This window comes from Chanodichthys erythropterus, chromosome 21 (genome assembly GCF_024489055.1).
Source record: "Chanodichthys erythropterus isolate Z2021 chromosome 21, ASM2448905v1, whole genome shotgun sequence".
Taxonomy (NCBI): domain Eukaryota; kingdom Metazoa; phylum Chordata; class Actinopteri; order Cypriniformes; family Xenocyprididae; genus Chanodichthys; species Chanodichthys erythropterus.
The window spans coordinates 5,060,600-5,132,688 of record NC_090241.1 but is presented as its reverse complement, the minus strand read 5'-3'; the positions used below and the strand labels follow the sequence as shown (position 1 = coordinate 5,132,688).

The following is a 72,089-nucleotide window of genomic DNA, read 5'->3' as shown; positions in this document are numbered from 1 at the left end:
ATGAAAGCCATATAAGCCACAATGGCTTGAGGGTGAGTAAAGCTTGGGCTAATTTTCATTTGAAAGTAAAGTAATCCTTTAATCGATTTTTAACTGAAAAGATAAAATTAGACCGTTGGGGTAAAATGCACCCCAAACCCATGAGTCAGATGTTTCCATATCCGCATTTCCACCGAAATAACCCGGAACAATTTGTCCCAGGAACTTTTTTTCTCCCAGACCTACTGCTAGATGCATTTCCATAGCAGTCTTAAGTACCATGAAGATAGTCCGGTTACATAGGACTGCGCGCGACTTTCCAGTTCTCGCTGGATTTCGTTATCCGCATATACACTCTAAAAAATGCTGGGTTGTTTTAACCCAAATTTGGGTTAAATATGGACAAACCCAACCGTTAAAAAATGTCCCGAAAGTTCTGGAACTTTGAAAAAGTACTACCTAGTGAGCAGGGACTTTTTGAGGGGGAATTTTTACCCAGAACTTCATTTAGACCCTGTTTTTTTGCGGTCGAAACACACCCGAGTACCACTCCAAAGTTCCTAGTTCCTGGGGAAAGTTCCTGCGGTGGAAACGCAGCTCATTTCAGACATCTTATATTGTATATTCATTAAAACCTATAGGCTGAGATTTGAATTCATACTGTTGCAATTAATTATTTATGTATTCATATACCTTTATGTAAGTCACAGAATACCCAGATAAATCTCTTTTACCAGGACTCTGCCTTGTCTGTCATCACTTTATCAATCATTCAACTAAAATGTCAAAAACATTTTTTAAATAGAATAGTTGAGGGAGTATAATGGCACAATGTTACAATTAAGTTACATTTGACATAGTTCTTAAGCGGGGAAACCTACTCTGACTGTCTGGATAGCGCAAACAAAGCTAAAGAACAAACAGTGAACAATCCCAGTGTTTTTGGACTGTATATCAACACAGCTGCTTTACATATGTTAAAAAGCTCTTATCCAAAAATATTTACATTATACTTTTTAAAAGGGCAGTTGCCACTGAGTTTCCTAGGTTAAAGTGCTTTGTTCAAGAGTTTTACCCCCTACATCACATTTACTTTACAAAACATATTTACATCCTGAGCCTTATTGGGATCCGTCTGTAAGTGTTTGTTAGTGTCCAATAGTTGGGTCGTGTGGGGCCTTATCAAACGCTCGGGCAAATAGCTTGAAGAGCCAGCACAAACTCATGACAGTGCTGAGCAGCAGAATGGCCTTGAAGTCATGCTGGTGAAGCCACACTCCTGTCAAAGCCATTGATTAATGTTCCCTGGGGTCACGCCACCCTCTGGGACCTCACATAAGCTGCCCCATCTGATCAGAAACGCAGCCGTTGGAGGTGCCAACACAACTGTAAACTTCAAACAATGTCATGACTTACAAAGACAAACATCTATACATTCATACATATGCTCATGTTCTATACGGCAATGTTATTACACCCCTACTCACGCACATAGTAATGGAGTGGTGGCCAAGCTATATGCCACAGTTTGGTCATCAATTTAATACATGGAGATTTCTGTTTAATATACTCATTACCTGCAAGGTCTAAAAATAAGAATAATGTTTGTACACAGCAATTTTATCTAAAATAACAAGTATTGTTTTTTATTGGCACAAAAGTTAATTTTGCTCTAAAAAAATAAATATTAAAAACCCACTGTGCTTGCTGTAATCAAAACATTTATTTTTTGATCTTGAAGGTTAGGTGAGAACAATCAGGCATTCTATACAGAAACAGAAAATGTGGTCTTATTTATGCACAAGACAACCGGTTTTGAGATGTTCATTGCACATAGGCAAAAAATTCTTCAAAATATCTGCATTTGCATTCTAAACGTTTTGAAATGACGTGAGGTTGAGTAAAAATGACAGTGACATTAATTTTGTTAATGTGATACATCGGTATAAGGAGGGAGAGACATTATTTGAATTAATGCATAACAGCAGACTAGGGTTTACAGTACAAAAATGATCAGATACACTTTCATCTTATGTATAAAAAATACCTGACAGAGAGATATGAGCTAGAGAGGGTGTTCAACATTATAGTCAGTGATTCATTGGACGCTTCAGATGTTGCCAAGAAACAAAATGATCTGCATCCGAAAGTTTTCATGGTTTGTGCGGATTTATATTACCATTGTGCTCAAAATTTACAGCAAGAATTATTCACAGATACAGGAGCCATAATGTTTTGAATTTTTAAGTCTGTTCTTGATGCCGATTTCCTCAATATAAAAGTGAATTCCTCTAAGAGGTGAGTTTAGGCGAAACAGCCCTTTCTCAAATATATATTTACACTGGGTCCAAGACATCACATCATCACATTGTTTATGTGTGATGTGTCTTTGTCTTTTTTTTTCTTTCTTTCAAATATAGTCATTTTGTATAATGTGTTGTTTAATTGTATTTTAGAGAGTTAATTTGTAATTGTATTATGTTTTATGATTTTCCTATTTTGTTTCTTTTCTTTTCTCTAGTTTTACACCTATAACATTTGGCAAAGGGACTACCAATGAAAACTAGCCTTTGGGCTAATTTAGGTACATTTACATTCCTGAACATTGATATTGAATATTAATGTACTCTGTCCCTTTTTGAAATAAATAAAGTCTTTATGAATGACAGTCAATGGTCTGATGTAGGTTTTCTTCAGAAACATTTTTAAAAATACTTAAATACTTTGTCTTGTGAGTAATCCTGCATTTTTCATAAACTATTAAGTAGTAATACAATTAAATATCAAAATAAATTTGAATCAGTTTTGCCACAAGCTGCAATCACCAAGCACCAATGTGTAATGCTTTTTAAAAATATTATGTGTTTTAACTGCAGTCAACAATCTTGAATCTCAAATGATACTATAGGGTTTAGTGAAAGAGCTTGTATGATATTTACAAAACAGACAAATGACTATAACTAACTAAATATTCAGCCATTCAAACTGATGGAAAAAATATTTAAAAAAGGATTTAAGTTTAAGGAAAATTAGTATTACAGCTCCTCATCTCTCATATGTGTCATTGAGATAAATGGCTGATCATATAGAAAGTGCTGTTAGCATCATCCGAGCATAAGAAATTCATGACATTTGGCATGTTTCTTCAGACTGTCCTATTGTCCACATGAACCATGTATTGTTTTCACAGGATATAGGCCAATTTGTCATAGGCCACACCCAAAAATATATCAGCTACAACATATCCAAACTAAATTAATCAAAATTATTTTGATAACTCTTTGTCTGGAATATCTTGAGATGGTGGATAACCAATTTAGTGTAAATTAGACAAATGGCCTAGGACAAGTTTAAAAAAGTAGGTTTTTCAGAAAATTAGAATGGCAAATTATTATATATATACATATATGTGTGTGTTTTGTGGCACCTGATGCAAGAATTATTTGGAAATAAGAATTCTGATGCTAGTATATACTGATACAGAATTTGATAGACAATTTGCTTATTATAGCGGCACATTGTGGCAGATTCTTACAAAATTTGGTACACAGCCTTAGTTTGACACAATACAAACATGTCCATTTTTGAATAGTCAGCCCTGATTTTACATTATTAGCCACTGCTACACAGCAAAATCCCCAGAGTTAAATCAACTCTGCTCAGAGTACATATAGTCCCTCTCTAAATAGTGTTGAAATAACAGTGAAGCAGAGTTAAAGTTAATGAGATAATTAAGTGATGACTGAACATTAGTGATGAACACCTGCTGTTAACAAGCAGAATCACTCAAGAAAATAGAAATATAATAACTAGAACTGACTTCAGCCACAGCTTTAAGCCTGGTACAGACTGCAAGACGATTTTAGCGATCCTATAAGATCAATACAAATCACACTATGCGACATGGAACTATTAAACTTTGGTATGACATGCATGTAGACTCTCCTGGAACGTATTCTGTTTTACAGTGAAAAATAAAGTAGAAAAAAAGAATATGGATAATCCTCTTTCTCAATACTCCACTTTCATGGCATGTTTGCAGCTGCCAAGTATCAGTTATAGAAGCACGCAACATCCGGTAGGTGACGCTTGCTCACTCTCATTGGCTATCGTGAGTATCAGCCCGATCAAGAGTCACAAATATCAAACATGTTTGAAATTTACGATTTGGGATCATGGAGGCTCTGACGCGATCGGGAGCAGTTAAACAATTGTAATGACACCACACAATAGAGGATTTTTTTAGCCAAAACTAGGTTGCGGCAAGCCTCGAATTGGGCCGCACCCTCCAGACTGTTTTGGGTGCAAATTGGGGTCAATTAATATCTTCAAGTGTGTGGCCAGCCTAAGTCTGTGGCTGAAGTCAGTTGTAGTTCTTGTGTTTCTCTTTCCTTCAGTGAATCTGCTTGTTAACAGCATGTGTTCATCACTGATGCTCAATCATCACTTAATTAATCGCTTAATTATCTCAATAACTTTAACTGTTACTTTAACACTATATAGAGAGGAACCATATATACTCTGAGCAGAGTTGATTTAACTCTGGGGATTTTGCTGTGTAAGACGCTTAATAATGTCAACCAATGTTTGATGGTTTATCTGAGTAATACTTTAAGACTGTGTTAACATTTGCATACCAAATTTTAACATTTGCATACCAAAAGAAGATGCACACCAATTCAACTTGGTCTGATTGAACATATGGTTGCAGAGTTTAAGGGTTTCTGTTGTAGTGCATCATATGGTTAGAATTTGATGCAGCTTGTTATGTATCCTCAGAAAGTTGTGTCAAGACTTTGCGTTTGGCAGATATAAGTCCATTAATTAAAATACGCAACACCTCAGATTTTTATTGGCTTGAATCTTTGCAGCACTTAGATGCATCAAAATTCTTTTGATACCTTTTGTCATAAGGGTCTCAAGATGGTGTGTGCCAAATTTAATGCAAATCGGACCAACAGCTTAGGAGAAGTTCAAAAAAGTAGATTTTTGGCAGAAAATAAAAAAATGCAAATGAAATAAAAGATTACGTGAGTATTTTGATTCAAGCCCTTATAGGTCCAAAGTTATGATTTAAAACATAGATAGCGGTGTATATCTGGGACAATCATGCCAAGTTTGGGATCTCTATGATTTATGGTCTCTGACTCTCGTACACTTTTAGGGAAGAAAAACAGAAGAAGAAAAACAAAACAAACACAGCACTTGTATTACTAATTATTAAGTAGCTAACATCTGCAATGTTGGATTAAGTGATCAAGCATTTAAAAAAGCCTCATCACATTAACAGATTGTGAAGTGAGTGAGATTGAGTCAAACTGATGCAGTAACAATGTTATTATGATGACAGATGTAAGTGGTAAAGAGGATCTGCTTCTGTGGTTACTGTTGGCTCTTGCACTGGAACATTACTGTAGGAGGCTTTATGGTAAAGTATTTGGGGTGCTGACATAATGTTATGATATAGACACGGAGGCAGAGATAAAAGCAATCCAGGTGAGCTTTATTGAACAATATGTGGAACACAGAGTGATAATGGCTGTTATCAGGTTCTTGAGAGATGAATATAAAGTAATACTGTCCTTGTATGGTTTGTGGATCCAGGAGTTGAGCTGAGATGGAGGGAGACGTTGGAGACACTCACACACACAGAAGGGTAAGCACACGAAGGGACCAGGAGGCGAAGGAGATGAAGGAGATCGCTGGAGCAGGTAAGTATGTCGATGGGGAGTCCTTAAGGTAAGCATATACATGGAGTAGTGCAAACGAGACCGGACAGTGAGTGTGTGTGAGTGTGGTGGCTTTGTAGTGCTGGTGATTGCAGAGTGAATGAGGTGCAGGTGGCGGTGATTAGTATGCTGGTGATTGAGTGCGTGGGTACTGTGGTGAGGTGGAGCCTGGCGTGTCTGTGACACATAAAGGTTAGTAGTTCCCATGTAGGTTTAACCGCAACTGAAAAGGTAACTCCAGATTGCTCAAGGGAGATTATCCCAGTAGTTAATTGACTGTATGCTATATATCTTGTACTTAAAACAAAAGATCTGCTCAACAAAGTTGAGTTCAGGCACATAAATATACATTTATGGTCCATGACAAATGGGTAAGCCTGAAAGACAGGAGTTGGGATTACAAAAAAATGCTTCCTTCTGGAGAATAGTATTGTTTACCTCTAGTTTAACATCCTTTATATTTTTATTTTAATTTTAATTTTGGTCCCACTTTATATTAAGTTGCCTTAACTACTATGTACTTACATAAAAAAATAAGTACAATGTACTTATTGGGTTCATATTGAATTGCAAAACACTTTTGCTGCTTTTGAGGTGGGATACGGGTAAGGTTAGGGAAAGCTTTGGTGGGTATGGGTAGGTTTAAGGGTGGGTTAAGGTGTAAGGGATGGGTTAACAGTGTAATTATAAATGTAATTACAGAAATTAATTACAGATGTAATTACATGCAGGTGTTTTTAAAATACAAGTACAATGTAAAAACATGTATGTACACAATAAGTGCATTGTATCAAATGATTAATTTAAATGTAAGTACTTAGTAGTTAAGGCCACTTATAAAGTGGGACCTTAATTTTATTTATTTATTAATTTGCAAATACATCTGTGAATTGACTCAAACCTTTGGTATTTTCTCTCTATTCTCTAAAACAGTGAGATAATATAGTTATCGGTTTTATGGTTTACTGGTATTAACACCTGCAGCTTGACTGGACTCATCACTCAAACTTTTATGTTATGGTAATTTTGTCACACAATCTTGCCAAATATGCAATTCAACACTTGTTGCTTTTTTAAAACATCTTACATCATACAACGAAGCTGTCAGCACTATTAATCTAAAACAGAAATCCCTGACTCAGGTGGGCTTTAAGAAGTGCAAATTCTGCTGTAATCCAGAGAATAGGTGGGCAGAAATTATTCTTATTAATTTATGTCTTAACAGTAGGCTATATGTAAAAAAAACAAAACAAAACAAAAAACAAAACAAAACAAAAAAAACCCTGCAGCTATGAGAAAAAAATATTGTTTATAATTTTATTCTCCATATTAACCATTATAAAACGAAAGGTAAATATAAAACCATAAAAAACTGCTTGAAAACACTTGATATCCACCATTTTCCATATCCATTTTTCAGGCATGATATATGTATGTAAGGGAAGTATTTATGCCTTGTATTCAGGGCCGCTTTATAGGCATTGCGAACTAGTCGGTTGCTAGGGCGCCACAAGCTGAAGAGGGCGCCAATGAGCGCCTCAATGCCATTAACATAACACTGAATTTTAGCAAAAATTCACCATGTGCTAAGTACCATACACTTACAAGACGAAGGCATTAGCAAACATGACATTAAAAAATTACCACAATTTAAAAAACTGTAACATTGAGTTAATATAAAAACACAAACCAACACATTCTCACCTGTGAAAGGTTATCCCATTTCTTCGGGAATTTAAATCTTGATGGTTTCATGACCAGAAGCTATGCAATATAGTGGCACGACTCGCTGACCTTGTTCAAAATGACGGGTGCGCCGACGTGTCTGTTCGAATGTGGCGTCTACTATACATATATATGCTAAGTACATTTAGCAGTAAATGTTATTAGAAAGATAAATATTGAGTATATATTGAAATTCTATATTTAAAGAATAATGGCAACAGCAAAGTAAGAGAAATGGCCAACCTACTGTGCACTCGAAATCTGTGAATCTTTTTAATTGCTACTATCTTAGCTAAACTGCCGCATGTTAGTGTCATACTATGACAACCTCTAGAGTACCTCAGAGATGACATGTTTTTGTATGCAAAACCTGGAAGCGAGTTAGCATTTTAGGACTTCCGGTTCCATCACCCTAAAGTCTATGGGTTTTTTTAACGGGTTTTTGCTAAATCGCCTGAAATAAGGTCTGTGGTTAACGAAGCCTCTAAATATTTTCACGCTTTGATCTATGACATAAAACACCAGTTATAACCCGCTTGTGATTTTTTAAAACTTTTATTGTGTCTTAAAAACGGCGGTTGCTAACAAGTTGCTAAAAGGGACTACTTCGTTTGGTGGGGACTATAGACGTCATCATGACAAACAGGACATTTGGACAGCATTTCTCATGAAAAAGTGGATAAGTATTCATACACAGCGCAGATAATTGTCAGCGAGCATGTTTTTAAATAAAGTTGTTTTTTAAATAAAGTTTGAGGAAGCTTGGTGACGTTGATCCGCGACCATGGTGTGCTGTAGTCCGTTTATAGCCTGACGACTTTATTTAGGCTTCAAAATGTATAAATGTTGTGTTAACTTGTTATCTTGATAGACAAAACGTGTAAGTGTCATTTGTTAAACACAGAGCTTATTTTTTATGATTTTCCAAAAGTCTATGGAAAAACTGTATAGGCTTTTGATCGAGGGAACCCGTACGCCGCTAACTTCTGGGTTGACCTACAAAAACACGTCATCTCTGAGGTACTCTATATGGATGTGCAACTGCAGTGTGAAGGGAAAAATGAATGTACATTAATTAGTGAATAATTTCAATGCTTATTAAGAGACAATTTATTTATAGCTTCAATTTGTACAAAAGTATCAAACCAATGCTTAGAAACATTTCTATTTAAGTTTTAAGTGTTTAGTGTCACCAATAGGGATCTTGCATAGGGCACCAAAATGGTCTGAAACGAGCCCAATGCCATTAATGCTCCTTGAAGTTAAATAAACACTATTTAGCAGTCTAACAGCATAAGCAAAACACTAAACACTCGAATTCTGACCCACTTTGGAGAAATTAACACATCTAATGAAGCAATGTGGCATCTCAGAAGGGCTTGACAGCTGTCATTTACACAATGCCTATTTTAAACAATATCAGTAACAATGGACGGTTGTTTAACCTCTTTGAAATTTATGAGTGTTTTGCAACAGGAGCTAAACCAAGGGACATGATTTATGATTTATGAACACACACGTCACTGTTTATATATGTGACCTAGAGCGTGCCGGTAGTTTGTCTCAGTGTGCAGTATGGCTGGAAGGTGATGTCATCCGAACACTGAAACATCTGATCCATTGTGAGGTGGAAAATTGGTTTACGGGAAAGACAAACAGTTCACTGAACCTCTGCTTATAAGTGTCAGATGTTACATTCATGTCTGTCTTCAATTTCCTGTAGTTCAAATGGTGGAACATAGTGCTAGCAATGACAAGGTCGTTGATTTTATTTCCAGGAAACATATGCACTGTAAACTAAAGTGCTTTTAAAGACATCTTCCACTGTCATCCATTATTTTCATTTAATTTCCCATGATCTGACCAATGTTCTCTGAAGATCTGGCCTTTGTAGGAAGGTAGATTTTCATAGAGCTATCCATTAGATCTCTTGCATTAAAGATATTGTCCATCCCTAAAAATGAAAATTGTCATTATTTAGTCCTCATGTTGCTCCAAACTTATCTTACTTCTGTTTTTTTTTTTTGTCCATTGAATGCAAATCAATGGGAACCAAAATGGTTTGGTTACCAACATTCTTAAAAATATCTTCTTTTATGTTTCACAGAAGAAAGAAACGCATATGGGTTTGCAATGTTATTAGGGTTAGTAAATGATGATAGAAGATTCATTTGTGGGTGCACTATCCCTTTAAGTCATTTCCCATATTCTGACCACCAGGTGGCGCCATACTGATAACATACACAATATTTCATATTTCATTATTTGCAATCATTTCAATCTTTAAGCCCAAGTCATCTGACTTTACTTAAAATGCTTGATCAAAATATAAACTTTTAACTGTGATAATGATATCATAGTTCATTTTATCCCACCATGGTTTCTGTTACAGCCTCTCTGCTAAGGATGTCCTCTCGGGTCAAATAAAACATAAAACAATGATTTTGTGAACACATTTATTTGGGGCAAATATACAGTTTTGAGAGACAAAAGGCATATTATGTTTGTATTTTTTAACTGTAAAAAGTTTTCTTTCAGGATCTTTTAAACTCTTTCAAAGTGTGCTCTCTTTACATCAACTGTTTACTATACATGAATAACAGAAACAAAACAATATTTACATGTCACGCATTGTTAAAATGACTCTAAATACGCTGAGAAATATAGATAGCAGCTTTACAGCCGATCTGTATTGCTGTTTTCAAAAGAAAATATCCTGGTACCTAAAGAGGGGGAAAAAAATAAATAAATAAATAAAAAATACTTGAAATGAAAACACAAAAACACTGCTAAACAGTGTAACGTACATTTCCCATGATTCAAACAAGGCAACCGACATAAAAAAAACTCACCGACTCAGCGTCATGCTCCAATCCTGTGTCATGATGTTCAATTTCATCGTCACGAAATTCTTTAATAATCTGATTGAATTAAAAACATGTAGTTTATGTCTTAGTGTGTATTTTAGATATACACCTTTTTGCATTTTGCTCAAAAAAACAAGAAGTCAACAGAAGCCCAAAAACATGCGTTTTAAGTACAGTCTTTTTTTAATGAATTAAACATCACAGAAATGTTCAAATGAACAAAGGTCAGTGTCATAAAGAATGACAAGTCTGATCAAACTGTTTTTTTTTTTAGATTACTGGCTGATTTCAGGAACAGAATGAACAAAACTCCATTAACTTGCCACTTTGGATGGATACCTAGTATCAAATTACATGTGCCATAACACCACCTTTTTACCATAGTTGAAGGAATTTGCCATAAAAAGGACGCTTGCATGTGTCGGACAGTTCAATAAGCTTTAAAGGCACAATATGTAATTTTTCACCACCAGAGGTCGCCTATATTTAAAACAAACGCGTAGCATGACGCCGCCGAGATTGAGCGTGGAATCATGGAAGATGTCGTCTTCACCTCACAGCCGGTGGAAAAGAATCCAATGGGACTCGGGAAGAAATCATGTTCATGGATGAGATTATTAACGTTACTGTAGTATGAATCAGAGCAGGGTGAGTGCTCTGGGAGCTGAACGAGGCCGCTGGAGCGATTGCTAAAGAGAGACGAGTGCGACACACGCCTCGAGTGCAGCGAAACTTTTATTATGCCACAGTCGCCGCTTCCACTTCTTCCAGCCAAGCGTATGAGGGGTAACGCAGCACTGTTTATCATATTAGATACATTTGAGTGTGCTGAAAATGATGTTATAACATTACTCTGTGCGTTCGCTCGGCGGCTGCTATGAGACACTTGTTGCACACTGCAGTAAGCTAGATTGATATTAGAATATCAAATTAATATAATTAAGAAAATTTCAAACAATAAGACTAAACGTGTTGAGCTATATAACAATGATTAGTTTTCTGTCAATTAATGTATCCAAACAGTTGTTCCCTAATAAAACATATAATATATTAATGCATCTTTGGTGTTTCCATGGTTTCTACAAAATAAAACCAGAAACCGAGGGTAACGCGGATATGATGTCATTGATAGGCGACGCACGGACACAGTCCGTGTCCTAGTTAAAATCGCTTATTTCTCTGGATTTAAACATTGTTGGAAACATCTGGGATAATGTAAGTACACAAGTCAACAAATTTGGAAATTTTAATCCAAAAATCGTACATATTGTGCCTTTAAAGCTTGATGGACAAAATGGCAGAAAGCAACAGTGCAGCGACTTGATTGGCTATTTGGGCTGTCAGTCATTTATCTCGATATAGTTTTGCAGCAGCATACTGTTAGCAAACATCCCGGCACCGACCACACTGCACACAGAGTGGCATTTATATGAATATGTAAACAAGTGCTGCACGCTTTCTTCTCAATAACAAAATAAATACAACACAATAGCAGCGGTGAGAAAACAGCAGTTAAGAAAGCATCTGATTATAGCAACGTGGATATGTTTGCACAAGCTCTGCAATTCGGCTCTCCAGTCAAGTCACGTCACGTTTATTTATATAGCACTTTATACAAGAGATTGCTTTAAAGTAAGCAGCTTTATAGTATTAAACATGAAAAAATGCCAATGCCTCATTCAATTAGAAGTACAACTTCAATTTCTACTATAAAGCGGCTTTCCAGTGTGTTCATGTTTTTTTACTTGTGTCTGACATTGACGGACTGAACAGAGCAGAACAAATGAACCGCATCAAAGAAGGCGGAGCCCAAGAGCACACCCATTTTACTACGTAATGGCCACAGACCAATAGTAGTTTGAAGGTGAGCTTTGGCAAGCTATTTCAAACTCATTTTCTTCGTTTTGGCCTGATTTTTTATTCAAAATTACATCACACCAGTTCATTCTTTGATTTCGTTTGAAGTATATCAGGCCCTTTATTATAAGTGTGCATGCACAGCACTGGCATAAGCGCACACATTACCTGTAATAACTCTGTATATCTCTCTGGATCAGTCTCCATGAGTGTCCGGATTTGGCTGTTGTAGTGCTCCGAGATGCTCTCCTCTACAGCAACAGTGCAGGCCATGGCTCCTTCCTTACCCAGAAGAGCAGTACAGGCCCCTGAAAGCATGGACATAAGAGTTAATTGTTACAAGTTACAGTGCAAAAGCAAGTAAATAAGCATGCAAGAACATACCTAATGCAAACCCAGCGACATTCCATAGCGGCAACAATAACGTTGGTCGAACCCGATGCTCACCCAGGATCTCATTGAACTTTTCCAAATGTATTTTCTCCTGGTCCCACATATGCTGCAGATGTGAAAAGAACATTTATACATTTAGTTATTCCACTGAACTTGGCATATGTGCATTTAAAGTCATTAGACTGACGTTCAATACTTGGATTAGAGGCCCTGTCTGAGTTCGTCCGAGAACTGCCATCTGCCCAGCGTAGATGCGATTGGCTCCGTACTCTCCTGCATGGTCAACCCTCAACATCCTGTCCAGCATGGCTTTCTCCTCTTCGTCACGTGGTGGAGGAAGGACGCTGTATCTTCTACATAACACGGAGCCATTTACTGCACACATACAAACACAATAACTCTGTGAGACAAAAAACTACAAATACACAAAAGGTTGGACACTTCTTCTCCCAGTTTATTATTACTATTTCCACATTTTAAAATAATAATCACTTCAGAAACTATGAAACAGCACAAATGAAAATATGGGAATTTCTGTATGTAGTGACCATAATGTATGGTCTGGTGCACCCATGACTTTTTTTAAAAAGCCCCTTTTTAATTAAATATATGTGATAATCTATTATATAACATAAAACATATGACATAACACAATGAGATTTTTGGCCTGTTACACATCAAAATGTATTGAACTTCTCCCAAAAATTTAAATTATACAACAACTTCATAATTTTGACAATTGATTGAATTTATATTCAATACTACGGAAGAGGATTAGGGCCAAGCAATAATAATAATAAAAAAATCTCTCGAGATTAAAGATGTTAAATTTTGAGAAAAAACTCGTTACATTTCGAGAAAAAAGTCCAAATAAAATGTTGAGATTAAAGTTGTTTTTATTTTGAGAAAAAAACTCGTTAAATTTCAAGAAAAAAGTCGAGATAAAATGTTGAGAATAAACTCATTAAATTATGAGAAAAAAATTGTGAAATTATGAGAACAAATTCATTAAATTATGACATTTTTCTCATAATTTAACAAATTTGTTCTCGTAATTTAACAACTTTTTTCATAATTTAATGAGTTTATTCTCAACATTTTATCTCGACTTTTTTCCTTGAAATTTAACGACGTTTTTCTTATAATTTAACGAATTTGTTCTCGTAATTTAACAACTTTTTTCTCGTAATTTAATGATTTTATTCTCAACAATTTATCTCGACTTTTTTCTCGTAATTGAACGAGTTTTTTCTCAACATTTTTAACAAGTTTTTTCTCGTTATTTAATACGTTTATTCTCAACATTTTATTTCAAATTTTGTTTTTTCTCGAAATTTAACAACTTTAATCTCGAGATGTTTTTTTTTATTTTTTTTTTATGATTGCTTGGCCCTAATCCTCTACCATACAATTCAGTGTGTAAAAACAAAATATTTTTAAAATATTAAATCATTTTTGTTACCAAGAAAAGAAGTGTCCCATATTTTGTGTGCAACCCGTTAGCTGCATAATTTTGCCCCATTACAAAATGTAACATTTTCTAACATTATACCTCAAGATACAACATCTTTTGGACCTTTTCCACAGTATGGCAAGTGAACAAGTACATTGAATTTTCTCAATTTAATGCTGACAGCTTTTGAGTTATTCAGTTTATTAGGTAACAGGGTTTGCATAGATATGTCTACATTGTTAAAAATGTTGCAAAAAACTGCAAAAATAACATTTAAGTTTGAAAATCAGCATTTCTGAAGGTTAAACAATTCCAAACTAAACATTTGATTTCGGGTCTTATTTTGTGGATAGTACATTAGGAGGACAATAATGTTGACAAAAATATCTGATATCCAAATATCTGCATTACCAACAAAAATATTACTTCTAGTCATTATCTGCAAGTTTATGAAATATTAAGATGAACTACACATTTTCTATAATAACAAATATATAATCAAGTCATATAAACCTTTAATCAGAGCCTTAACAAATCATCTGAGTTCTGAATTTTCCCATTGTTCTTATTACCAGGTTAAAGCCATCACTAAAAGTCCTCATTTCATCAGTATTACAGACGAAGTTCGAGGGATTGTTTTCCTGACATCAGTGTGTGATCGGACAGTCGGCAGCTGTCAGAAGCTCACACATACATGCACATATTTACCTCTGTTTACTGCACGACAGTTCCTTACGCTTGGCGGACAGAAAACGAGACTGAGGTCGGGTCTCAAAGCACACTTCGCGGCTCTCTGCATGTCTAGAAATTATACAATTATATATCGCACTATAAAGAGAAAAATTATATATTCTCACTGAAGGTTGTGGCGCTTTTAAGTGACGTCATTGCGTCGCTACGTTCGTGCACGTGTGGACGCTGGGTGGGTGGGTGTGTGATCCTGGTGGAGAGGACACTATAATATGTCACATAAAAATGCTTTGTAGAGACAACGATAACAAACAAAGAAAACTGTTTGTAAAGAATATGTATTACTTTTGGTATATTTTCAATATTTCACCTAATGACCCATAGGTGGCACTGTCACACAAATGAGTCCAACTAGTGCAACCCAGGTGAAAAAAAATCTATATAATGTACTTAAAGTGCTCTATTTTCGTGCACTAATTTTGTACTTAATATACTAAAAATTCTTTTTTAGAAAGGACTTAAATGTGCTTTTAATATACTATCTCTATTTAAAAAATTTATTTAGATACTACTTATAGTACATTTGAACCCATAGTGTACTACAAGTGGTAACTAAATATATTTTTTTAAATACAGAGATAGTATATTAAAAGCACATTTAAGTTCATATTTCATGGTGTCTCAAAATAGCACAGTTGAGTACACTTAGATGTTCTTAAGATTATCTTAAGAAGTACTAAAGAATATTTTTTAGTATATTAAGTACAAAAATAGTGCACGAAAATAGAGCACTTTAAGTACAGGTGCTGGTCATATAATTAGAATATTATCAAAAAGTTGATTTATTTTAATAATTCCATTCAAAAAGTGAAACTTGTATATTATATTCGTTCATTACAAACAGACTGATATATTTCAAATGTTTATTTCTTTTAATTTTGATGATTATAACTGACAACTAAGGAAAATCCCAAATTCACTATCTCAGAAAATTAGAATATTACTTAAGACCAATACAAAGAAAGGATTTTTAGAAATCTTGGCCAACTGAAAAGTATGAACATGAAAAGTATGAGCATGTACAGCACTCAATACTTAGTTGGGGCTCCTTTTGCCTGAATTACTGCAGAAATGCGGTGTGGCATGGAGTCGATCAGTTTGTGGCACTGCTCAGGTGTTATGAGAGCCCAGGTTGCTCTGATAGTGGCCTTCAGCTCTTCTGCATTGTTGGGTCTGGCATATCGCATCTTCCTCTTCACAATACCCCATAGATTTTCAGCAGCAGGAAGCATGAAGTGCTCTAAAACTTCCTGGTATACGGCTGCGTTGACCTTGGACCTCAGAAAACACAGTGGACCAACACCAGCAGATGACATGGCACCCCAAACCATCACTGACTGTGGAAACTTTACACTGGGCCTTAAGCAATTTACTTTCATCAGAGAACATAACCACTCAGCAGCAGTCCAGTCCTTTTTGTCTTTAGACGCTTCTGACACTGTTGTTCAAGAGTGGCTTGACACAAGGACTGTGACAGCTGAAACCCGTGTCTTGCATACGTCTGTGCGTGGTGGTTCTTGAAGCACTGACTCCAGCTGCAGTCCACTCTTTGTGAATCTCCCCCACATTTTTGAATGGGTTTTGTTTCACAATCCTCTCCAGGGTGCGGTTATCCCTATTGCTTGTACACTTTTTTCTACCACATCTTTTTCTTCCCTTCGCCTCTCTATTAATGTGCTTGGACACAGAGCTCTGTGAACAGCCAGCCTCTTTTGCAATGACCTTTTGTGTCTTGCCCTCCTTGTGCAAGGTGTCAATGGTCGTCTTTTGGACAACTGTCAAGTCAGCAGTCTTCCCGATGATTGTGAGTTAATTAGCTGATTAGAGTGTGGCACCAGCTATCTTCAATATTGAACCTTTTCACAATATTCTAATTTTCTGAGATAGTGAATTTGGGATTTTCCTTAGTTGTCAGTTATAATCATCAAAATTAAAAGAAATAAACATTTGAAATATATCAGTCTGTGTATTTTGAATGGAATTAGTGAAATAAATCAACTTTTTGGTGATATTCTAATTATATGACCAGCACCTGTACATTATTTAAATGTACTTTTTTTCACCTGGGAAGTCATTTGGTTACTACTAAATATATCAAAGCAATACAGGAATCATTTGTCAGTAGGACAGCTAAATTAACAGCGATGTGTATAGTGTGCATCCAGCACTAGACATTTCCCCCCCCTTTATTGGGTAGTATAGTCAGTATAAACGTGTCCTATATCTACTTGTTAATCCTATACTGGCAATTGTTCTCAATGCTGCATTTCAGTGGTGTAGACATAGAAAATTGCCTTTTGCATATAGTCATTTTTATGGAGTGTAAACTGTAGGTATTGAGTTTACATGCCTTTGGTGAAGTGTAGAATGTGATTTTTCACCCAAGTCAGTAAATTCCATGGCTTCTGTACCTACAGTATGTCTTAGATTAAGACATACTGCACATATTTCACTGCAGTGATAAAAATGGACCTTGGCCATCTGAAGAAAGAAGGGGCTGACTGCTATAGAACTGCGACTGGCATTAGGTAAACATTGAACTGTAGGTTGAAGTCGGCCTGTAAAGTCAATGCAATGATATAGTTATGAGAATCTGATGCTAGTTCAACATAACAAGACAATTTCAGCTTTAAACAGCCTGTGATGTAATGTGACAATCAAACAATTGAAAAACAGGATCTGAACTTTAAAAGTGAATAGAGCAGCCTTAGGAAAAAAGAAGTACAGTGTTAACACTTTTTATTATTTGAACAAGATATGCAAATTAAGATATCCATCATTTTATGGTGTAATATATTAGAATAATGCGCTAGCAGAGGTTTGTGGTCGGAGCTAACGTAATTTAGGCACCACAACTATATATTTTATGGGTAATTCCGTGTCAAATCATGTCAGTTCCCCAGCTCAAATGTTTGATTTTGTTAATATTTTTTCTGTAGAAAGACAAACATAAATAGTGATGAAAATATTAAATGTTACAGATGTACATTTCTAGTTTTAACGTTATTTGTTCTTCAGATATTCCTCTTTAAATTAAAAGAAGTATCAGCTGTATGCAAAGTGACCCACATTTGGTTTTTGACCACTGAAAATGTGTGCAATTTACCAGTTTACTCAGGGAACCGCATTAAGATCTCCATATCTATGGGATTGAACCATCGAGGGCCTTTAAAATGAAGATACCAAAAGGAAAGTTTGTTAAGAACCAGAATCTAAAAGGATATTAAGATATCTTGGTAGCACTTTATTTTACAGTCCTGTTCCCCATATTAAGTAAGTACACGGTAAGTACATGTAAGTGCACATACTGTAAAATAAAGTGCAACTGATATCTTTAATACTTCTTGAGTTACAAACATGCAAAGTTGAGGTTAAAAAGTGCTTTTCCCCCATTTTTGAACTGTCATCGTTGGCATATAATGAAATAAAGATTGCTAAATTCAATAGATTTTACTAATAAACCTACCAATCTCTGTGTAAAAATAAAATAATGATGCTGTCATCTTTCTAAAGTCATTTTTACACCCTTGTAAATTGGCTCCAAATCTCAGGTGAATATTGTAATTTTGACCCCCCTCTACAAAATAGTGGATTACTCAGTAAATATACATCTGTGACTTTCAATATTTTGGCTTTCATCACTATTTATGTTTGTCTTTCTACAGAAAAAATATTAATTTAATCAAAAATTTGAGCCGGGGAAGTTTCTGAAATTTGTTTGATCTGACACGGAATGACCCTTATGTTATATTTGACATCTTCAGCTTAGTTGATAATGGGTTCAGGTCTATATCTATATAGTCCTGCTGATGTTATTACCCAGAAAAATCATTTATAAAAGCATCAAGTGAGTGTCTGTTGGCATGTATGTCCACAAGTGTTGAAAGAAATAATGTGTTCACCTCTGTTCCAAGGCTCTGGTCAGACAGCCTGAGACATAGCTGTGGTGGAGTAATGTCTAAGTGCTTCAGGCAAAAATGTAGTTTATTTGTTTGCACTGATGAGGGAGATGTGACAACTCTTGCCTTGCTGTACTGTATGTCTAGAGCCATGTGATATATTAAGTTTCAAAATTTTGGACATAGTGGCACATCAATAGTACAGTAATTATTTTTTATTAGTAGCTCAAAATGAAATTAGAGATGAAATCTCACATCCCTGTTATTTTGCCACATTTGACCTATAGTTGTGATTAAGGTTTTTACTTCATACAATTAAACTCTATAAAATTACTATTACTAATACAGTTACATTTTATAGATTTGAGTCAATGTGTTGTAGCCAGTTAATGCAAAAGTATATAATTAAATGTACTTTGAATGCTTCTGCATGATTTTCAGTTGCTCAATACGTTGAGGTATAACCTCTGGAATCTTGATTATTTTTGAGGGAGTGATGTGTGCAATTGTCTTACCAGATATTTAGACAGTTTTAACCATTTCAGCATCACCTGGTGTTTCACAAATGGAGTTTGTAGCACTGTTGTTGTGTGAATATTATTGATTTTGCCACTATTCAGTTTATTACAAAGGTTGAGACCTAGGGAGCATGACAATAACATTTAGAAGCATTGGTCCCACTTTATATTAGGTGTTAAAATAATGATGGTAAGGTACAATGTTACTGAGTTCATGTTTTATTGCAGAACACTTTTGCTGTTATTGAGGTGGGACACGGGTAAAGTTAGGGACATGTTTGGTCGTATGGTTAGGTTTAAGGGTGGGTTAAGGTGTAACTATAGATAATTACTGAAATTAATTACAGATGTAATTACATGCAGACGTTTTTTAAATGCACAATAAGTGCATTGTATCAAATGATTAGATGTTAAAGACATTTAATATAAAGTGGGTCTGAAGGATTTAAAATCACCTGCGTAGCTCAGCAGACTCGAGGGAAAAACTGGCGCATATAATAGTCTTGTGGTCAGGAACTGGGTTACTTGCTTGTGCCTGTTATGCAACCCTGGTGCAAGTTTAAAAATTGGCTCAACACTTTTTATTTTATAGTTGCTCAGTGGTATCCCCTTGGAAAAGACAAACCAGCTCATAAAAGCAACGACAACAGCACAAGAATCAAATTCAGATTTCAATTTGCATTGTCTCCCAGTAGACGCACACCTCTTTTTATAGTCCGCTATTTAAGCAGGGAGAGGAGAAGCTTTACTGCCAATATTAGAGAGTTTGCTCTCAGAAATGTTTCTTCTCAACTGCAGACCTTGTTAAACCACTCAAAAACAGGCTGCTCTTGCAGACTGTGTGAATTCAGCAGGCCGATGTAAGCTAATAGATGTCGCTGCGTCTGTCTGTGCTTTTTTAACAAGTCGACTGCTGAAGGGGAAAGTGTCAGGGGCTTGTCCAGCATGTTTTGCATCTGCACCTGGCTGTGGGGAGCATGCTTTCATGTCCAGACAAACCTCTCTGCGGCTGGCTGGGATGAATCAGATTTCACAATGAGCCGGCAAACAAGAAAATAGTCTGCATATCACAGACAAAAATAATATACATATGCTTATTACTAATGTTTGATTTTGACGAGACACAGATGATTCTGCAGATGTTGACAAAGATGCCCTTTAAAGTATATTACGATCCTGTTTTGCTTACACATTCATGGGGCCCTGTATAGATTTGAAGATGGACCAGTAATGGTAATTCACTCTGATTTAAAACTCCTTTGCATTTGATAAGTGAAAAAATTTGAACTGTCAGATGTATTTATTTATTTATTGATAAAACTGATGGTTCTCAACTGATATTACTACCAAGTTATGAAGTAACTGTTGTATTCGTGACAAAATATAGTAGAGTTTGATTAGATGTGTGGCATTTAACATCAATTAGATACTTAAAGTGTTTTCTCCTCCCTATTTACGATATTGTGATTAGTTACACTATATTATTTGCATTTAGTATTGTTCTTTCCTTGCTGCCATAATAGAACATACCTGCAGCTCATTTTTGGATCACGACATATCAGTTAGGGGTGCCCAATTCTGTTTCTGGAGATCCTGCAGAACTCAGATCTAGCCAAGTGCTCCTGAAGATCTTAATTAGCTGGTTCGGTTGTGTCAAAATTAAAGTTTTTTGGCATGAGTATGAATATATTAGCCTTACAGTGAACTCCAAAACAATGACAAAATTCATATTTAGAAGATATAAGCATTTAAATCTTACAGTCTCTTACTTCCGCCAAAATGGATCAATGGTTTTGATGACATCAATCTGCACTTCAGCGTCTCATAAGATTTTCTGTCCATTCAAATTCTCTCTAGAATCTAAAGCACCCCGCCCCCTACATTGTAAACAGGCATTGAAGCTGCTGTGGCTAAAATCAGGAGATTAGGAGGAGATTTAGGATTTTCCAAGCTCAACAGCTCTGGTTGAACTGTGATATAAACGAAACACAACTGCAGGGTTGCCAGGTTTTCACAACAAAAAACGCTCAACTATACTACAAAAAACTAGCTCAAAACTAGCTCAATCGCATTGCGGGGAGTTAAATCTGTGTTTTTGGTGGGGTTCCCCTGATAAAATTGACTTTCCAGGGGCTAAATATCATGTCCCCCAGTCAAAATCACATTCTGGGAGGTAAAATCTGCAGTTTTGGTGTGGTTCCCCTGATAAAATTCACTTTCCAGGGGCTAAATATCATGTCCCCCAGTAAAAATCACATTCTGGGGGGTAAAATACGCGTTTTTGGTGGGGTGCTCCTGATAAAATTCACTCTCCATGGGCTAAATATCATGTCCCCCACTTAAAATCACGTTCTGGGGGATAAATCTGCATTTTTGGTGGGGTTCCCCTGATAAAATTCACTTTTCAGGGGCTAAATATCATGTCCCCCAGTAAAAATCACATTCTGGGGGGTAAAATCTGCATTTTTGGTGGGGTTCTCCTGATAAAATTCACTTTCCAGGGGCTAAATATCATGTCCCCCAGTAAAAATCACATTCTGGGAGGTAAAATCTGCACTTTTGGCAGGGTTCCCCTGATAAAATTGGCATTCCAGGGACTAAATATCATGTCCCCCAGTAAAAATCACGTTCTGGGGGGTAAAATCCGCATTTTTGGTGGGGTGTCCCTGATAAAGTTCACTTTCCAGGGGCTAAATATCATGTCCCCCAGTAAAAATCACGTTCCGGGGGGTAAAATCTGCATTTTTGGCGGGGTTCCCCTGATAAAATTCACTTTCCAGGGGCTAAATATCATGTCCCCCAGTAAAAATCACGTTCGGGGGGTAAAATCCGCATTTTTGGCGGGGTTCCCCTGATAAAATTCACTTTCCAGGGGCTAAATATCATGTCCCCCAGTAAAAATCATGTTCCGGGGGGTAAAATCCGCATTTTTGGTGGGGTGTCCCTGATAAAATTCACTTTCCAGGGGCTAAATATCATGTCCCCCAGTAAAAATCACATTCCGGGGGGTAAAATCTGCATTTTTGGTGGGGTTCCCCTGATAAAATTCACTTTCCAGGGGCTAAATATCATGTCCCCCAGTAAAAATCACGTTCCGGGGGGTAAAATCCGCATTTTTGGCGGGGTTCCCCTGATAAAATTCACTTTCCAGGGGCCAAATATCATGTCCCCCAGTAAAAATCACGTTCGGGGGGTAAAATCCGCATTTTTGGCGGGGGTCCCCTGATAAAATTCACTTTCCAGGGGCTAAATATCATGTCCCCCAGTAAAAATCATGTTCCGGGGGGTAAAATCCGCATTTTTGTCGGGGTCCCCCTGATAAAATTCACTTTCCAGGGACTAAATATCATGTTATTTGGGGTTGCTTCAACTCACGGACATGAAAAACAACCCGCGGCAACAGTCTTAAGGCCTTTGCACACTGAGTCCGAAATTTTCATATGCATTTTTTTCGTATTTGTGATCCTAAAAATTTGTCACGCACCGAGACCTTGCACACTGAGTCCGATGCGTATTAATGAATCCATTGCGAAATGGATTCATTTCGCAATGAAAACAATACAAAATGAGTCTTCAAGCAGTGAGCATTATTTAATTGTCCTCTCTCTTCTTAAAAAGAGAAAAAAAAGAGGAAATATTGGGTCCATCCAATCCCGAGACTGCATAGCGAAAAGGAGAGTTCACCTCATCAAGGAGCTGCATGATTATCCAGAGCATTTCAAAGTTTACTTCAGGATGTCAGTGGCTCAGTTTGATGCTTTGCTACTGGCACAATCTGTCTTTATATTCAATCTCTTTGTATTCGCACTTTGTTTGTCATACAGTGCTACTGCTTTGCGCTGTAGACAATGTGGATCAAGTTGTCAGATTGTATTATGGATTTTGGCATTCACTTGTACAGTGGCTGTGAATTGTCAAAATGTCTCTCAAAATGCGTGCCATGGATGCGAAAAACACAGAAAATCAAACCTGATCTGAATTTTTTTTACGATGGACGAAGGTTTTGGAGGCAGTGTGTAAATGTGATTGACACAACGTGAGGTTGTATTTATTTTTTAACGTGCGAAAATTCAATGTCCAAAGGCCTTTAGAGTAGCCCAATTCCGCGCAATTAGAGTAGCCCAATTTGTAAAAAACAGGAGTTGTTCAATATGTCCCACCCTGTCTTCCTGTTTCAGTGGAAATTACGTTGACACATTGAATAATGCTGTGTGTTTCAAGGCACTTTATTGGGCCTTTAACTCTGCATGAAGGTAGATCTCCAGAAACAGGATTGGGCACCCCGTGGCCATTTTTACACCTGGTATCAAAATGCAATTTGGTCAATCGGATAAGAAGTAGACACATTCCTGTTTATTCTTTGAGAGGAGGGTCTATGGGTGGATAAATGCATGGCCTTTTTCAAGTCGTTCGATAACATACGGAGAGCAACAGCTTTCGTTTCTGCTCTGACAGCCGCAAAACCACGCCGAACGTTGTGAGTCCATGTTAGAAATCAGGAATGGTGAGAGAACATTGTGCTTGTTACGTTTTTCTTCTTCAAACCAAACTTAGGTTATCAGCCGACAAAGTTTAAACCCCGTCTGGCTAACACACTTCCCATAATGTTTACGCGTTAGGTTAGTAGGCGGAGAGTAGGCTTTGCATATTCGACCAGCATCTACACTATGAAAGCAATCCGATCAAATGGGTTTTTGACTACCTCTGGAAGTGGTTGAAAGCTCAAAACTTTTTAGACCACTTTTACACCTGTATCTAGCATCATCCACTTGACTGGACTGACGAAAACGCTTCTTAATACCAGGTGTAAACAGGAGTTAGATTATACAACACTCAAAGATAATACTGTTCCAAAGTCCAGGCAGTCTACCACTCACATGCAAAAGGTGCGATTGTGAGGGTAGTCTTTTTTTCTGAAAACCTACAGTTTTAATTTGCCATGACCGTCAGGGTGTGTCTGAAATGCCTGAGTATCTCTGTCATAATAGAAAGCTAAAATATCTTTTTCTGGACCATTTAACACAGCACAAGTGGACTCATAACAGTGAGCTTATTGAACTGTGACTTTTCTCAATAACATCTTATTTTAAATCATGACCTAATGTTTTCTGTTTTAATGTTCAAAAGTTCATACAGGAGAAAAAATGTTCTGATTTGTGAAGGCACTGCAAGTGAAGGATTAGCCCTGTTACAGTACTGTCCCTCCTCTTCTGTACAGACTGCAGTGCGCCCCATCTGGATGACAGCTGTGCCGTTTGTCATAAACAAAACCATGAACAGTAAAAAACAAAGACAGTAAAAAAGTAGCATTTTGGAAAATACTAGTTTAAACCTTTTATGTTTAATTAAACAAATACAATTGTTTTAAAACTGCCTTTTTTGATATGGTCACACCAGGTCAGCTTTGTATGTTTAGAGACATATATGTACGGTACATTGGCGTACTGTAATTATCAGAGCCTGTGTAGAAAGTCTCAGTACCATTGACAGATTATAAAACCAAACCCAAAATGCTTTAATAATTCGAAACATTTTTAGAGCTCCATCTGATCCCAATTAGCTGTGGAAAGTATAAGAAAATAAAATATTCAGATGGCACTGCACAAAAAAAAAAGAAGAAAAAAAAAGAAGTGTTTCGTTAAACACTCTCACTCTTTGTGGAGAAACACTCATAAAGGACTCAGAGCTCCCGCTTATTCCTCAGTCCTGCAAAAATATTTTTAGCCAAAGTACGCCAATAAACATTAAGTTGTGTTTGTGTAGCATGAGTCTGTACCACGAATTATGTCATAAATGAATGGATGTACGTCACTGAGCAGGGGTGAGTAGGTGGTATTCTACATTAGATTACAGGATCGGCTCCAGTGAGCTGTCTGCGGGCCGATCCCACGGATTTCCACAAGCTTCTATTTTGGAGCAAGAGGTCCTGCTTATAGTTTGTTAAAAGCCACAGCATTTTATTAAATAAGGTTAAAGTAATTGGACGATGTTTACTCAAGGACATAAGTCTTGCCACAACATTGTCCTTTCTTTTGTTAACATGTGTAGCGTGCAGATTTTCCATTTGGCTGGTTTTCTGTGAGTCGATAGCAGCTTTTGGACTCTTGTCCATGTGCCTGGTCTTTGATCTGCAGTTTGAGAATAATAAGAGGCAATATAATGACACAGTGATGCATCATCCTGATGTGGCCCACACATGCTGCCTTCCTCCGTGCCTTTTTAAAATTGCAGTGCTCCCTTAAAAATCTGATTCGTTAATTGACAGAATGACAATATAATAGATAATAATCTTTGAGGAAATGATAAGTGTTTTTTTAGAGTTGCGATAGAGGGCCACCAATGTTTTTGCATGGATTTTAGGGCATACACTCTAAAAACTGCTGGGTTAAATATGGACAAAACCAGGGTTTGGGTTGTTTTCACCCAGCCATATTTTTCAACCAATTTTGGATTTATTTTTTTAGCCAACAATATAGTAATATAGTAAAAGGCATGTTTTTGCTCACCCCCAAATAGGGGCAAATTTGTGGGGAATTTTAAGCTGAAACTTGACCAGACCAGAGACTTATATTACATCATATGAAAGAGGGCATAATAGGTGCCTTTTAACCCAACCTGCTGGGTTTGTCCATATTTTACCCAGCTTGGGTTTTTTTAACCCAGCATTTTTTAGAGTGTACTTGACTCTAAGTAGATGTTACAACTTCTTAATTTAAGTCTAGGGTTAGAAGGGGTAACATTGAGATTGTGACCATTGCGCGTACGAGTGGTGATGGCTAAAGACAAGACGCTACGAAAACTGCCAATAAACGGAGTTTATTTACAATCAAGGAAAAAGAAAATAAAGGTGTGAGTTAAGGATAATAATACAATAATGCAATACTAACAAATAACAACAACAAGAAAACAAACAAAGACAATATTTACATGAAAAAGAAACAAAAGTAACAAACCAGGGAAAAAGGACAAAAGAGAGTCGCCAAAGAAAAGAAAAGAACAAAACCAAAAAAGGGACCCAAGCTAACTCAGGTTCAAAACTAACCTAACTCAAGAAAAGAAAAACAAGAAAGCAAGTCTTCAGCGCGTCAAACGCCATAACTTACCTACACTTTCTACCCAAACAAAACATACAAATGTGGCGCTCATTCCTAACTGGTGTATCTATACATTGAAGTCACTAAGTGTTGCACATGTACGTCACGTGACATACTACCTTGTCCGTTCCCAAAGATCAGGAGCAACACAGTCGAAATAATACTTAAAGAAAAAAACAAGTTAAAGAACAAATCAAAGAAAACAGTGACAGCTCAAAACTGTTCAACGTAAGAATGACATCGTACCGAAGGAACTTAACAAGCAGATCTAACAAGCACAAAAACAGAAAAGCAAAGAGCAAAGAGCAAAGCGAGCTATCCTCGCGTCCAACAAGCCGCTCTTTTAAACTCTGGCGCCGGTCCAGGATTGGCAGCGGGTAGCATGACGTCACGTGGGCTGATGATGATTGGCAGCCTCCCGAACCAATAACCGTCTCTTGTAGGCGTGCCTAGGAAAAGAGGAGGGAAGAAAGAAAAACACAGAGGCACGAACTACCAGGACGTAACACTCCCACCCTTAAGAACAAACTAGTTTGTTTTCAAAGTAGGGAAAAAACTCAAGCTCTCGAAAGAGCATCAGCAAGGACATTTAACACCTTTCTTGTGTTTAATAACCAAGTTGTAATTCTGGACTGCTAGAGCCCAGCGCATCAACCTTTGATTTTGGTTATACATCCGAGATAAAAACACAAGAGGATTATGATCCGTAAACACTGTGACAGGAAGATTACTAGAGCCAAGGTAAACTTCAAAATGCTGTAAAGCGAGCAGCAAGGCCAGTGCTTCCTTTTCGATAGTGGAATAGTGAAGCTGATGCTTGTTAAACTTACGAGAATAGTAACTGACAGGATGATCTACACCATTTTTATCCTCCTGCAGGAGAACAGCTCCAGCGGCAACTGCGCTTGCGTCCACTTCAAGTTTAAAATCCCGTGTACAGTCAGGTGCAATAAGAACAGGTGCATTACATAAAAGCATTTTCACAGAGTCAAAAGCATGCTGACATTCTAATGACCACTTAAAAAGCTTAGTTGGACTGATTAATGCAGTGAGGGGACTAACAACAGTCGAGAAATTTTTACAGAAACTGCGGTAGTACCCAGCCATACCCAAAAACCTCCGTAGCTCTCGTCGGGTGGTAGGGACTGGAAACTCCCGCAATTGCTGCAACCTTGGCCTCCACCGGCCGTACTTGACCTTGACCAACCTGTTTACCAAGGTAAGTAACGGTCGCTCGACAAACTCACATTTTGCTAAGTTAAGTGTCAAATTAGCTTTATCAAGACGCTCAAACACGGTTCTCAACGAGCACATATGTTCTTTCCAATCCATCGAATAGATGACCAAATCATCAAGATATGCATTGCAATTTGGTACATCAGCTAAAACAACATTTACCAAACGCTGAAATGTTGCCGGTGCGTTTCTGAGCCCGAAAGCCATCGCAGTATACTGAAGAAAATTATCTGGTGTTACAAACGCAGAGATATCTGACGCTTGTGATGTAAGTGGAACTTGCCAGTATCCCTTCAACATATCTAGTTTACTGACGAAACGGGCGGAACCGATGTTATCGACACAGTCTTCCATGCGCGGTAATGGGTAGCTGTCTGGCACAGTCACAGCATTTACCTTGCGGTAATCAGTGCAGAATCTAAAAGTACCATCAGGTTTCGGCACGAGCAAACATGGAGAACTCCAGGGACTGCAACTAGGTTTGGCGAAACCATTCTCCAACAAATAACTAACCTCCTGACGCATAACAGACCTTTTGACTGTATTAACACGATACGCATGCTGCTTAATAGGGCGAGCACCATCCACAACAATATCGTGCTGTAAAACATTCGTTTGTCTTGGTACATCGCTAAACAGAGATTTAAAATCAGAGATTAGGTTACCAATATCAGATTTTTGAGCAAAGGTTAAATGAACAAGACATGGAGAGATCTTGTAATATCTCAGAGTTTGCTAACCGTACACACTGATGAGGGGCATTACGGAACACGACACCATCCTCGTCAGCACCCGAGACATCAAGAGTGGGCGTCAGCTCCACAGCTATCGCGACGGAAGAGACAGCGGGCCCAGCAGTCTGTTCCGGAGCTTCAGATTTCTCTCTGGCATGGTAAGCCTTTAACATGTTTATATGACACACTCTTGTTTGACGTCTCCTATCAGGGGTGGAAAGCATATAGTCAGTCTCACTCATTTTCTTTTTAACAACATACGGACCAAAGAAACGAGCAGACAAGGCTGATCCAGGAACAGGTAAAAGAACGAGCACCTCATCACCAGGCACAAAAGATCGCGCAATTGCTTTTCGATCGAACTTGCGCTTCATGTTTTTTTGAACATTAGCTAGAGATTCCTCAGCTAGCGACCAAGCAGTATGTAAGCGATCTCGGAAAGTACTAACATAATCTAACACATTAGTACACGGACTCGAATCAGTCATTAAAATCTTTTCCTTAAGAACTTTTAAAGGTCCCCTTACCTGATGTCCAAAAACAAGTTCAGCTGGACTAAAACCAAGAGACTCTTGTACCGTCTCTCTGGCTGCGAACAAAACCAAAGGTACTCCCTCATCCCAATCTCGGGCAGTATCCATACAATATTTCCTAAGCATAGACTTAAGTGTTTGGTGAAAGCGTTCAAGTGCCCCCTGACTTTGTGGTCGATAAGCACTTGACACACGGTGAGAAATCGCCAAAGTCTCCAGAACTTGGTTAAAAAGCCTTGATAAAAAATTTGTGCCCTGATCAGTCTGCACTATTTTAGGGAGTCCGAAAGTAGAGAAAAATTTCACCAACGCTTTGATGATAACAGGCGCGGTGATTTTCCTTAACGGAATTGCCTCTGGAAATCTAGTGGCTACGCACATTATGGTTAACAGAAACTGGTTACCAGATTTAGTTTTAGGTAGAGGTCCAACACAGTCTACGATTACATGCTCGAAGGGTTCCCCAATAGCTGGAATAGGAGACAGAGGAGCAGGTGGAATCACCTGATTTGGCTTCCCAACGGTCTGACAGGTATGACACGTACGGCAGTACTGAACAACATCTTTTTTTAAACATGGCCAAAAGAAGTGTTGTAATATCCTATTGTAAGTTTTTGTAACTCCGAAATGTCCTGCGAACTGATGATCATGCGCTAAGCATAAAACATGCTGACGATACAAAGATGGGACAACAACTTGATGTACAACATCCCAATCCGAATCCCTAGTTTTGGAACACCACTTTCTCATCAATAAATCATTGTCAACAAAATATGCAACTTTCTTATCCTTAGCCACATCAAGAGGTACAACAGAATTAAAAGACGTAACGAGAGATTTGTCCTCTTTCTGTGCAGCACTTATTCTCTCTCTGGACACAGATAGTTTTAATGTATCTACATCAGACACAGTTGTACTAACTTTATTTGACTGCTTTTGTGTATCGACAGCAGCATCCAGTGATTCATCACCAGCAAGAAGAGGACGGAAGAACGACTCAGACAAGTCAACTAGATTTCCCTCTTTGCGCGACTGTGAGCGAGTAACAGCGCATGCGGGAAAAACGCCAGGATAAGTACTAGATACCTTTTCCGACCGACAAAACATATCTGGTTTGTCAACAACCTCTAAAACAGGCATTATTTTTCCTCCGGCCAGGTCATTGCCAAGGATAAAATCAACACCCTGTACAGGAAGTGAAGGACGTACGGCCACTTTCACAAATCCCGTACATAACTCACTCTGCAGATGCACACGATGCAAAGGAGCCGTTACGCAATTAATTTCAATGCCTTGTATAATGACGCTTGAACCACAGAACGTATCATCAGACAACGGCAACGTATCTGCTACAATAAATGATTGCATTGCACCTGTGTCTCTGAGCATCCTTATTTCTCTCTGATCCTCACAACTGCCAGTTAAGGAAACTAACCCTTTTAGAATAAAAGGTCGGTAACTGTCATCAATTCTACTCTCATCAGGCAATGAAACAATCGGCTTAACAGTTTTAACAAATCCTACACTCTTAGGCTGGGACTGTTTGCGTTTTAAAACCAAACAATCTGCAATCACATGTCCACGTTTGTGACAATAAAAACATTCACGATCCTCCTTAAGAGGTGGGGTGGACTTAGAACGTGCAGCCGAATTTTGAGAAAGAACAAACTGTGACTTTTCCGGACGTGCAGCAGGGAAGACACTTTTATGTATTAAGACAAACTCATCAGCTAATACTGCTGCATGCGACAACGAAGTTACTTTCTGTTCGTTAAGATAAATCACAACACGCTCGGGCAAGCCATTTTTAAAATCTTCAAGCAATACAAGCTCTCTTAACTCGTTAAAATCACTTACCTTACTAGCTGTGCACCACTTATCAAACAAGAGCCCTTTCTCCCTTGCAAATTCCACGAAAGTCTGGACAGAACTTTTCCTGTGTCCTCTATACTTTTGTCTATAAGCCTCAGGAACTAACTCATAAGCACGAAGAATAGCACACTTCATAGAATCATAGTTTAGACTCTCGTCTAGAGACAACGTAGAGCATACCTCCTGAGCTTTACCTATCAACTTGCACTGCACTAATAGAGACCAGGCCTCTTTAGGCCAACGAAGAGAAATAGCAATGCGCTCAAACGCACTGAAATAGGAGTCTACTTCAGATTCTCGAAATTGTGGTACTAATACAATGTGCTTACCTATGTCAAATGTAACTTGCGATGGATCAGTCTGCGGAGAAACATCAGAAAACTGACCTGGATCCGACTGCGCGGCTGACCCGTTAGCACCCTTCATTGCCTCTAGATCCAGCTGTCGCAGCTTCACCTGCTTGTCAGCCTCAATCTCGAGCCTGCGTATCTCCAACCGCAGATTTAGCTCGGCCTGACGGGCATCGGCTTTCTCTTGTGCCTCATATTGCAAACGAGCCAAGCGGACTTTCAGTCGCGCCCGGTCTGTTGAATCAACAGAACTGGGAGAAAATGGATCAAACGGTGGCAAGCTGGCCTTAGCATCGGCAATCCCCTCCGCCTCGGCGTCAGCTCTACCACTCCGCTTATCCGCATCATCCACAAGGCTGAGATTTGCCACAGCAACATCGCCCACACGTACACTCCCGCTAGACTCACCATCCATAGGATTTGACATAGGAAGAACATTTAACTCCCGAAGGCACTGCAACAATTTACTTTTTATGTCTCTCTTAAGACCTTGTTTGCTAATAGTAATCTTATAGTGGTCAGCTACCAGCAATAAATCTTGCTTCCTGCACAAATTAATCTGCTCTAACGAAGGGTTAATAACAAAATTCTGCAAATTAAACGCTTCCATAACGCACAATAAGCAAATAAGCAAATGACACTTCAATACCTCCCGCATGGGTACAACGCCAGAACTTCCAAAACTTACTTCTTGTCAATCGCAACCAACACACACGCACGCACCAATGATCACAACTATAAAGTTATTCGGGACTGAATCATATCAGTAAATACTATCCCGGACGAGCCCCCATTAAATGTTACAACTTCTTAATTTAAGTCTAGGGTTAGAAGGGGTAACATTGAGATTGTGACCATTGCGCGTACGAGTGGTGATGGCTAAAGACAAGACGCTACGAAAACTGCCAATAAACGGAGTTTATTTACAATCAAGGAAAAAGAAAATAAAGGTGTGAGTTAAGGATAATAATACAATAATGCAATACTAACAAATAACAACAACAAGAAAACAAACAAAGACAATATTTACATGAAAAAGAAACAAAAGTAACAAACCAGGGAAAAAGGACAAAAGAGAGTCGCCAAAGAAAAGAAAAGAACAAAACCAAAAAAGGGACCCAAGCTAACTCAGGTTCAAAACTAACCTAACTCAAGAAAAGAAAAACAAGAAAGCAAGTCTTCAGCGCGTCAAACGCCATAACTTACCTACACTTTCTACCCAAACAAAACATACAAATGTGGCGCTCATTCCTAACTGGTGTATCTATACATTGAAGTCACTAAGTGTTGCACATGTACGTCACGTGACATACTACCTTGTCCGTTCCCAAAGATCAGGAGCAACACAGTCGAAATAATACTTAAAGAAAAAAACAAGTTAAAGAACAAATCAAAGAAAACAGTGACAGCTCAAAACTGTTCAACGTAAGAATGACATCGTACCGAAGGAACTTAACAAGCAGATCTAACAAGCACAAAAACAGAAAAGCAAAGAGCAAAGAGCAAAGCGAGCTATCCTCGCGTCCAACAAGCCGCTCTTTTAAACTCTGGCGCCGGTCCAGGATTGGCAGCGGGTAGCATGACGTCACGTGGGCTGATGATGATTGGCAGCCTCCCGAACCAATAACCGTCTCTTGTAGGCGTGCCTAGGAAAAGAGGAGGGAAGAAAGAAAAACACAGAGGCACGAACTACCAGGACGTAACAGTAGAATACTCTCATTTCTTCAGGGGTTCACAGGCCCCTGAAGGTCAATGAAGTTCAGTGTTGGGTTCACTGGATGGAAGCACTTTCTTCAACTCTTACTCATTGGTATCGCTCACTGCCATTATAAAGCTTGGATGCTTCAGGATATTTATTAATATATCTCTGATTGTGTTGATCAGATAGAATATAGTCATATACACCTAGGATGGCTTGAGGGTAAGTAAATCATGGGGTAATTTTAATTTGAAAGTGAACTAATCCTTTAAGTTGTTGCTTTGGGTAAAAAATCTTTTTCGCGAGTTGACTTTTCCACCCCCGTACATACGATTTTGGTGCTCCCACACCCCCAAAACACCCCCCAGACATACACATTCATTGGAGAATTTGGCTGCCCAATGGAGAAAATCACATTGGGCTATTTTTGGGCTACTTTTTATGCATGGTTATGGTTAGGATAGGATAATTTTTCTTCAAGGTACAACTATTTGAAAATCTGGAATCTGAGGGTGCAAAAAAATCAAAATATTGAGAAAATCACCTTTTAAAGTTGTCCAAATTAAGTCCATAGCAGTGCATATCCACTCACAATTTATATATGGAAATTTACAAAATATCTTCATGGAACATGATCTTTACTTTTTACTTGATTTTTGGCATAAAAGAAAAATCAATCATTTTGACCCATACAATGTGGTCCAGGGTCACATATATTTAGTGTGGGGTGTTGGCAGAGTCAGAAAAGATTAACAACTCTTGCTCTGATGTAAAGGTGTTACATTTGTTGATAGGCCTGCCAGATGTAATTATATGGTGAGTTTATAGATGCATAAAATTAAGATACATTTTCGTTCAACCAGTCTGTAATTAGGAGACTGCCTGGAGTGATGAAAATCTTGACGCATCCACTTCCGGTGAGAGCAAACCATCATCTCATCCAAAGGAATCCAGACAGAGGTACCCTCCATTTATAGTGTCTGCAATTTAGCAGGCGATTACTCTTCCTCCTGTGGTTTTCCTTTTGTGTTTACCGTGGAATTCAATCCATTTCGTAAGCACAAATCTCAGCAAAAATAGTTATATAATGATCTCTGACATATAAATGTGACTCTTATTGAAAAAATGCAATACTAATCATAATCAGGCAGGAGTGTCATGCTTTAGGCAAGATAAGAAAAAAAAGTTTAGGTAGCTCTGTTAAGATGTGTTAGCAAAGTTAGCAATATGAAACTAAATATTTAAGTAAGCAATATGTAACATGAAAATGTATGTACATACATAATATTTTATAGTTGAATATTTTAATTATATTATAAATGTATTTTATTATACTTTTTGTGTCCATATAAGATACGTTGGCAGTTGTATTGATGCCTAAACTCACAATTCAGTTTTCAGAAAATCTTTGTGGCAAATGCCTCAGGAATAGAATGGCTAGCGGAAAACTGTGAGACATGTCTGACGATGGACCTGTCAAAATCCTCATCAACTCAGACGACCTTGTCAGCACATATCCAGACGTTTGATCCCTTCTGAATCACGAGAAGCGGCAGACGACGTAGCAGGATGGAAGGAGGGCGGGGAGAGTGTGGCAGAAAACAACACAAGTCATAATTCCATGCGTAGGCTGACACATCTGGATTTACCACTCGTTGGCCCTTTGCCACAGACTTTATGATGGTTCTTAAAAAAAAGAAAGAAAAGAAGATATTTTCTTACTTCCTACCAAAAGCCGTGTCTTAATGGGTTTGGCACCTCTGCGGCCAGAGCTATATTTATCTGCACTGGAGAGAGTAGGTTGAAATGACACCATTATTTTCTCTAGACTGTTTTCGCTCCAGAGCAAATGAAAGAGAGGGAAAGATGGAGCGAAAGAGAGGGGCTAGAGGGATGAGAGTGGAGTTTGACTGGTGTACCAATGCACTGGCACTATGTCTGCCAGACTGGCATAGAGACAGACACTTTTGTATGCCAGCTAAACAGACTCTTTTTGGCTGAAAGTGGCAACAATCCAACTTCCTTTTGACTGCATGGACTTCAGCCTCCTTTTCCACTAATGTTAAATCTCTATCATACTGCATTGCTCTAATTGGCGAAGCATATGCTGAGCAGATCCAGCATAAAAATGGCAGTAAGTTAAGACATAACCATTGGATTTGTAAAAATCTGACCCAGTTCAGTGATGCTCTTGTGTTTTGACACAAATATTATTACTAAATGATCACGCTGACAGTTTTTTATTTGACAGATGGAACAATTTTAAAAACATCTTCCCATATGGAAAAAAAAAAATATTTTCAGTTATATTTCAAAATATATTTAGAAAATTATATTTATATTATAAAATTATACATATATATATATATATATATATATATATATATATATATATATATATATATATATATATATATATATATATATATATATATATTCTGTTTGAGTTAATTTCACACTATTTTTTTTACCATTCTTCATATATTCTTCATATTTTAAGTTAAAATTATATTATATTGTCTAAAATATATTTTCCATTTTCCATTCCCTTGAAATATGCATTGTAGATATTTTGTTATTTGAAAGTTTAAATGAAATATATATTCCTTAAGCTCTGCTGCTTCTCTAAGAAATATATTTTTCCTGAAAACTGCTGTATGGGTTAGTATAGTTTCAGGCGTGCGATGTATCTAAAGTGACGTCTGTGTTTAATTTTGGTATCCTGACTATTTTTAGCTTCCCACTCAACACCACAGACTAGTTATCCAACATAGAGTTATAATGAAGTGAATGTACTGGCGGTGAGCACACCACTTGATGCTGTGTATACCTTTGATACACACAGTTCAGCTGTGGGAAATAGTTTGGCCCCAACCCACAGCATAAAAAGATAATGGCACTTTAACTTGTTTGGTTGTAAGACTGTTATTTAGCTGTCTGGTCTTGATTAACAAAAACAAAAGTGGGCAGCCATGCTGATTTGAGTATTTTAGATGGGAAACCGACAGTTGTTCGTTCTCTCAGAGCTACGTCACATGTAAATAAAATCTTCAGCAACAGCTTTGTCGTGCGATAGAGTAATGGGACATTTTCACGTTTCATTTCAAGTTTTTGGCTCATTTACTGCCATAAGTGCTGTCCTCAAAACTATAGACAGAATGAGATGGTCATTGTTGTTTGGAGTCCGTTTGCCAAACCCCTGGTGGATTCATGGTTGACCAGGAAGAATGCATCAATTCATCTCTCTCTGTTTAGTTGTTCTGACAGTATAATGCTATGTTTTTGCAATTTTGGCTTTTCTATAGGTGGTCTGGCCACTGAAAGCCCAAGTGAGCGTCAATATGCAACTGAAAAGTGTGTGAATTTTATAAACATTTATACACGAGAGCAGCTCTCTTAATGTTTAAAAATGATTTAATGTTGTTTTGCCACCTTAGTTAAAGGGATAGTTCACGAAAAAAAAAGCAGGAAGAAAAAGGAAATCTGACATTCCTAAGAACCATTAGTTCTAGGAGTCTTGCTTTTTTAATTTCTGACCACAACATCACATTCCCTCACAATGACTTTAAATAATTGGGAAAATTTGTCATTTTGCAGTAGTTCTTGCTTGATTTGTGAGCGTCACTAAACACAATGAAAGCTATGAGGCAAAATTGGCAACTAGCAAACCAGGACTGATTATATCTGTCTCCTTTGCGCCTCCTTCCAAGTCATTATCGTCATGAGCGGTGAGGCTTTTTGCTGCTATTTTATCACTTTCTTTCAAGCTCCCTTCAGAGGTCTCGTTGTAATTGAGTACTCTAAGCGATTTACAGGCTCTTCTGGTCATTAGGAATGATTCTTGAGGATCTTAGACTTGGTAAAAATCAATGTATGTGAGAAGACTAGAAATGAGACATGTTATTATCATCTGTATATGAGATTTAAAGGCTTAGTTCCGTATCCAAAAAAACGGAACTGGCGTTGCATGAATTAAGTTTCTTTCGTAAGTTGAATATGGAAGGTGTAGGACGTAACGTAAGCATTTTAAACTGCGAGAGCCATTACACTTTCTTCATTGTCTTTGTTAAATAAGGGTATTTTTCTTACACAAACACATCAGAAGGCCTTTATTAACCCCCCGGAGCCGAGTGGAGTACGTTTTTGCTTTGAATTGATGCGCTTTGTTGAGCTTTATACTCATTGGTACCATACCATTCACTGCCATTATGAATCTTAGATGCATCAGGATATTTATTAATATAACTCAGATTGTGTTGCATCTGAAAAAAAGCAAGTCATATACACCTAGGATGGCTTGAGGGTGTGTAAAGCTTAGGGTCATTATCATTTGAAAGTGAACTAAGCGTTTAAGAAGAATAGGCAAAAGAATCATCTTCTAAGAAAAACTTTGATATATAAATATACTCTCACCTTGATGAATAACACAATACAGCTTTCCTCACACTCATGACTGGCCGCAGGGAGCGCTTGTGGGAAGGTTTGTCCAGCCATCGTTTTTTCCATGTCTCTGCAGAAGCTCCTTGACTGAGGTCGACCTAAAACTTTCCACCAGTGTACAGGCCTTTTCCAGGGTTTCTGTTGGACTGATGTTACTTCATAACAGACTACTGAGAGCTTCAAAAGAGACAGACATAATATCAGTCTGACCGTCTGTTTAACTTGTGCCAGTCTAGTAATACAAACTTGTGTGTGAGAATGTCTGGATGCCTATGTGAATGAGTTTTTGTGTGTGAAAATGTGTATGTATTGCATTGCGTGAGTATGTTTGTGTTAAATCTATGTCTCAGCGGTCTATGTTCCTGGTCTATTTACAACAGAATGCTTGAGCACTTCTCTTTTAAACACACTTGACCCATCTGACATGGCAGCCAGGTGCAGTTCTCGCATGATCTACTTGCGACCAAATACAGCAAGACTTTTTATATGACACATCTTCAGCCTATAAGGCTAATTGATTATGATAGTTTTCTGCACAATGTATGGACATATTTGAGCATAAAATCTGTGTAGAAACATTTTAAACACTTTCTCGTTACTCAAAGCATTTTACATATGGAAGAAGGGGAAATCTTTTCAACCACCACCAATGTGCAGAATCCACCTGGATGTTGCGACGGCAGCCATTTTGCGCCAGAACGTCCACCACACACCAGCTTATTGGTGGAGAGGAGAGAGTGATGAAGCCAATCAGCATATGATTAGGAGGCCATGATAATGGACGGAGGCCAATGGGCAAATTTAGCAAACCGTATAGTGTCCCCATCACTATACTGGGCCATTAGGACCCACACAGACCACAGGGTGAGCGCCCCCTGCTGGCCTCACTAACACCTCTTCCAGCAGAGACCTATAGTTTTCCCAGGAGGTCTCCCATCCAGGTACTGACCAGGCTCAACCCTGCTTAGCTTCAGTGGGCAACCACTCTTGGCTGATATGGCTGCTGGCCTTGGTTTTCACCAAGAAATTGTGATTCATAAATAAGTTATTTATAAATTGTTTATTTTACTTATTTAAAATTTATAATAAAATTTAGAAGCAACTGAAATCATATACTCATGGTGGCCTTGGCAACAAATAATATGCGAAGCCATTTTTTTTAATCTATTCTGTGAGAAATGGAATAACTAGGCCTAAGTGACCCTACAAAAATGCATTAATTCTGAGTAGCAATTAAGATAAAAACGACAAAATGCACTATGGCGATTGTGTCTAGTGTGTTTTAAATTGTGTTTTTGGCGTTTACTTAAAGATTTTAGTGCGCTTGCTCTCAGGTGAGAGTGTGTGCGAGAACGCGAGTGAGCAAAAAGAGAGAGAGAGGTGAGGTTGTACAGAAAGCCCTTATGGACACGGTTGTGTGTTCTGCAAATTATTATCCATGGGCACTCGCTCCCTTGGTTAAAACAATGCAGATTCATCAACAATAGAATGATGAACCCCTTTATTTTACTTGTGCACCTGTTGAACTTTTTCTGTGCACATACAAAGTGCAAACTGTATGGGGTAAATTAGTAAATGAGATCAATCTATCACCTTTATTGAATAAATTGTATAGTCTAGTGTGGTGGGTCTCAGCTGGTTCTGCTTCAGGATCCACATTTTGCATTAGATAATGAGTAGTGAAAGCTTCCAAAATTGTTTCACGAGTTCATTTCCTCATAAAATCTTTAAGCTAATACGGTTAAGCTTATTTGGCTTGCTGTCTGCTGTGGAGGGGCTCGAGGAAGCAGCTTCAACTCGAGCTTGGATATACCCCCCAGGGACTACTAGCGCACGGAAGAGGAGTACGATAGATGAGATGCCTAATTTATGTGGTGGAGTTGGGGAGCTGGAGGGATATCGAAACAACTGATGCCAGAGCAGGGTGAGTAGCTGCTTATGCTCTGGATGTAATTGAAAGATTAGGGTTCCCTCCTCTTGAGATTATGTTTGAGTTTCACTAAATGAAAGATTAGATGGGTTCACTCCTCCCGAAATTACACTGTGAACTTCACTTATTGTACAAAAGTGAAAGTAAATGCTTAAAATATCTTCACAATATGTAAGTAAACTTGTATTTAAAGGGTTAGTTCACCCAAAAATGAAAATGTCGTTCCACACCTGTAAGACTTTTGTTCATCTTCAGAACACAAATTAAGATATTTTTGATGAAATATAAGCGATTTCTATCCCTCCATAGACTGCTATGCGACCATTTTGACGCTTCAAAAAGTTGAAGAAGGTGATCGTAAATCTTTTTTTTACTTTACTTTATTTCGAGCCATAGAAATAAAAATATTGTACACAGAAAGATGAATATATTGTACAGTATTATACATTATACCCACATTGGGTAAAGGAAAAAACAAAAAAAAACAAAACAACAACAAAAGAAAATAATTGAAATAATAGTATCTATAATATATTTCAGAGATGTTCACAATCTACTCCATATGAGTGGTTTAGTCCAAATTTTCTGAAGAGACTCAATCGCTTTATATGATGGACATATTTGATTTAGGCTTTTATTCACATATAAACATCCATCACATAATTGTGGTAAACAGACGCTCAAGCATGTTTGTTGACACATGCAAGAACCAGTGAGGTTCGTTCTTATGTTGCGCAGCATGTTTGAGCTTCCGGAAAAGATTTCTTCTTGTGCGTCAAGCAGATTCGGTTGAGCTTCTGTTCATGTTCGCTGACCAAAGTTTATATGTGAATAAAAGCCTAAATTAAATCTGTTCATCATAAAAAACGATTGAGTCTCTTCAGAAAATGTGGACTAAACCACTTAATTCATGGATTAGTTTTACAATCTCTTTATGAACTTTTTGAAGCATCAAAATGGTAGACATGTAGCTGTCAATGGAGGATCAGAAAGCTCTCAGATTTCATCAAAAATATCTTCATTTGTGTTTCAAAGATGAACGAAAGACTTGCGGGTGTGGAATGACATGAAGGTGAATAATTAATGACAGAATTTTCATTTTTGGGTGAACTAACCTTTTAATCTAGTCTGGGTCATATTTTCTTTCTCTAATTCATAGTTTTATTCATAGATGAAGGCATGCCTGTCTAGCCTCTGTGAAGCTTAGTTATTTTGCTGTCATTAAGTTGACCCACTAGTTGGTCTAAGATATGAACTGGCAACTGAAAAATTGTAGAGTCAAACTCCACTATAGAAATAGGGTCTGTAATGTGTGTGTAATAAGTGTACAGTAAGTCACATTGGACAAAAATGCATACCCCAATGTGGAGAGTTTGGTGCTTGGTTGTGTGTGCGATCTTACAAAGTGTTTCTCGGGGTACATGCAGGAAAAACGAAAAATAGCACTTCTATAAAGACGAACAAATAGCACTGGAGTGTTACTAGCAGCACTTTCTGCATTTGGACCAAAGTGGAGGTGACTGCTTGGGGGAAAATGAGAATGATATTTTTTTTATAATAGGCAAAAGGGGGAGAGGACTATGTTGAGGGTGGTGTCTATGTTTTTCGGGTGGTGTCAGAGAGCTTTGCAAAACCACGTTACTGTTTTGATAAAGAACCTAAAGTACGTGGGAGTTGGGGAAAGAGGAAGATAAATAGAGAAGGAGGGAGAGTCAGAGAGTTTAAAGAAGACTGCTGGGAGGAGAGAGTGAATATAACCACCCACCTAAGCAGCTGTCAGACTGGTGGTCAAAAAGCAGACACTTCCAGACACTCTCAGAAACAAGGAGTGACAAAAGTGAATAAGAGAGTGTAGGAGATCTCAGGACGGAGGGAGAGTTTGACTCAGTGACAGAACAGTCTAAAAGACCAGGATACACGGCAGGGATAGGTACAGCCTCAGGACCAGACGAGTGAATGGATACCTTTTGCAGTCTAAGTGGACTTGACCCTCTATGGGTGAGCAAACCTCTAATATCAGATCTTAAATCTTGAATATTATTTAAGAATATAAACATTGATTTATATTTTTTCACATTTATACCTGTAAATATTGATTACTTTTTATGTATGATATTTATATCGAAAGTTCTTTGGAAACATTGTATGCTGCCAAGAATCAGAAGGACCAGGATATATGCCATTTTATGACTTTTCAGTTAGGATTATTAAATGTGTCGCTTTAAGTTAAGATGATGCATTATATTCAAACTTTATAATATGATTTATTTACATGACATTAAATATTTTAAACAAGCTGGCAGATGGAAATGTAACAATTTAATACACTGAACAGAATATCTGGCAGATCTGTTCCTTCAGTTACATTGATTTAGTCCAATTTTAGGAACTTTTTAATTAATTCAATCTCAGCTGTTTCTCACCTAGTAATATAAAGAGACAAGAGAAAGTCAGTGATGAGCTTGGTCAAGATAAGAAATAAGCCAAAAAACAAAAAGTGAAAAAATGTAAAAAAGAATTTGAAAAAACAAACAAACATTTGACCAGGATGGTAAACAAAGCGCAAGATGTTCAAAATTCTAACCTAATTTTAGATGTTGGGGAACATTCAGATCATATCTGGTTTCTCTGTGGCGAGGGTTTGGATCAAGACAATATTGATCCAGTGAAAGAATGAAGACTGTCAATTACCATAAAACTGGTTGAAAAGTTAAGCACACCCTCTTCTTTATCTCCAGGACTGGAACCAGACATGGTACACGCATAACCCTGAACTGAGCAATTGCTTCCAGAACACAGTCCTGGTGTGGGCTCCTTGCATCTACCTGTGGGTCCTCTCTCCATTCTACTGCCTTCATCTGTACTGCCATGGCCGAGGTCGGCTGCCCCTCTCTTCACTCTGCAATGCCAAGCTGGTGAGACAGACCGCTAAGATCTGTTAATGTTATACAAGCTTGTCGGGTCTCAAAAGTACCAGCTTTGTGGGCTATAAAATTCAAACCAGAGTGTTTAAACAAAGTGAACGAGGTGGTCTGGGTAGACCGAGGGGTCGAATTCACGCTTTAGTGGCCGAGGAAAACAGTAAAAGTGTGTGTAACCTCAGTTTGTGGTGTGAATGTGGTTAGCACTCGAGTGAGCTGTGATGTCACTTTTCACTCTTCCGCTCTAAAACTCTTTTGTTTGAAATACACTTGTTCCTCTGTTTGTTCAGAGTCACACAGATTCCAATCCAGTCTTATCATAATGTAAATCGCACCTCTATTCTACAGTCATTGACCACCGGAGCTTCCGGGAGAGTGACTCAGTTCTCACCCTGATATGAATTGTATCCCTCTTTGCTCTTTTACAGTTGTTGGGGTTCTTCTTGGCATCCTTTGGTTTTGTGGAATTCTTCTACATCCTGTTGGAACGAAGACAGGAAATCCAGCAACATCTTGTTTTCTTGCTCAGTCCCATCATACGCAGTCTCACCGTGGTAATGTAACCTCTAAGTTCCAACCTCTAACAGTACAGGCAGAAATCAACGTATTTCAATATATTGGACTGCACACTAAAGAAAAAGTTGTTTTAATCAAATTAAGTTGGAACAAAACAATTCAGGGTTTTGTTACTTAGCTTGCTATAATTATCTTAGTATGGTAAAGGTTGGTGCCCAGGCTAAAGGTGTGGTCTCACTACCATTGTTCAGCAAATTTTCAAAGGCGAAATCCACACTGTCAAAAGAATGGTACTAATATGTGTTTTTAGGATACTAATATGCACTTTAAAGTACTAATATGTACCTTTAAGGTAATAATATGTACCATTTAGTGGTAAGTAAGGTATAAAGATGTACCTTTTCACTTTTGTACCTTAGAGTACTGCCCTAGTGACAGCGCCGTACCTTTTTTTCTGAGAGTGCAGTCATTTCAATAGGAATCAACGCAAGCAGGAATCAGGCAATCATGGTACCGAAAGATTTCCCCATGCATGGACAATGGAACTTTTTGCCCATGAAATTTTACAGATATTTTGCCAGTTTAGACCAAAATTAATTTCCATTCTGGTCTAGACATCTGGTTAACATTGGTTAGTAGCATTTTGGCATATCAGGTTGGCCAGCATAACCATGCAACCATGTTTTTCTTTGAAAGCTGGTTGACCAAAGAAGTCATGCTGGTGAAGCTAGTTGATAAATAAGAAAAGAATGTATTTACGTCTTTCATTAGACAATCTGTCAAACATCTCAAGAAATTAAAGAGGTAGATCAGCTCACTGTTGTAAAATTCTCATTTATTCAACAGTGTTTTGATTCAGAGGATCTTTATCAAATAGAAAATTGGGAATTCTGCAGCAGTGTGTGGATCTAGCTTAAAAGGGTTACTCACCCTCATATCGTTGCACACCCTTAAGACCTTTACCATTGCCAGCAAGATAATTAACACTTTCAGATGCCCAGAAAGCTACTAAAGACATATTTAAAACAGTTCATGTGTAGTTCAATCTTAATGTTATATAGTAACGAGAATAATTTTTGTGCGCCAAAAAAACAAAATAACAACTTTATTCAACAAATCTAGTGATGGATGATTTCAAAACACTGCTTCATGAAGCTTCGAAGCTTTACGAATCTTTTGTTTTGAATCAGTGGTTCAGAACTGCCAAACTGCCAAAGTCACACCCCCCAGTGGGGTAAACCATGGAAATTTCGAAACACTTATGATGTGACAAAGCCTCTTTTACTGAAATCATGTGACTTTTGCAGTTTGATACACGCTCCAAACCTCTGATTTGTAAAGCTTTGAAGCTTCATGAAGCAGTGTTTTGAAATCACCCATCACTAGATATTGTGGAATAAAGTCATTATTTTGTTTTTTTGGCACACAAAAAGTATTCTCGTCACTTCACAACATTAAGTTTGAACCACTGTTGTCACATGAACTGTTTTAAATATGTCTTTAGTTGCTTTCTGGGCATCTGAATGTGTTAATTATCTCGCTGGCATTTTTATCAGAAATATCTTAATTTGTGCTCTGAAGATGAATGAAGGTCTTACAGGTTTGGAACGACATGAGGGTGAGTAATTAATGACAGAAATTTCATTTTTGGGAGAACTAACCCTTTAATTTAGTGTGTTCCCACTAGAAGTGACGCCACCAGCATCCCATATTAGGAACCAGTATCCAAAACAAAACCATATGTCTTAAAGATGGATGCATCAGCCCACATATGCAAATATACATTAAAGATTTAAGCTTCATTCATTTCACTCCTACATTCATTTCTCAACACACCTGCTTATGTCTGTAAAATAGCTCCTAAACCCTTACACAGCAGGTACTGTTTTCATCTAATAGACTGTGACATTCTGAGGTAAACTAGGTTAGGGGCACACCTACACACGGCCTAATGAACACAATCTCATCATCGCTTTCTGTCCGCATGTTCCGGGCTCCAGACCAGACTCATGACCCATCTGTGGTCTCTTCAGACACCTAAGTCAACATTGGCTATGTCAAAGAAAAAACACTTAAAGAGTTAAACAGTGTGATCTTGTCCTTAAACTCCCCCTTCCTTAACAGATTGTGATCTTAATTGGTCAAAAACTGAAATAAACCATTGTCATAGCTTGGGCAAGGGCTGGAATGTAGGTAGTAACCCTCAATAACAATTTTAGAGATGTAATAAGAAGCTGCATAAATATTGCTTTTAAATTTTGAAAATGTTGCTTCGTTGCTTTGCCCAACCACAACAATTCTATTGAACCAAGAGGGAGAATTGCGCTCCCCAATTGAAATTTATTTACAACACTGTCTGGATTGTTGTAGCTTGCACCTTATTCACTAAAAGAACACCATGAACTTGCCCAAATCTGGGCCAAATGCAACTGGAACTGTGCAATCTTTCAGGTTACTTATGAGAGCTAGTTCGAGGAAGATGTATCAGACTACCGCAGTCTGGCACTTATGCCATCAGTCCACCAGATTCAGACACTTGAAATGGCTACTTTTCTTCATCATTTGATCATTAATTTTACTTTAATTTGAGATATACCTGTTCTCAGACCGGTAACCACTACACATTCCTGCAATATTCATCAGTATAGGTTTTTAATGGCACAGTCTGCTGTAATACTTGGCTAGTTTTTCTACCAGCCATAAGCTGCTGCCGGTTTCACTGCGTGCCGTCATTTAAGCTGCAGGAAGCAGATCTGTCTCTGTCTTCTTTCGCTCTTAATTCTCCAGTATAATTACAAGCTTTGGCTTCCTCCCACTGTCCAGAGAACTAATTCTCGTGAGACGCGAAGTCAAAACACAACATCAACAATGCAGATGTTACATGTGGTTTACATGTTTCCAGGTAGCGCAACAAACCTCCGCAGGCGTCTTTCATTAGGACATGATTAAGAGTTCCTTTTAAAGGTTTCACCTCATTTCTCTGAGGTTATATGGCTTTGGTTTGGTTTTGAGGAGGCGTATTTGGGTCTAGTCCTGATCCTTAATCTGTACCGCACCAGGAGGCTGCTTCTTATGTAATCAAATGATGTTTTGCGCTACCTAGGAGATACTGCAACAAATGAACATCACATCAAGCTTGGGATCGACGAGAGCCACTGGTTGGCAGTCTGGGTTTGAGACCTGGAGAATGTCAAATTGTTTTTGGATGAAGAAAAGACACAGTAATTAAGAGACATGTGGGATCAACAAAGGCCACGCTTTACATGTGTTGTTTTATTAGAGGAGACAGCTGTGGTGGTAGACAGGAAAATCCCAATATAACCTTGACAAACTGAAACAAAAGCAAAGCAAATTTAATGATGGATTAGTCTTCAGGTCATCAAGAACAATTTTAAAAGTCAGGTTTCCCTAACAAATCTCTGATCTATTACTGTCACTGCAGTCAGGGTTTAGGGTCATTCTCTAATTTGGTCCAAATTCCAAATTGTCAAACGCTCCATGTTTTATCCACTGATGCCAAAGTTGCTAACTGACTAAATTAACCAATATGCAACCTGCATGCATACAATGTTTTTCATATCATTTTTTGACAGGATAAAAATTATTTGCTTACTGGTCTTCCTTCTCTCTAAAGGTCATGGCCTCAGTAGTTATAATTTAAATCTATTTAAAGTCCTTCACAATGAGTTAGCGTAAAGGTGAAATGTGTAATTTCAAAAAGGATGAAGTAATGAAGTTTCCCTGAACACTTTCCCTGTTTTCCACTGGTCGGCCAAACAGACAGTCCTGTCCCAAAACTCACACCATTGGTCACTCAAAGAGAACCACAGTGTTTAGCTTTCCTGGATCTTAGGAATGGCTTAGGCTGGGATAGGAGAAAGTATTTTGAAAAAATTACATAGTTTTCCTTTAAAGTAAACTTGCATCATTCAGTAGATGTTCATCAGGAAGAGGACGATCTGTAATTAAAGTCATTTGTTATTACTTGTTTTGCATGAACTGTAATTTTAGCAGATGAGAACAATGCCATTAACAGCTGTGTGTTTGACAGGTGTTAGCCGTGTGCGTGATTCATTGGGAGAGAGTGCGGGGATGCCGTTCCTCTGTCTTCCTGTTCTTCTTCTGGCTGTTGGGCGTGGTCTGTTCCCTTATTCCACTTCATGCAAAGGTCCAGCTGACTCTGGAGCAGGTGAGAAAAATGACAACTAACACAGACCCCCCATCCGGGGAATTTCAGTTTCACGGTACACTCACAAAACCTTGGACACATACAGCCACATATGGGTGTCTTAACATATGGATGAAACACAGGTGCATGCATGCAAACATGCATAGATACATATCCATAAATGCACAAGCAAACACATCGCAGCGCACTCAAACAAACACAGAGCAGCTCAGCATTCCAGCAGTTTCTACTTTAAGCACTGTTTATTTTCCCCACATTTGGACTTGGTTTGTCACATTCATGTCATAAGTTCAGGTGAAGTCCAAGTACATGTAGGTGTTAGTTTGAAACATATGTCAGAAAGTGTTTAAATCTGACTTTTGCCCACTATGTGGGTGTTTTTATTTTTTTCGCTATCTTTACAAATGTCTTAAACACAGGGTATGTCTTAATAAGAAGTGCTTTAAATATTTCTAAATGATAAAAATTGAATGTCATGTCAATAACCACGCTAAAGTACATATTTTTAATCAATTTCACATGCCACACAGTCATTTTTAGCCCATGGACAAGAAAACAACCTAGCAAGAAAGCAGGTTTAACAATTTTTGACTGTGTGTTCTAGGCAGTTCTGACCCATATCATGCAAAACTGGGTCAAAACACAAAGACAGATAAGCATATTTCTCCCTGGCATGCTGAATTTATGCTTGGATAAGAGTGGGATGACATTTTGTCTGACCTACATTGTGACCACTGAAACCAGTCTGGCCTTGTTTTTTATTTTGTGGTGTGGTAAAGAATAAAGCCTCTATTTTGGCAAGGGGCTCCATGGCCAAGCGGATGTTTACTACAGATTTGTCTCAACATGGCTTGTGCTCCAGTTGTGTAGCCAAGGCGCTATATCCAGGACACCAGAAAGATAAACTTAGTATTCTATACATTTAGAAATGCATGAGCAGCATATGAACAGCACATGTTTAAAGTTTGTAAATATAGCTACTGTTGGCTCCTCACCAGCAAATAGTGGCCGGAGGCTTGAACAGCAGCAATCTATGAGTTTCCAGATTGTAGCGTGACTTGAGGCCTTTTATGGCTCTTTTCATACGTAATTCATTTATATAAAGCAGGCCATTAAAGAGTTTGGTTTTCACCATGATTTCCCTTAACTGTTCAAAATAAGCTTTACTATGTTGTTAATGCTCGTGCACACCCATGTCTTCTGACATTAGGTGAAGTAAGAACAGGCACTGCACTGCAGCACTGCATGAATTCCACTGCATAGAATAAACAGTAAATCATATTTTTTTTACATTAATCTTTAGTTTGGGACATGACATCACTCAGTACCCTGTTGAAAAACAGCTTATGCTGGTTAGGTATGTTTTGAAGCATGGCAGCTGGTTTGAGCTAGTTTAAGCTGGTCCTGAGTTGGAGCCAATTGCTAAGGACCAGCACTTGACCAGCTTAAACCAGCTCATGACCAGCTAAGGACCATCTAAGGACTTAGCTGGCTAAACTAAGGACCAACTCAAACCATCAAAACATACCTAACCAGCATATGTTGTTTTTTTTCAACAGGGTAAACATGTCTCCCGCTTTCTCCACCAACTAGCTCTTGTACGCCTAGTCAGGGAGTTCTTGCGTGACATTTAGATCAACCTGATGTAGTCTTGGATTGGATATTCATCAACAAGTTGTGTTCCAGAGAGTTCTATAGGAACGGAATGTGCAGCGTGTAAACAGCATGTTGGGAAGTCTGCGGATCAGGACTGGAATAACATCACAGTAGCATTATGGGAAATCCCTGGTTGTGGTACTCATTTAAATGGGAAAGTCTGTCTTTGCTCTCTCTCTTTACTCTGTATGTGATCCGCTGTTTTTCAGGGTCTTTCTCCGGATATTGTGCGGTATTTGGCCTTTTTCTCTCACTTCACCCTGCAGTTGGCGCAGCTCTTCCTCAGCTGTTTTGCAGACCAGGCACCCTCAGGCAAAGCCGTCCTCAAGGTACGAACGGAGCGAACTCTTATCAACTAAAATAATCCATCACTAACAATCCTGTGGTGTTTACTTCTGTCTTTATATAATATATAACTCAACCCCCTCCATTTTGAAGTGAATTATGGTAATGGCGGTGGCATATCCAACTACCGTCTCCCGCAAGAATGTTGCACTTAGATATTAGCTGAACTCATGATTGGATTAAAGAGATGTTTTCGGCAGTCAGTTTGAGTCATCTTCTGTGGTCCTTTTTCCCGGATAATGATATATCCTGTTTTAAACTAAATTCTTGACTCATTCTGCCCACTGTTTGGTTGTTATGTATGCAAATTACACACATAGCACTGAGCAGAGCAACACAGAACGTAATCTCCTGACATCTCGTGAGATAGTTGTCCATTTGACTGTTCTCCTCCAGAGAAAAACAAGGAAACAAGCTCAGAGAGGAATTAGTGTGTTTGTGATGAGGTTGTAGCCACAGACGTCGCGCCACACCCCTTGATCCCCTCCTGGCTCAGTCACTTCCTGTGTAGGGTTATTCACAGCATCCTGTAGAGTGAGACCTCTGGTGAGGAGGCGGGAGAGAGACTGAGTGTTTGGGTGGATGGTTGTATGGGCAAGGGGGCAGCACTGAGGTCAGCAGTGGGTGGAAGTGTGTTACTGTGGCACATAAGGCGCACACACACACACTGATAGAGGTCTACCACTCTTACTCACAGACGCTTTCACACTGTTTCTCTGTTTACTCTCAGTTCACTGTTGCCAAATATGATTTCTAGCCACTGCTTTCTCCATCCAAGAAAGCAAAACTGTGAAACTCTTTCTAAAACTGACTGTTGACAGTCTAACAGTTGGTTATTTATGTCTATAATGTTAGAACTGTTTTTTAACAAGCCTTGTTATAGTTGATAATTAAAATATGATACAGATACAGATTTATTAATGGGTTTGGCTAGGCCCCTTTTTTCCAGTAAAGACACTGCTAGGGATCAGAATTAAAATTTCCTGATAATTTACTCACCCCCATGTTATCCAAGATGTTTATGTCTTTCTTTCTTCAGTCAAAAAGAAATTAAGGTTTTTGAGGAAAACATTCCAGGATTTTTCTCCATATAGTGGACTTCACTGGGGTTCAACGGGTTGAAGGTTCAAACTACAGTTTCAGTGCAGCTTCAAAGGGCTCAACACAATCGGTCATTTTCTTAAAAAAAAAAAAAAAAGTATATTCTTTTTAACCACAAATGCTCGTCTTACACTCCTCTGCGATGTGCCAGGCATTACATAATCACATTGGAAAGGTCACGCGTGACATAGGCGGAAGTACCGATCCAGTGTTTACAAAGTGAACATGCAAAGACTAAGTCAAACGCCCTTTACAAAAAAGGTAAAACAACAATGTCGGATGATTTTGAAAATGAGAAAATTTTTCACCCTATCGCGGTACTTCCACCTACGTCACGCGTGACCTTCCCAACGTGATTACGTAATGCATGGCGCATCGCAGAGCAGTGCAAGACAAGCATTTGTGGTTAAAAAGTATATACATTTTTTTTTTTTTTTTAGAAAATGACTGATCATTTTGCTAGAAAAGACCCTTATTCCTCGTCTGGGATCGTGTGGAGCCCTTTGAAGCTGCACTGAAACTGACATTTGAACCTTCAACCCGTTGAACCCCAGTGAAGTCCACTATATGGAGAAAGACAAATATCTTGGATGACATGGGGGTGAGTAAATTATCAGGAAATTTTAATTCTGAAGTGAACTAATCCTTTAATGATACCAGTCCAATAAGTAAACTGAGCAGATATATATAACATCCAATAAATGATAGCCAAATAATCATAGGACCCAACAGTATTTCTAGTTGTTAAACCAAAAACCTTTTACTTTTATTTATTTAAACATATCCACATGCTGTACTTTTTGGCCATATAGTGTATTTGTAGCCAACTTGTTCTTGTCCTTTTCTCAGAATGCATGTCCTGTTGAAGATGCATCGTTCTTGTCCAAGATACTCTTCTGGTGGTTTAGCGGGTATGGAATTAAATGTTTTGATTACCATTACTACTTTGTGAATAAACTCTTTTAAATACTACTTGGTCCAGTGAAAGAAATGCATTTAGTGTTGTGTTGTGTTGTGTGTGCTTCCAGGCTGGTTTTTAAAGGATACCGTTCTCCTCTGCAAGCAGAGGATCTGTGGACTCTGAGGGAAGAGGATACGTCAGATAGGATTATATCCGACCTGGAAGAAGAATGGGCAGCGGAGCGTACCAAATTACAGCAGTGAGTTCCATTGAAACATCAGATGTTTTTTTCACACACATAATTTTGAGGCACGTGTACATTTATGCAGTTTGTTTATGTTGCTGTGGATCCTCATGCTGCTTTGATCAGTGCAATCACATTTCCATCTGAAAGTTGCCCACAAAAGGACAGACCTAAAATAAGACAAAGAGCACACCGTCGAGACAGGAGGATTGTGTCAATTGGCTGGCTTGTTAACACTTTTCTGCTTTAAACATACAGTGTTTCAAGTCCTCTGAAATCCTCTTTTAAGGCCTCACATGTCAGAGGTCCCATGCCTTTTACAATTTGTGGAAACTTACATTGACGCAGGATGCTTTAATGTCATTCTGTTTTCAATTAAAACTTACAAGGAGGGATTAAAAAAGCTTAACAACTGCATTTAGGCTTCAGCACCAATTTCTTATGCACATGTCCGTTTGCCTCTTCTCCATCTACAGGCAGGAGAACCACCTAAGCACCAGTGTTGCCTTGGGATCTCGACTACCAGACCAGGCCCAGCTCCTCAGGAAGATTCAAAAAGAGCAGAGTTCGGGATTCTGTCTCTTACGGACACTTGCGCGTAGCTTCGGACCCTACTTTCTAACCGGGACGCTGTGCCTCATGGTCCATGATGCCTTCATGTTTTCAGTTCCACAGGTTCTAAGGTGAGAAAGTCAAAGTTGATTTAATGAGTCATCTTGGCCTCATCCTTAGTTTAAGATCTCAAACTTTGGGCTTTTGGTGTATCTAGGGTAAGTTAGGCTTTGGGCTGTGTTTATGAGAAGTTCTGCCTTCAAATAAACACAGATGTCCCCTCTGTGAGCTCGCTACTAGTCGCTAGGTTATCAAAATATTTTTAGAAGAGACATCTTACGGTTCACAATATCTTGGGATGAAAACAGGAAGTGGTAGTGTGCGGCAGGTGCTTGAGTCAGAGACGCCATACCAGCCAGACAGAGATCATGCTGTTTATGCCCACAGAAAAGCAATTATGGCTTCAAGTCTGAAAGCTTGAGAGCGAGAGATGACCACAGCGCTCTGTCCGCCGTAGACGTGTTAGCTTCGGGGAGGGTAGAGGAACACTGTCGGGGTTGTGGTTACTATAGGAAAGCTGCCAGCTAAATGGGAGGTTCAGTCAGCTACCAGCAAACTGTAGCAGATCCAAACTGTAGCAAGTAGATATATTGTACTGGGATCTTGTGTCAAAGAAGGTGGACTTTGGTGGGAATGGTGGAAACATTCAAGGTCTTCTGCCCTCAACATGGATTTTGTAGCATTTGGTTAGCATTCAGAGAAACATTTTTCCAGTTGAACATGCTACGTCTTGTTAATCTCAACAAATCCACCATTCTTCAATTTCAAAACATTTTCAAAGAAAGCTGTGGGTTTAAGCGCTACTGTAAATCTTGAGCCAAACCACAATGGTTGGATGTGGTCTGTTACAGAGAAATCTAGCCAAATGCTTAGTTACATCAAAAATCAGCAAATTTCTTTGTACTATATAGTGCCTTCATTCACCCCCTTTTCTCTCTTTTTTTAAAGTCTGTTGTTAGGATTTATGAAGGATGAGGATGCTCCACTGTGGAAGGGTTATTTCTATGCCTCTCTTATGTTCCTCCTGTCCTGCCTGCAGTCTGTCTTCAACCACCAGTACACATACACCTGCTTTACTGTGGGCATGAGGGTTAAAACAGCTGTCATGGGTCTGGTCTACAGAAAGGTAGGCCATCTCACCAGCACAAAAACCTTGTTAGAACATATGGTTCTGTGATTGGTCAATGATTTTTTGAGTAATAGGAGTATTTGCAGAACATTTCAGGGGCAGTACAAATATACTTAGTGTAAAAAAAAAAAAAAAAAAAGTATTGGGACACCTCTTCATTTTTGAATTCAGTTGTTTCAATCAGACTCATTGCCACATGTGTATAAAATCAACCACCTAGCCATGCTATTATTGGATGGTGGAAGTGTTTAGGAACAACAGCAACTCAGCCACGAACTGGAAGACTAAAGTAAAGTCAGAGAGCGGGGTCACCAAGTGCTGAGGCACATGGTGTGTAAAAAGTCGCCAACGCTCTGCTGATTCATAGCCAAAGAGTTCCAAACTTTCACTGGCATTAATATCAGCACAGAAACTGTGCGGTAGAATGGGTTTCCATGGCCGAGCAGCTGCATGCAAGCCTCAAATCACCAAGTATAATGTCAAGCGTTGGTGGAGTGGTGTAAAGCATGCCGTCACCGGACTCAGTGGAGCAGTGGAAACGTGTTCTGTGGAGTGATGAATCACGCTTCTCTAATGGGCGAGTCTGGATTTGGTGGATGCCAGGAGAACATTACCTGCCTGATTGCATTGTGCCAACTGTAAATTTCGGTGGAGGAGATATAATGGTATAGGGCTATTTTTCAGGGGTTGGGCTTGGCCCAGTAAAGGGAAATCTTAATCTTCTTCAGCATACCAAGATATTTTGGATAACACTATGCTTCAACTTTATGGGAAAAGTTTGGGGAAGGCCCTTTTCTACTCTTTGGCACATGACTGTGCCAAAGTGCACAAAGAAAGGTCCAAAGAGACATGGTTGGATGAGTTTGGTGTGGAATAACTTGACTGGCCCACAGAGAGCCTTGACCTCAACCCCATCAAACACCTTTGGGATGAACTGGAACTGAGATTGCGAGCCAGGCCTTCTTGTCCAACATCAGTGCCTGACCTCACAAATGCTCTACAGCAGGGATGGGCAACTCCGGTCCTTGAGGGCCAGTGTCCTGCAGAGTTTATCTCCATCCCTGATAAAAACTTACTTGCCTATAACTTTCTACTAATCCTAAGACCTTGATTAGCTGGTTCAGGTGTGTTTGATTAGGGTTGGAGCTAAACTTAGCAGGGCAGTGGCCCTCCAGGACCGGAGTTACCCATCCCTGCTCTACAGGATGCATTCCAAAATCTTGTGGAAAGCCATCCCAGAAGAGTGGAAGCTGTTATAGCTGCATAAAACTCCATATTAATGTCTATGCAGTTAGAATGCAATGTCATTACAGTCCCTGTTGGTGTAATGGTCAGCTGTCCCAATACTTTTGTACATATAGTGTATATTTGTATATATATATTATAAATTTGTAATTTAATAATTATATGTATTATTATTTAATGATTCATTTACCAACATTATATGCACCATGTAATTTCCTTGAATGCTCTAATGTACCCCAAAGCAATGGAGCAAAAGTAATGCTTAAGTTAAATGTTTTTGCTGGACTAATGAAATTCGTGATCGCACAATACTGTGTTCAATTTGTTTGAATTATTTTATTAATAAATTCCTGTAATTCTAATTCGGTTTCCTGCAGTGTGACCAATTCAATTCAAATAATGAAAAGGGATTCAATTACATTTTTTAATCAATCTTTCTCTCTGCTTTTGTCTCTGCATCTTGTTTATCCCCAGTCTCTTGTCGTGAATAGCGCAGCACGCAGAACATGCACAGTGGGGGAGATAGTCAATCTGGTCTCTGCCGATACCCAGAAGCTGATGGATTTTGTGGTGTATTTCAATGCAGTGTGGTTGGCACCCATTGAGGTCACACTCTGTCTCTTCTTTCTTTGGCAGGTGAGGTGATACTGTATTGTTTATTTTCATTCCACTCAATAAACTATCTCCATTCTAGTAATATAAGTAAAGTCTGAATTGCATTCGTAACATTTGGGGATATTGGTTGAATAGTTGTTTTAGCTTCCCAAGAGAAATAAACAAGACATGTCTTATTTCAGCATCTAGGACCATCAGCTCTAGCGGGCATCGCCACCGTGATCTTCATCTTCCCTCTGAATGGATTCATTGCGAGGAAGAGAAGCAAACTCCAGGTACTGTAATGTTGAAACTTAGGATTCAAGTGTTGTCACTCACCTGTTACTTGAGGCCCAGACTCCTGTGAAGTGGAAAATCTAAATGTCCTTGATGTTTACAGATATAAGAAGCTGCTCTACCATAAAAACATACTGCATCTTTCATACCTCAAAGCTAACCAGTTTAAAATATAAAGATTCGTTTAACATGCCTTTGAACATGCATAAGGAGGTGTGCTCTTAACAACCCATGTTTGTCCATCAAAACCGATGATGTAATCTCCAGAAACACAATATAAAGATCTGAAAATGCATTTTGTGACCCCAAACCCCTTAAAGTTCAAAGAAGGTTGGCTATTTCTGTATTGGGTTCTCATTAAAGGAAATAAAAATGATCTTAATTTATCTCATCCAATAAGATGCTTTGTGAGACTTCAGACTGTATAGGAGTGCTATGAATGAATGAGTGCTAAAGTAAGTCAGCGTGAAGGGTCCACAGCTGGTTTAGATAGTGAAGTGAGCTCAGCGTGGGTGTGCGGGTTGGATTCAAGCTTCTCTCGCTCCTTTGAAGTTCCCCATGCTTCCTCCGAAGCAAAGCAACCACAATGCTCGCAAATGGCAATAAAAGCTCAAATTTTATTTTCAGAAAACAACAGACATTTGGCATGCCACTGATTGAGTCAATATCTTAGCTCATAGCTATTGTGTTCTAGAATATCTTAAAATGCAATTAGGAATTCATTGCCTTCTTCAGTGTCAATCATTCTGACGTGAAACCATTTTGTTGAAAAGACCAGCTTAGACCAGTGCAAATTGGTTTGATGCTATAGTCCAACTGGTGGACCAGCAAAACCATCCTGTTACTCAGCAAAACAAATTTTTTTTGGCAATATATGTCCCTCTGGTTCAGTCAAGAAGCTTGTAGGAACACCAGAAGACCAGTATCCAAAACACAACATATGCTGGTAACCAGCTATGCAGCTTTTTGTCAGCAAAAAGTGGTGCCTTGCCAAAAGTGTTTTGATGACAATTGTCTGTTTTCTGTTCATTACCACAGGAGATACAAATGAAGTACATGGATGGACGGGTCAAGTTAATGAACGAGATTCTGAATGGCATCAAGATCTTGAAGTTCTACGCCTGGGAAAAGGCTTTTCTGGAGCAGGTCCTGGGATACAGAGAGAAGGAGCTTAAAACTCTGAAGAAATCACAGATCTTATACTCTGTGTCTATTGCTTCATTTAACTCTTCATCCTTTCTGGTGAGAATAGACAGATTCTTAACAAATGTGTCAGGGCTGTCACCAAGTGTTGTGGTACTCGAGTCCAAATCCAAGCCTATATTTTCATGAATCTGAATACAGGCCAATTTCAATTGCTTTGAAAAATATGGTATTGGATTCGAGGGCACACTTTTGGGAAGGACCTAAATCTAATAGAAGATTACCTAAAAGACAAGATGTGTTATTATAGTATTGACTGTGATTGCTATTTCCATTCTTTACCAGGTTGCTTTTGCCATGTTTGGTGTCTATGTGCTCATTGATGATAAGAATGTTCTGGATGCTCAAAAAATCTTTGTATCAATGGCTCTCATCAACATACTGAAAACTCCCTTAAGCCAGCTTCCTTTTGCCATGAGCACAACCATGCAGGTGAGAATTATATGAACTCCCCCACCATTATATTCTGCCCTGATTATTTAATAGTGCTGTATGTATTTAGTTATTTCAGGATTTTAGTAGATTACTGATCTTATTCTTGTGTTGCAGGCTCTCGTCTCTCTAAAGCGTCTGGGGAAATTTCTCTGTCAAGACGAAATCAAACCAGACAATGTGGCAAGAGAATCCTTTAAATCCGGTGAGAGACCACTTGTTGACAAACATTATTGTGCAATAGATTTGTAAGGCTAAAAACAGACTCACTATTGTCTGTACCCTGTGAGACTTTCCCTCTGCTTCTCACTTCCGTCTGTCAGTAAAAATATGAGCAAGAGCAAGATTAACAACAGTTTGATAATAGCCTCTAAATTTCACAGTTAGATGGTAGTGATGTCTCACTTCCTCTCCTGGCAAAAACAATTAGATACCTCTAAAAACTCACTGGATTGCCAAACTTTGAATGCAGTGTAGCCTAATACATTACATGTTATTTATTTATTTATTTATTTATTTTTTGTTTCCATCGATCTAATTCACATTTTCTATGTAAGGTCACAGGGACGTCGTCTCGGGTCATAGGCCTATTTTATTTTAGACCTTGCACAAAACAACAGTCTATTAAGAAGCAGTTAGCTTTGTGACAAGATGAACTGCAACAATATTACAATATTAATTTATATATTATTATTTACTCTGCAATCCAAATTACATTTATCTGGACTTACTAGCATCTTTTATATTATTGTTTTATTTTATTTTTTTTATAATGCAATATGTCTTCCTGTATAAGTTATCTTTTATACATAAAAAGACAATTTAGTATAAACTAAAGATAGACTGGGCAATGTTAGGAGAGATATGAAAGTAGTACCAGTATGTGGCCATGAACAGCGGTCAAATTTAGTTTAGTGGTCATTATCCAAACTAACCTGATGGGGCTGGGGGTGGGCAGCATTCATCAAATCTGTTCAAGATAGCTTGTGAAAACTGTTATTGTGAAGATGAAGCAAATTAGACTGTGTAATTAAAGCGAGTCTATAATTTCACAAGTTGCAGGAGAAATCTAGTTTCCCAGAAGCAATCTCTGTAATTTTAACCGCACTTTCCTCCAGAACAATTTGTGTTTGCGACATAGATGTGTGCAGATAGTCTGCCTGCATAGATTGCATGTTAATGGTAGGTGATTAAGGCATAATATTACATTATTTACTTTTGCTCTTTCATTGTTGCTCTTTACTTGTCAGATGTGGATGGTGTGGTGTTTGAGAATGGAACCTTCAGCTGGTCTAAGGATGGCCCCCCATGTCTAAAAAGGTATCATTATCCAGAAAGTTTCCACAAGGCACCTGAATACACCATCAGGCAATAAGTGTCCAAGTTTCAGCAACTTCCCCCTCACTTACTCTCTCTGTGTGTGTGAGCAGGATCAGTGTTAAAGTTCCCTGTGGCTCGCTGGTTGCTGTTGTCGGCCATGTTGGCAGTGGGAAATCCTCGCTGCTTTCAGCCATACTTGGGGAGACTGAAAAAAGAAGTGGGGCTGTCTCAGTAAAGGTACTTGCACTAATCAACCATCATTCTCATTGTATATAATTTAAGAAATCAAAATTTTGAATAAAGTCGTTATTTTTGTTTTGTTTTTGCATGCAAAAAAGTATTCTCATCGCTTCATAACATTAAGGTTGAACCACTGTAGTCACATGGACTATTTTAATGATGACTTTACTACCTTTCTGGAACTCAAAAGGTGCAATGACTTGTTGCCTATGTGTGGTTCAGAAACCCTCGGATTTCATCAAGAATATATCTTAATTTGTTTTCCGAAGATGAATGAAGGTCTTACGAGTAATTAATGACAGAAATTTCATTTTTGGGTGAACTAATCCTTTAAGGTATTAAGTTTAAACAAATAAACAATAGGATTATTGTTTATTTTGATTGATATTATTATTTATTATGTGATTATTTAATATTCTGCTTTATTTCAAGGCCACTAATCAAATTTAAAAGTGCAATATAGTTAATCCTTACAGTTGATTGTCTCCTTCTTTGCTTCTGTTTATATAGGGCTCCATTGCCTACGTTCCCCAGCAAGCTTGGATCCAAAATGCCAGTCTGCAGGACAACATTCTGTTTGGACGGGAAAAAAAGGAAAGCTGGTACCAGCGAGTGCTGGAAGCCTGTGCCCTGCTGCCAGATCTAGATAATCTGCCTGCAGGAGACGCCACTGAGATCGGAGAGAAGGTGAGACCCCCACACTTTATAAAAAGTAAAAGGACCAAAGTTACATCATTCTGATTGTTTCAATAGGATTAATAAGCATCCATGAGACCAATCACCTTTGAGCATGCATCTGTATAGATCTTGGTATGATTCTAAAACTTTTTCCCAGGGTTTAAATTTGTCTGGAGGACAGAAACAGAGGGTGAGCCTGGCACGTGCTGTTTACAGGAAAGCTGACGTGTATCTGCTTGATGACCCCCTGTCTGCTGTGGATGCACATGTTGGCCAGCACATCTTCAACAAAGTCATTGGGCCCAAAGGCATACTTAGAGACAAGGTGACTAGCACTGTAAAGTTTACCTTGCACATGGAGTATGGGGTAATTTTCTCGCTCCTCAGCATTTCCAACATCTAACATTCAACATTTTCATTAAAGACACGGGTTCTGGTGACCCACGGAATGAGCTTCCTGCCTCAGACGGATCTGATTCTGGTTCTGGTGGACGGGGAGATCAGTGAGAGAGGCTCCTATCAAGAACTTCTGAACAGGAATGGTGCTTTTGCTGATTTCATCCACACCTTTGCAAGCTCTGAAAGGAAAGAATGCGTTACGGAGGGCTTCCAGAGAGGTAATATGTTGCGGATGCTAGTGTCCCCATCATGCTTTTAACTAGTTTAACCAGGGAATCAAGCTCCACTGTCTGGTGGAGTTTTTTTCTGGTGAACATCATGGAATTTCTGAGGTTCTTCTAGCATTGAACTATAAGCTATTTTGGTACCAATTCATTATAAACCAACAAGGACCAGTATGAAAATTCATAGTGATCTGTCAAATTCAAATGTTGAATATTATTGATCATTTTTTGTTGAACTCATCCATTTGCAGGCTCCAGAAAATCCGTAAGATTGAGTGTTACTGAATACTTGCCATTTTCCAGGGATCTGTCCCAAGAGCAGCTCATCGGGTATGGGATTTTAAATATGCTAATTCAATGCTAATAAATATGACAAACTGAAACTGAAATTGGTGCAGGATGACTGCAGTTAAACCTGGATGACTAATAGAATGCTGCAGGTATGATGTAGTTTTGTAGTGAAATTGGATGTTTCCATTGATTTTGGATCACTGCACAAAATCAATCATAACAAAAGTTTATGACTCTTGTATGTTTTGTTCATTAAGATCACAATGTTTATGATCTTTGAAAGCATACATCAGCAGAAGTAAAAAGCTAAAGATGGGCTATAAACAAATTATATCTTTAAAAAAAACACTGAATTCTGGATGTTGGAAGTGCTAAAATGCTCACTCATTCCTAAATTTTAGCACTCATATCTGCAGCACCCTATAGCTCTTGTAACAGTCCTTCACTAGATATGAGAAGCATAAAGTTTGTTGATTGATTCAAACTCAAATCATTTTCAGTGGTGACACAAACAGCATCACAATTGAGCCACTACCTGATTCTGATGAGGACCGCAACCCAGAAGACCTGGGGAAACTGACAAATGTTGACAAGGCACGGATAGGCAGAGTAAGATCACTTATGTTAAACCTTCTTCTTTTGAAATACTGTATGTTATTCCCTTTCTATCAACCACACAAGTTTGGCTTATGTCCTTGTCTTCATTTTCTCTCTGTCCCTATAGGTCAAACTTGAGATGTACATTGAATACTTCCGTACTATTGGTTTGCCTTTGATAGTTTCTATTGTATTCCTGTACGCCTTCCAACAAGCAGCATCTCTGTCTAATAACTACTGGTTAAGCTTGTGGGCTGATCAGCCTGTGATCAACGGCACTCAGTTAAACACAGATCTGAAACTTGTAGTCTATGGAGCTCTCGGCTTTGCACAAGGTTAGTAGGGTTAGTAGAGTATTGTTTTACCCCAGCTTCAGTTATGATTCAACTAAACTCATTTTCATAATTTATTGTGTTTTAGGAATTGCCATATTTGGTACCACGGTGGCCATCTCATTAGGGTGTATCGTCGCCTCCCGTCATCTTCACTTGGAACTTCTGAACAATGTCCTTCACTCCCCGATGTCGTTCTTCGAGTCCACTCCCAGCGGAAACCTCCTCAATCGTTTTGCTAAAGAGATAGATGCCATAGACAATATGATCCCAGATGGGTTAAAGATGATGCTAAGTTACTTCTTCAAACTCTTGGAAGTCTGTATCATTGTGTTGATGGCCACTCCTTTCGCTGCCATTATCATCCTCCCTATGGCATTACTCTATGGTTTCATACAGGTACGTCTAAATCTGCATTTATAGGGTTAAGAAGGCTCATTTGCTAACCGCAAATGCTAGAAATTTCTTGAACCCATCTGCTGACACCAACAATACCTGAATCTAACAGGAAATCATCTAAAGTCTTCGGTTTTGACTATAATGTCTCTCTCACTCTTTTCACCCTTGAAGAGTTTCTACGTGGCCACTTCCTGCCAGCTGCGGCGGTTGGAGTCAGTGAGTCGCTCTCCCATCTACACGCACTTAAATGAGACTGTGCAGGGTGCCAGTGTAATCCGGGCGTTCAGTGAGCAGTCACGCTTCATCATGGGTGCCAATCACAAGGTGGATCTTAACCAAACTGCTTACTTCCCCCGTTTCGTAGCCACAAGGTGAGGAACTCCTTGAAATTCAGTCTTACAATCACAAATACATCTATACTCAGAATCAAATATCACAATCTGGACTAGCATTCACAACAGCCAGATGGGGCACAAAATGGTGCTCATGTAATGCAAGAGCTGTATTACCTGTATTACCACCCCCTGTGGTGGGCATCATACAAAATACATTTCAGTTGATTGTACTTATACTGATGTCATCTTGTGCAGGTGGCTAGGTGTGAATTTGGAGTTCCTGGGTAATGGCATTGTTCTTGCTGCTTCTATTCTCTCTGTGATGGCAAAAGGAACCCTGAGCCCTGGTATGGTCGGTCTGGCCGTGTCTCATTCACTTCAGGTGTGAATCATTTCAAACATCTCTATGCAGAATCCAACATTACTAACGCAAATATTATGAGAGCTACTGGATATATTGCATGTGGCAACTTCTCTCTTGCAATGTTCACCCTCAAACCTCAAATCAAAATAGCTTTTAACTCTTGCTCAAGATCTACTGTGGTATCTTTAATTTGTGGTCAGCCGTTTTCAAATTAAAATGCACAGAACAAAATGCAGCCGTTATTTACATAAAGATCAGACAAATCAGGTCCTCTTTAGTGACTCATTTTAAAATGCTTTTTGCTGTCTCTCAGGTGACAGGTTTCCTGAGCTGGATTGTAAGGTCATGGACAGATGTAGAGAACAACATTGTGTCAGTCGAGAGAGTGAAAGAGTACGCAGACACACCAAAAGAGGTGAGTGTGGCTATACAGCCTAATTATACAGCCTTTGTTGGTCAGTAATAACCTCTTTACCATCTATATCATCATTTACAGGCAGCTTGGAGCATAGAAGGAAGTTCTTTGCCACCATCTTGGCCTCAAACAGGGACCATAGAGTTTCAAGATTATGGCCTTCAATACCGTAAAGGCCTTGAGCTGGCCCTGAAGGGCATCTCTGTTCACATCCAGGAGCGGGAGAAGGTCCATAAATATTCTACTTCAGCATTTACTATAAAATATTATTGCTGTCTATTTTTTATTATTTCTATGGTTATACCTTGCCTCATTTCTCCTGAACAATGTTAGATACTTTTACACCTTGAGGGAATAGTCCACCCAAAATATAACCATTTTAATGTTCTAAATAGGATGGTAAAAGTTGAAAGTATATTACTGTAATTAAACTTGACAACATTTGATGGGATTGTGGTAATACAAAGTGTTCCTGATGATACCTTCTATAATTTCTCAAAGTTAAGCAATATTGAAAAAGTTCCCACAGTCTGATTCTTTGGTTCCTTTTATCCTTTCAGATTGGTATTGTGGGAAGAACTGGCGCAGGAAAGTCATCTTTGGCTCTTGGAATTTTCAGAATCTTGGAAGCAGCAAAAGGAGAGATCTACATCGATGGAATCAATATTGCAGAGATCGGGCTTCACGATCTAAGATCCCGCATTACCATCATTCCACAAGTGTGTGTAACTAAGACACTCCACCTAATGGAACCAATATATCTTTAGAATTGCAATTTTTTTGTTGTATTTCAAATTTTTTGAATTCACAAATCAGTTTTGTAATTTTTATATCCTTCCAGGACCCTGTGCTGTTTTCTGGATCTCTCCGTATGAACCTTGACCCCTTCGATGCCTATTCTGATGAGGAGGTGTGGAATGCCCTGGAGCTGGCTCACCTTAAAAACTTTGTGTCTGAACTTCCAGATAAACTCAATCATGAATGCTCAGAAGGAGGTGAAAACCTCAGGTATGTGCTATTTTTTCACCATTTTAATGACTAAAAAAAGAGCTACTGTATTTAAGATATGTTGTTTTTGGTTTAAAATCTCTCCATACCATCAACAATGGCTTGCAAAAGAGACTTTTGATTAACAATAGCGAATGTTTCTCTTCCTGCAGTCTTGGTCAGAGACAGCTGGTATGTCTAGCAAGAGCTCTTCTTCGAAAGACTAAAGTTCTGGTGCTGGATGAGGCTACAGCTGCACTGGACCTGGAGACCGACACCCTGATCCAGTATACCATCCGCAGCCAGTTTGAGGATTGTGCTGTTCTTACCATAGCACATCGCCTCAATACCATTATGGATTACACAAAGTACGTCATGGTACAATATCATTTAAACAGGGTTAGTTCAACCCAAAATTAAAATTCTGTCATTAATTACTCACCGTCATGTCATTCCACATCCGTAAGACTTTCCTTCTTCTTCGGAAGACAAATTAGGATGTTTTTCATGACAGAATGCTGTCAGATTTCCTTCCATTGACTGCCTTTGACGCGTCAAAAAGTTCATAAAGAGATCAGAAAACTAATCCATATGAATCGAGTAGTTTAGTCCAAATTTTATGAAGAGAATCGATCGCTTGATATGACAAACAGATTTAATCTAGGCTTTTACTCGCAAATGTGCTGAGTAACACACAAGAATGAACCTCAATGATTATGCAGCACGTTTGAGCTTCCAGAAGATGTTTGTTCTTGCGCGAGAAGCAGGTTTGGTTGAGCTTCTGCCTAAATTAAATCTGTTTGTCATAACAAGCGATCGATTCTTTTCAGAAAATTTGGACTAAACCACTTGATTCATATGGATTAGTTTTCCTATCTCTTTATGAACTTTTTGCAGTGTCAAAGTGGAAGTTGCAAAGGCAGTCAATGGAAGGAAATCTGACAGCATTCTGTCATCAAAAATATCTTAATTTTTTTTCCGAAGAAGAACGAAAGTCTTACGGGTGTGGAATGACATGATGGTGAGTAGTTAATGATAGAATTTTCATTTTGGGGTGAACTAACCTTTTAACACAATGATTCCCAAATGTTTCAGACCACACAGCTCGGGATCAGGTTAGTCACTTCACCAAGTTGACCAACAGAACGATGCTTGGTTTAAAAACTGTGCTTCATTGCAGCGCTATTGACAACAACACACAATGGACATTTTTTGTTTTTGCTAATGTACCGCACCTTAATGGGAGAGGTGTTAGTTTTGGAAATGTTTGCATTTCCGTTTGGTGCTGTACGGGGCGTAGAAATTATACTACAAATAAAAGTAAGAACGGGCTAAATAATAAAAAAAAGGTGAGCTGCTCACCTTCATTGTGAATTGGATGCATCACATTTCACAGTCTTCGAAAATTCCGTCTTTTGTTTTACCACGTGCTCGTTTCGTTGACTCAATTCTAATGTACGCATGCGCAACAACTTGCGCAATTTATGAAAATATACGCGGTTATCAGACAACACAAATATTTATTATTGCTCAAATGTCAGTAATGTCTGTATTGCGATGTTTTATTAATATTAACACTGACGTTTCTGTTTTCTCAGGGTTATTGTTATGGATAAAGGACATATCGTGGAGATGGATTCTCCCAATAACCTTATTGCAAAGAGAGGCCAGTTTTACTACATGTGCCGAGAAGCTGGGCTCTTATAAGACATCCGCTGTCTTCTTGTGCCCCCTTGTGGTGAAAGCAAAGAATCTGAAGAACTCAGTGCAGAACACAGAGACATCCCAATAACACAACTGGTGCTTCACGAGGGAAAAAGACCAGACACTTGAATTACACTTTTCCCCACAAATGAAAATGGTTTGCTTGATAAATCTAAATTGAAGCTAAGATGTAAGTGTTTACTCAGGTTTACTGTCATCTCCATGGGCATAGTAATTCCATGCAGCTCTTAAGAGGAATGAGGGAAAAGCCTTTGCATTCTGCCAGAAGACTGGTGTTTTTAGTGTTCAGTGGGAAGGTGTGGCTGATGGAAACCTGTACATTTTGCACCTAATTAAACAGACACAAAACAATTAGGGAAGAAAGTGTCTGTTCTGTCTGCGCCATAGCACCCATGGTGAAAGAACATGAATGTGAATAGCTGATTGTTTTACAGTTAACTTTGGTTTTATAACAAATCAATGAAGACAATTCTATAAGCTCTAGTGGTTTCATAGTTCTCTTCATAGACAGTTATGTGAAGAATCGTGTAAAAGAGGACAAATATGTTTACAAACATATTGCCACACATACTTGACCTGAAATTCCCTAGAAAAAATTCCAGACTTGCTTTCAGACACTAATTAAAGCTTTTACGAGAGGATTTAGGGAGAAAAACAGTACAGTCACCCAAGTAGGTTGTGGTGTGTTTGTTTGTTTCAGCCAAAGTAAACAAATAAAATGGACTATAATGGCTGGATGAAAGAACATGCAATTTGTACACAAGAGTAATATTACTGCTTAAATAGTTTTAATATCTCAAGAAAATATTGTTCACCACTGTTCTGAAGGCAATTTTTTTTTTATTTCGCAGTTTTGAAAAAACCCAAATTGTTTTACAAGCATTTTGTTACCTGTATCTATGGATTTTTAGAAATATATTTTAATCTTAAAAGTGGATATGAAAGACACGGTATCTCGTCTTGTTAGACAATGCAAAAAGCTACATGTGTGACGTACATTCAAGTGCCTTTGTGACACTCCAGATTTTATTTATATTTTCTATTTAATCTTTGACACTTCATCTCATGTTTTATATGTTTATACATGTAATAACTGTGTATTAAAGAGACTTGACATATTGCTAAAGGATGCGTCATTGTGCTTTTCTACAGGCTTTGTATTTGAAAAGACATGCTGTTAAATTACCAACACTCTCTGTACATGACGAAAAAGCCTCAGCGGAAAAAAAAATGAGTACCAAACTATATTTATTGTTTACAGTAGTAAAGGACAAAAAAAAAAAAATAATAATAATAGTACATATCAGTAAAGGAGGATGCCAACATCTGGAAATCTTGGAGTCAACCCTTAAAACCCTCTCTCCCTTTCAGCCATATGAATTACAGTGGGAGGGCTAGAGATGTTAAAAGAGATCAGACCAGTCCTTGTGAGCGATGGCAGATACGTCTCCACAACAAAACCGGAAAAAGATTCCCTTTTGATTTGCTTCAAGACCTGGTCGTAGATTTGTGATTTTAAAAAAAAAAAAAAAAAAAAAAAAAAAAAAAAAAAAAAAAAAATGAAAAGAAAAGATATATTGGTCTATTTAGGTCATTCCACTCTTCTCAACCAACATATAAGAGAAAATGGTAAATGGATATATTTCTACAGACATTTAAAAGTATAAACTTAGAACTAGTTGGTATAATCCTGCCTTTATCAGCTAATCGAGTACCATCTTTGGGTTTTGGTCCAGAAAGGGTCACTGTAAATTGTGTCATGTAGTCCGTCTCTTCATTTTTAAACGACCAACAAGGAGGTCCATAGATCCCGTCCCTACAGTGAGCTTATACGAGAAGCAGCCCCATTAAAAAGGCAAATGAATACAACACTGGTCGAACATAATTCTACAACACATACAGGCAAATACAATCCGAGTTGAAACAGGCCTACTTAAAGCTCTTAAGAATTGAAAGATGAAGAGAAAAAAAAACCCTATGCTTCACTTTTTATAGGGCAAATATACTATGGAGGGGTCAACGGTTCCCTGTTGTGATTGGTCAGAGAGAATCAGTGTTCTGAGCAACATAAAACCCTGCAGAAGTGGCTGGTGGGACAATTTGAAGAACTACACCCCTCTGGAAGCTTTGAGTTTGTTCCCCCACCACAGTAGCTGTCTAACCATTGCGTATATAAATATTACTGGAAAAACCATTTGTGATGGCCACTCTAGGAAAGCTAGAGATGACAGAAGAGAGACAAAGAGAAAGAGAAGGGGAAACAGTGTGAAAGCATCTGAATGAAACATCATGAGGAATAAAATAGGTAAGCGTGGGGTCCAGGTGGTGTGGAGTTTTAGCAGGAGCCGCCAGTTTGTTGCTGAAATACATCAATCGTGTCCTCGTCCTCCATCTCCAACTAACAAATGAAAAGAGAAAAATTCAGTGACTATAAGGTAAGGAAATACTGTATGGCTTGTCACCTGTTCATTTTAATTGTATTAAAAAGATTTTCATCACTACACAAACACACACATATATAACATATATATATATATATATATATATATATATATATATATATATATATATATATATAACCCGCGCAGTCACCGTGATTTTGCCAAGCAAGACATGTTCCTGGATCAACATTTTGTTGATCCTGAAACATCATTAAAGTCTGAAAATTTTGTCTTAACCCTATTCCTACCCCAAAACCTAATCCTACCCAAATTTTATCCCTAAAATCAGAGGGGGAAGATAGGTGAATAACATTGATGTAGAAGCACCTAACCCTGGTTGCAAGCCTAAACTTGACAAATGGTAAACTTGTCCCACAAATCTGATTGGTTGATTGGAATGTTGTTCCAGGATCAACAAAGATGTTGATCCAGGAACATGTCTTACTTGGCAAAACCACAGTGACCATACAGGTGAACATACATGTACGTATGCAGGAGAGATTTTTTTTTTTTTTTTTCATATTTTTGTGCGTGCATATTATTTTATATATATATATATATATATATATATATATATATATATATATATATATATATATATATATATATATATATACACACACACACACACACAAACATAAACCTTTAAATGAAGAGAGTATGATCAGGGATTTGCAGTGTTATTAATGCTTAGTAAAATTGAAATAGAGCTAAAATAATAAACCATAAAAAGATGAAAAACTTCAACCTAAACTTATTTCAGCTAGTTGCCAAAGCAACATTTCTAATTCTCATTTAAGTACTAAATTGGAAATAAAAATAAATGAAAGTTAATAAGGAACAAGGAACAAATGAATAAGTGTGACCAATTTCACAATTTTGAAAACTAAAATAAAAAAATAAAAACTCTAAAAATATACAAATAAAACCCATTAAAAATATTAAAATAGATACTATAATAGCACATAAATTTTAAAAAATAACACTGGGGATTTGAAAGCAGTAAGCATGTACTCACCTGCGCCGGTGTGTCTGTCTCATTAATTGGTTGCCCGTCAAATCTAAATCTAATCTGTCTTATTGACAAACCCTGAAAGAAAAGCAATGTTTACAGTTTTACAATAAAAGTGTAGAATGTGATATTACAGGTTTTCAGTAGTTATTAGAAGCAATATTTTTGACTTCCACCTATAGTAATTTAGAAGTGTTTTGTATTGTGATTTCACAGGTATAACATTGTTCCACTGACAGTACCGTGTGACTCACATGGACTGCCCCCACAGAGCAGTCTTAAGTGCTAGGGTTTTTACCATCTACATGATTGTTTAACTAGCTGTAATTTCAGGAAGAGCCTTACCTGTCTCTCACAGTACGCTTTCATTAATTTGCTGAGTGGCGTATGCCTTTTAATTTTGAACTGGACCACTGAGCCATCCTGCCCCGCCACCTTCAGATTGATGTGGTCGTTCTCTGTTTTCACTCCCTCCTGAAACAATAATAAAGTGCACGAGATGAAGTTTGGTGAGATCAAATCGACACATTTAAGATTCATGAAACACAACGACATTTTTTAAACAAGCTACCCTGCTGAGGAATATGTTTGGAGGCCTTTGGAACATCTTTTTAGGAGGACGACAACTTAGGTAACGTTAGTGAACAACAAGGCCTAGTGGATGCTAAGTTTTTAAGAACTAAGGAAAAAGCGAATTATAACAATGTTTAGTACATCCTGGCCACCTATTTAATAATAACAGCAGCGAAAAGAACAAAACGTACAATCCACAAAAACCAGACATACAAATGCAGGACCAAATATTAGCCTTCTAGTCAAACACTGTAGCGGCTCTGTGCGCCATTTTTAAGCATCTGGCGCAGCGAGGTGCAACTCAGAACTCAATATCCGTAACAGAAAGACTACTCAAATTAAACTTTTGAGCTGAATACTTTTGATTAAGGCGGAATACACACTTTATCCGTTTATTTACCATCCAAATGGAGCACGAACATCGAGTACCACGACGCTCTTTTATTTTCCGTACCGCTGTTCTTGCGGCATTTCCTTACGCCAGTGGCGTAACGTGGCCGGTCAGCGCCACTCCGCTCTCACAAAGAAAAACCCGCAAACGCTGAATTACACCGGGGCAAATGCGCGGTAAGTACAAAATAATCGCGTACTTTGAATGAGCATCTGCTTAACGGACCGTTTAAAACGTGTAGTACTGAAAACAGAAGGCTATAAAACAAAAAAGACGGCATTTAAATTAAAACAAGACAATGATTGCGTGCCGACCGCCTTTCTCCCGCATAAATGCGCAATCTCACTATCAGAGCAAGGTTGCACAAAATGAAACTCGGCCTCATTCGGCTCGCTTTGAGAAAAGCTTTAAAATACGGTCAAATTACACATCGGATGCTCACCTTAGGCTTGTCTTCGGACATTTTTGCAGGTGTCTGTGGGTCTGTATTATGGAAATATACTGAACACAAGATGCGCTCTCCACACTGTAGAGCAACACAGCTGCCGACGGGAACGCGCTTTCCTTTACCTACTTTATCAACGATTGGTTGGTTTCTGGTCACATGACGTCCCTCTCGTTCGCGTGAGCGAGCAAAGCTCCCCGCGAATTTCTGGAGATAAAGCAGGCCTGTGCTGCTCATCTCTTTCAGGCTCTAGCAGCAGGGTTAGTGAATTAATTAATTATTTTTTTAATGTACGTATCGCTTTAACAAGATGTACAACTATATGTGACAGCCGTATTTCCTCATTTGTACACAACGATTCTGACCCAGTTCTGTTTACATGTTATGTGTTGGATAGGTAAGTTGCAAGTATTCAAGATAAAAAGAGAGACAAATTATAAAACAAGGTTGTAAATGAGTTATGATATTACACAAGAATTCTCAGGTCACGTGTCAAAATGCTGGCCTAAATGCTGTTGTTCTTGTGTCTAATGTATATTTTATTAGCATGCAGTCAGAAAAAAGTCACAAATTTAACCCGTTAAATCCCATTTTTTCCCCCCAGAGATGACATATATGAATTTGTATGGTATTTGCAAGGATATTAAACAATCAGTGTCAATTATGTAAAAAAAAAAATATTGAAAAGTCCATGAAAAATGGGGTTTTATGTCTGGTCACAAAAGTGATTGGTGGAAGAACACAGGGAGTCTAGGTCTATGGTGTCAATGCATTTCCAAAATGAAAACCTCCAGCAATTAGTTTAAATATTGGATTAAATAGATTAAGTTAGTGTTTTATTCCATTAAAAAAGAAGTAAACATTGTCTGGCTCAGTTTCAAAAGGGACAAAATAGCATTCCTAAGCAGAAGTATGGCACAAGTAATCCATAAAATTATGACAAAATTACATAAATTGTAGGAAATTGGAATATAATTATTAAAAACTTCATTATAAACCTGAAATAAATAAGTACAGACTGACAGACAGATGATAGATAGATAGATAGATAGATAGATGATAGATAGTCAGACAGACAGATATATAGACAGATAGATTGATAGTCAGACAGATAGTAGGACAGTCAGATATATAGACAGACAGACAGATAGATAGCTAGATAATACCTATTTACATTAAATTGTGAAATATGGTGAAAACAATATTAAAATATTACATTAATAAATAATGTCAACATGATGTAAATATTGTTAATAAATTATGTTTGTCAATACGACACATTAGATTTAGATTTGACTGGCAACCAATTAATGAGACAGACACACCGGCGCAGGTGAGTACATGCTTACTGCTTTCAAATCCCCAGTGTTATTATTAAAAATGTATGTGCTATTAGTATCTATTTTAATATTTTGAATGGGTTTTATTTGTATATTTTTAGAGTTTTTATTTTTTTATTTTAGTTTTCAAAATTGTGAAATTGGTCACACTTACTCATTTGTTCTTTGTTTCTTATTAACTTTAATTTATTTTTATTTCCAATTTAGTTTGAGGTGCTTTTCTCTGTTATCTTGATGGAAAAGCACCTCAAACTGCTCAATTTTGCCATTCAAACAGTAGCGAATTTGTTCCAAAATGATGAGTGGAAAACAAGCCATAACTTGACCGTAGGTTCCTTCTTCTTCCAGAACAATAGTAATAATTTCTTAGCTGTAGTTAAACTGTATGCAAGCAATTTGTGTTGTCCTCCTGATAATGGATGCCCATGTTCAGAAAGTCCCAGATTTATCAATGTTGAGTCGGGCTGCATTTGTACCCTAAAAATTTCTGAAAGCACATCAAAAATTCCATTCCAATAACTCCAATAACTTTGTATTCTTGAGCAACAAATAAAACTATGGGACAAATCCGTATCTACTGAATTACATTTGTAACAAAGAGGTGAGATATCAATTCTGTACAGTTTCTTTTTTGAATAATGTAGTCTGTGATTCTGTGAATGACCTTAAACTGAATAAGGCAGTGTCTAGAATTGATAGAATGTTCATTAATATGCTTTAAACTCTTTTCCCGTATTTTCTTGTCAAGTTTCATCTCCCATTCTTCCTTAAGAAATCTAGTAGAGGGAGGATTAAAAGATTGCAGCAGTTCATAAATGATCAGTAATGCTTTTTACTTCCTTTACATTGATCAAGACACTCATCAATAATTGAGGGTGAAGTATTATCTGATGAAGGAATGTGAGCATGTAAATAATTTCTAATCTGTAGAAATCTAAAAAAATGATTTTGGGGAAATTTCTGTTGCAGTTGACAAAAGGATGCCAGAACCCCATCAATGAAAAGGTCCCCAATAGGACATAGACCCATTTTTTTCCATTGCATGTGTATTTATTGTTAATTAATTAAAACTATATACTATATTATACTATAATAGAACTATATATAAACATGTCACAAATTTTGGCAAAGGGTTTGC

At 38.1% G+C, this 72,089-nt stretch overlaps 3 protein-coding genes across 6 annotated transcripts; 1 reads left to right on the top strand and 2 right to left on the bottom strand.

The window, feature by feature from the left end:
* Positions 1–9,885: 9,885 nt before the first annotated feature.
* Positions 9,886–14,896, bottom strand: coq7 (coenzyme Q7 homolog, ubiquinone (yeast)). Of its 2 annotated transcripts, none has more exons than XM_067374002.1 (6): positions 14,712–14,896; positions 12,738–12,925; positions 12,542–12,656; positions 12,326–12,465; positions 10,286–10,354; positions 9,886–10,156 (listed from the first exon to the last, which is right to left on the bottom strand). In XM_067374002.1, exons 1-6 carry the CDS (start codon positions 14,800–14,802, stop codon positions 10,079–10,081), a joined length of 681 nt encoding a protein of 226 aa, XP_067230103.1. In that variant the 5' UTR covers positions 14,803–14,896; the 3' UTR covers positions 9,886–10,078. The 2 variants fall into 2 exon arrangements, with proteins under 2 accessions (XP_067230103.1, XP_067230104.1); XM_067374003.1 differs by having other exon boundaries at positions 12,747–12,925.
* A 22,241-nt stretch (positions 14,897–37,137) lies between these two features.
* Positions 37,138–66,319, top strand: abcc6a (ATP-binding cassette, sub-family C (CFTR/MRP), member 6a). Its single transcript, XM_067374257.1, has 32 exons — positions 37,138–37,168; positions 40,678–40,895; positions 41,797–41,973; positions 42,408–42,533; positions 46,547–46,684; positions 48,550–48,669; positions 50,636–50,697; positions 50,815–50,946; positions 51,408–51,614; positions 52,492–52,669; positions 54,392–54,553; positions 54,715–54,807; positions 55,847–56,050; positions 56,297–56,443; positions 56,561–56,648; positions 57,694–57,763; positions 57,874–58,000; positions 58,514–58,690; positions 58,839–59,006; positions 59,106–59,298; positions 59,556–59,634; positions 60,096–60,204; positions 60,320–60,527; positions 60,613–60,923; positions 61,095–61,294; positions 61,514–61,640; positions 61,936–62,037; positions 62,119–62,265; positions 62,598–62,756; positions 62,879–63,045; positions 63,198–63,392; positions 64,623–66,319. Exons 1-32 carry the CDS (start codon positions 37,138–37,140, stop codon positions 64,729–64,731), a joined length of 4,731 nt encoding a protein of 1,576 aa, XP_067230358.1. The 3' UTR covers positions 64,732–66,319.
* Positions 65,665–69,755, bottom strand: sumo3a (small ubiquitin like modifier 3a). 3 transcript variants are annotated; one of them, XM_067372752.1, is made up of 4 exons: positions 68,774–68,902; positions 68,548–68,676; positions 68,209–68,280; positions 65,665–67,147 (listed from the first exon to the last, which is right to left on the bottom strand). In XM_067372752.1, the coding sequence occupies exons 1-4, from the start codon at positions 68,807–68,809 to the stop codon at positions 67,085–67,087; spliced, it is 300 nt and encodes a 99-aa protein (XP_067228853.1). In that variant the 5' UTR covers positions 68,810–68,902; the 3' UTR covers positions 65,665–67,084. The 3 variants fall into 3 exon arrangements, with proteins under 3 accessions (XP_067228853.1, XP_067228856.1, XP_067228854.1); XM_067372755.1 differs by lacking the exon at positions 68,774–68,902 and adding an exon at positions 69,176–69,284 and having other exon boundaries at positions 65,684–67,147; XM_067372753.1 differs by lacking the exon at positions 68,774–68,902 and adding an exon at positions 69,609–69,755 and having other exon boundaries at positions 65,770–67,147.
* Between the last annotated feature and the right edge of the window lie 2,334 nt (positions 69,756–72,089).

Coding starts and splice junctions, on each gene's coding strand:
- coq7 (XM_067374002.1), bottom strand. CDS start 14,802: ATGCAGAGAGCCGCGAAGTGTGCTTTGAGACCCGACCTCAGTCTCGTT. Junction 10,355..12,325: donor GATATACAGAGTTATTACAG/GTAATGTGTGCG, acceptor TAATTCAATCAG/ATTATTAAAGAATTTCGTGA. Junction 10,157..10,285: donor TGGAGCATGACGCTGAGTCG/GTGAGTTTTTTT, acceptor CCCCCTCTTTAG/GTACCAGGATATTTTCTTTT.
- abcc6a (XM_067374257.1), top strand. CDS start 37,138: ATGACTGGCCGCAGGGAGCGCTTGTGGGAAG. Junction 60,924..61,094: donor TACTCTATGGTTTCATACAG/GTACGTCTAAAT, acceptor TCACCCTTGAAG/AGTTTCTACGTGGCCACTTC. Junction 62,757..62,878: donor GCATTACCATCATTCCACAA/GTGTGTGTAACT, acceptor ATATCCTTCCAG/GACCCTGTGCTGTTTTCTGG.
- sumo3a (XM_067372752.1), bottom strand. CDS start 68,809: ATGTTCCAAAGGCCTCCAAACATATTCCTCAGCAGG. Junction 68,281..68,547: donor AAGCGTACTGTGAGAGACAG/GTAAGGCTCTTC, acceptor CTTTTCTTTCAG/GGTTTGTCAATAAGACAGAT. Junction 67,148..68,208: donor AGACAGACACACCGGCGCAG/GTGAGTACATGC, acceptor TTCATTTGTTAG/TTGGAGATGGAGGACGAGGA.